The sequence below is a fragment of the Pseudochaenichthys georgianus genome, chromosome 5, assembly GCF_902827115.2.
Source record: "Pseudochaenichthys georgianus chromosome 5, fPseGeo1.2, whole genome shotgun sequence".
NCBI classification, from domain to species: Eukaryota; Metazoa; Chordata; class Actinopteri; order Perciformes; family Channichthyidae; genus Pseudochaenichthys; species Pseudochaenichthys georgianus.
Genome location: NC_047507.1, coordinates 43500247 through 43572335, shown reverse-complemented (window position 1 = coordinate 43572335; position 72089 = coordinate 43500247). Strand labels below are relative to the sequence as shown.

At 41.9% G+C, this 72089-nt stretch overlaps 2 protein-coding genes and 1 long non-coding RNA gene across 3 annotated transcripts; all 3 read right to left on the bottom strand.

Moving 5' to 3' along the window:
- Positions 1 to 24475: 24475 nt before the first annotated feature.
- Positions 24476 to 26960, bottom strand: LOC117447151 (uncharacterized). Its single transcript, XM_034083804.2, has 6 exons — positions 26855 to 26960; positions 26662 to 26770; positions 26049 to 26127; positions 25802 to 25943; positions 25568 to 25695; positions 24476 to 25204 (listed from the first exon to the last, which is right to left on the bottom strand). Exons 1-6 carry the CDS (start codon positions 26937 to 26939, stop codon positions 24890 to 24892), a joined length of 858 nt encoding a protein of 285 aa, XP_033939695.1. The 5' UTR covers positions 26940 to 26960; the 3' UTR covers positions 24476 to 24889.
- A 736-nt stretch (positions 26961 to 27696) lies between these two features.
- Positions 27697 to 31485, bottom strand: LOC139433919 (uncharacterized). The gene is made up of 4 exons (XR_011643317.1): positions 31380 to 31485; positions 28605 to 28715; positions 27888 to 28019; positions 27697 to 27783 (listed from the first exon to the last, which is right to left on the bottom strand). It is a non-coding gene; the product is annotated as an uncharacterized lncRNA (long non-coding RNA).
- Positions 31486 to 46110: 14625 nt separating this feature from the next.
- On the bottom strand, positions 46111 to 49489 carry pdrg1 (p53 and DNA-damage regulated 1). Its single transcript, XM_034083330.2, has 5 exons — positions 49320 to 49489; positions 48669 to 48738; positions 48490 to 48564; positions 48287 to 48367; positions 46111 to 46466 (listed from the first exon to the last, which is right to left on the bottom strand). The coding sequence occupies exons 1-5, from the start codon at positions 49401 to 49403 to the stop codon at positions 46384 to 46386; spliced, it is 393 nt and encodes a 130-aa protein (XP_033939221.1). The 5' UTR covers positions 49404 to 49489; the 3' UTR covers positions 46111 to 46383.
- Positions 49490 to 72089: the final 22600 nt, after the last annotated feature.

The following is a 72089-nucleotide window of genomic DNA, read 5'->3' as shown; positions in this document are numbered from 1 at the left end:
GTTGACGGAAGTGTCCGTATATGGTACAGAAAAAGTCTTGTAAATCTACAGAAATATCCGTTAAAGGGTTGACGGAAGTGTCCGTGGAATAACGGACAATGTCCTGGCAGCAAATTACCAGCACTTTGTCCGTTTTTTACGTTTTTTTTTTTACAGTGCAGTCAGTCAAGCTCCTGAAGTTCAGACGACACCACACTCATCTGACTCATCTCTGGTGGGGACGAGTCTGCCGGTGGGAGATGGACCATCTGATAACCTGGTGCAGGGACAACCACCTGGAGCTCAACACTCTCAAGGCAGTGGAGATGGTCGTGGACTTCAGGAAGAACGCAGCCCCACCCCCCCATCACTCTGTGTGACTCCCCAGTAACTGCTGTGGAGTCTTTCCGCTTCCTGGGCACCATCATCGCCCAGGACCTCAAATGGGAGCAGAACATCTGCTCCCTCATCAAAAAAGCCCAGCAGAGGATGTTCTTCCTGAGGCAGCTGAAGAGATTCAACCTGCCAAAGACGATGATGGTGAACTTCTACACCTGCATCATGGAGTCCATCCTCACCTCCTCCATCACCATCTGGTACGCCGCAGCCACAGCCAAGGATAAGAGCAGGCTGCAGCGTGTCATCCACTCTGCAGAGAATCTGCCATCCCTCCACGACCTACATGCCTCCAGGACCCTGAGGCGGGCAGGGAAGATAGTGGCCGACCCCTCCCACCCTGGACACAAACTGTTCACCCCCCTCCCCTTGGGCAGGACGCTGCGCTCCATCAGGACCAAAACCTCTCGCCACCTGAACAGTTTCTTCCCCTCCGCTACCGGCCTCATCAACAAGGCCGGCCCCCCCACTGACACTGACCTCAGCCATAACGCAGACTCTATGCATTACAATAATGCACAATGTTTAAATATTGCTTACTGCACATATTTTATATTCTATAATTTATTGTATTCTATTTCAATGTAAATTACTGCTTTATTTTATTGCAATCTTACTATATTTGTAAAACAGTGTTCTTAATATAGTTTGCTTTCTGTGTACTTTTTTCAAATTTTTGTTTAAAATGTGTATGTATGCACCATGACATCAAGTCAAATTCCTCGTACGTGTGAACCTACCTGGCAATAAACCCGTTTCTGATTCTTTCTGATTCTGAAGATACCTCAGAGGCACTATAGAGAAAGAGTTGTGTTTCAGAAGAAACGATAGTGAGAAGCTAGGCCTACTAGCCCACAGTGATGTCGACAGGCGCAGTACCACAGGATACTGTGAAGCCTCAGTAAGAACAGCTCTTTAGTCTCATGGAAGAGTAAGAATCAGCCTACAGTAGCATGTTCCACCTGTGAGGCTGAATACATTGCTCTGGACTCTATACAAGAGTGTATATATCTAGACCAGTTACTGGAGGGTATCGATGATTACAAATATACACACTAGTGTATGAGGACAACCAGGGAACAATCGCCCTAGCCAAAAACCCTGTAAGCAGACAGCGGTGTAAGCACGTGGACATAAAGTACCACTTCATAAGATCAACTGTAAAGGACAGGAAAGTAACTCTGGTGTACTGCCCTACTGAAGAGATGGTGGCAGATATAATGACAACACCTGTAACTAAAGCCTCTTACACACCAAACTGACACCAAAGAACACCAAAGAACACTTTTTCATTGTCCGTCATTTTGACAGACAGGATCGTAACATTTCCGTCATAATCCATTATTACCCGTCATTTTATTTTTCATGTCGGCGGGGCTTCTTTTTCTTTTTTTCACAACACTGTGTCTCAGGGCTTCTTAATATTAAAAAAACTATTAATGTGTCATACCCTCCTAACGGGAAGAAACTCAGCTAACTGATGATACGAACCATTTTTACCGAAACAAAACGCAACGTCTAAATGAGCCCTGAGTGAAAACATGCTAACGCACTTAGCACAAAACTCTAGGTATAAATCGATCGGCATACTTATCGGATCTGAACAAGCTTAGCTAACATGCTGAGATTCCACAGATTATAGAAATATAAGTATCATCACTGAGCGATCAGAACTCGCGACAAGGGAAGCAAATACAGACATCACACGACGTAGCTTTAGGTAACAAAACACGGAGATATGCTCACCTTTAGCTGTTATTCTGATCAAAAGTTGGCATTAAAACGAGAAAAACGCGCCTGAAAGTTAATCTATAGGTTAATCCAATGTGTCTGTCACTTTAAAAAAATTATTGATAATCCATCATTCCATTTTTATGTAAAAATCAGAGAATTAATATTAGCTGCTAATGGTATCGCAGCTTTCGGTTTTGGCTACGCGTCACTCTCACTCCTTATTTGGTAACGTGAAGGCTCGAGTGATCTGTGATCTTGAATAGCGGTGAACGCTACAATATGAACAGGCTCGTGCTTGGCCCACTGGTATTGTTTGTTTATTTATTTTGAAAAGTAACTATCAATGCTGTGCTGTCATACAGCAACTGCTAAACTACTGCAGCAAAAACATCCTGGAGGTAATCAACGAGGTCAAATACAAGACTAAACAATCTACTTAATATACACACACTCGCCACCAACTGGACAGGGGTGTGAATTACTAAATAATAGTTACAGTAGAGTACAGTAGATCGCCCTCAGTCGACCTGGCCACTAAGGATGTAATATAATGTGGGCCACTGGTGGACATTTTGGCGCTGTTCTGAGTTGTGTTCTAATCTGTCAAAATGACAGACTGCTTTCAGATTTTTCTGTCATTCTTGGAAACATTTCGTCATAGACGGAAAATATTCGGTTAACGCGACCTCTGATCCCGAGGGAATGTCGCCTCACGTCGCCTCAGGTCGCCTCACGTCGCCTCAGGTCACCTCACGTCGCCTCAGGTCGCCTCACGTCGCCTCACGTCGCCTCACGTCGCCTAACGTGTCTTGCGTCTTGGCCATGTTTTGCACTGGAACACACCGCAAAGACTTAAGCCGACGGCCAAGTTGCACGTACGAACTGCACATGCGTGAGTGGCTATAACTCTCCTTACCAGCATTAAGATGTGATTAATCTGATACAAAAATGTAATCGTTTGCTATCAAACGATTACAATTTTTAATCAGATTAATCACAGCTTAAAAATTAATTAATCATGATTAATCACCAATGTCCAAAATATGACATTTATTTATGTATATTGTTGTGGGAATGGAAAGACAAATGAAAGCAGGCGGATATATCCATTTAACATACAGTATCTATGTTTACTATAACATTGTTCTGCGTGTCAAAATGAAAGATAGCCCACACAACTATCAATCATCAAACCGTGGGGTCTTAATTCATTACGTGTTGATTTCTATCAACGGGGGAGTACTTCAGGAAAGTCGACAGAGGGGGGGGGCTAGTGGAGTACTTCATGACCACAGAGTGTGAACGTTGTGATCAGCTGTTTTAGCGAAGTTCTCCAGTGAAGGGGGGGAGTCTCCCTCCGCAGCCGGTTGGCGTAGTTTTGGCACAAGTCCGTTGTACAGACCGACGTTAACAGCTCCCTGTCTGTGCACTCCGTGTGCACAGAGGAGTGCACCGACTCTGTCGTCCGGTGATCTAACCACCTTCTGGAAAAGCTTCACAAGTACGTCGGTACGCAAATGCGCTTTGTGACGGTACGCATTCCAGATTACGCACATAATCTGTGTACCAGTTATGTGCACCCCTGTACTACAGCAAAAGTATTTTCCGTCGGGACTTCCTGCAACAACACCACGCCGTTATCAAAGATGTTCTATTGAGAAGATGATCACTACGTGACAAAGGTTTTCAAAACCGTGGCTACTGAAATCAATCTTACTAACTGCTGTCTGTGCAATTTACTCCGCGCGAGTTGGCAAACTTTATTTTGCTTACTTTAACATCATTTTTCATGGTGGGGCTAAGCCATTTATTGGTATGGGTGTAGCCTACCCCAGCCATACCCTGGCGCTGCCACTGGTGGCACGTATGGGGCGGGCCATTCTGCACATGCGTTAAATGCGTTAAATATTTTAATGCAATTAATTCAAAAAATTAATTACCGCCGTTAACGCGATAATTTTGACAGCACTAATATATATATATAAATACGCCATTTTCTTGGAGGTGCAAATATCCTGGAGGTGCACATATAAACAGCTAGCTAACGTAGCCAGCCAGAGCGCACTAGGTTTTTTTTCTGAATTAACGACCGAAGAAATCGCTGCATGTCTTCGGATTACATCTCTGGACTTGAGGGGTGTGCTCTAGGTCGTTACCAGCGTAAACTAGAGCTGTGTGGGTTGTCCGATTGCCCTTACAGATTGCCTGCAGATGTATGGAAAAACGACCCTCGAAAGTGGCCTTCGTCGATTTTGGCTGCATCTACGTCTAATTTCTGGAAACACCAGGTGAATACCCCACTTGTCATAATAATATTATCATGCCATTGCATATATGTGGTATTTTAGAGTTGACTAGATATTGATTAAGGCAATTGTTAGAAATTAAAATCAATGTTTTATGGCATAATGTACTTTAAACATACCGTCAGTTTAAATGCAATTTTATTCTGGAAAAACCCGGAAGTTCTCAATACCAAGCTTTTATTCTGAAAATCCGTCATGACGACATCCGGGACTACTGCCCATTAGTATCATTAAAATGGCTATTGACGCCGTTAACATGTATTACATATAAAGTTATGAAAGAGATAAGGAGGAGAAAAGGCATGTGGAAGTAAGCAATGAATGTAAAATGTCGAAATCCTCTGTTTAACGCCATATCGGACACAGGAGAACGAGGGGGGAAGTCCCCTGCGTCACTACAGCTCCCAGAGAGGAGGAGCGAACAGCGAGCAAGCGGGAAAGACGAATGCTTGTAAGCTCTCTTCTGCACGGCCACCAAAGGGAGAGGGAGATGCAGCCTTACTCTCCTGTTCGGACAATATTCTGTTTGTGACATTATCACGCTTTTTATTAATTAAAGTACCAATTTGAACCTTCTCAGAGACTCCATTTAGTCTCCTTTTTAAACTTCTGTCCTGGACGCTAGAATAATCACACACAGATAACACAATACACTATGATATTCAGTACAGGAAGCTTAGCAACACCTAGACGGTGTACGGCTAAACCCTCGGCCTGCTTGCACCCATAGCTTGCACCTCGCGTAAAATGGCGGATACCGGAAGTACGGTGTCGCCCTCGGCCCAATACCCGTATGTGTGTGTGAAAGAATAAATAACAAAGAAGACCTTTGACCGGCACTTTTATAATTTTGTCCGGAAGATTTAAACTTTAATACACGTTGACTGGCGAAAAACTCTGCCCTCGGCCCCCACCGCGGAGAATAAACAGAAGGGCAACCATGACAACCATGCTTCTTCGCTGCTTTTGTGGAGGAAGTTACATCGCCACGTACAGGCTCCTGCATATGTACTGCAGCTTCTCCAGCGGTTGGAGCTAAACGGAGCGGTCTCGTGTGGACAGACACTATCCGGTGAATATTGCGTGTGGACGGAAGCTTTTTTGCGATTGCGTTTGCGTTAATCCTATGCGTTTAGCCGTTTTCGTCCTCGTGTGGCCGGTGCCTAAGTAAGGACGCAGGCTTGCGTCCAGCCTGTCCTCCTACAAAAAACGACCATATAGGTCGATTGTTCAGCAGCTAAATACGACCCAGAGACACGTTTTAAAGTGTAGCGCCTCTAGTGGTCGTGTAAGAAACAACATGCTCCTGTCGATTGCAAACGCTCCGGAGGGTCGTTTATTCACAAATAACCCTCTCTGGAAAATCCTAAATTGTGGAATAGTTTGGCCATTAAAATGCTTTTTTATTAGATTTCTAGCGAGAAGTGTATATTGTCCTTTAATAATCCACGTCCAGTGGATGTGTAGGATCTATAGTTTGATAGATATACGAAGATGATTTGAGGTCTCGCCAGGAGAACGTGTACTGTATATGGGGCAACTTCCATGTAAAGTTAGCGTGGGTGAAAACAGTATTTCCGGTCTCGAAGTTTTCATAATAAAACCGGAAGTATTCCCCACACTGTCAAATGATTACGCAGTGATATCTCCATTACTCATCCACTAAAAAACATCAGTTTATCCTTGTTAATTACACAATATTGATTGGTTTAAATTGTGTACAATGCTTTTGTGTTTTTAACCTTCGATTCGGAGAAACAAATTGTTTTTTCGGAGTTTAGACACGACAGAGTTTCCGAAGACACTACACTACCCAGAATCCCCAGCTATCGTTTGGGACTACAACATCCGCCTTGCCCTCCCCCCCAGAATTACACTTGCTGCCTATTGTGTGTTTCGCAACATGTTCTATGGCACGTCTCTACTGGGAAATGTAGTTTTAAAAGACGTTTTCGTATTTCCCACAATTAGAAGTTGCCAGTATTAAACTGTATACATCCCTGGAGGTTTAGGGGACACGAAACACATTGGTGTTATCAAATTTAAAACATATAATTAATACATGGGTGAAAATTGCTTGTGTCCATAATGGGCAGCATTAATACCACATGACAGCTGGACTTATGTCTGTGACCCCTCCTGTTGTTAATTGATAAGCCTGAAACATGCACTTGTCAAGGTTCAGATGCACATTTAGCAAATATGGCAGTAGCCATCGATCATCTTAAGATAAGATACTTTATTGATCCCAAGTTGGGAAATGTTTTTGTTACAGCAGCATGTACTACTTTGTTCTACCCCACTACAATTCAGAGGTTAACCTGGTATTTTTACTCTACTACATTTATTTTTGTTACTTTGCAGATTCTGATTAATGATGTGAAATATAAACAACCCTTAAATCAGACTTTAGTTACACCTGAGTAAAATTCAGCCTTATCAGTTTGTCTGTTTTGCACATCCTCCTGTTAATATCTTTGGACGTCCTGCACTAAACTGTTTTATTGTAGAGATCACTACAGTATCTTCTAGATATTTTCCATTCTATATTTCTATCATTGACCCCTATTTTGTATGTAGGCTACTCTTAATATTTAAATGTTTTCATCAATAACTAAATAAATATAACTTATTCAACAACTACATTCAATAACGTGCTTTAACCACTAGGAGGTGCGGTTTAGACCAGTGGTCTAGTTAATAAAACATAATAATATCGTACATAATATGACTATTCACTTTATTGTGAGTTTAAAACAGAACGGTAAAGGAAAATACAGTTTCAGTCTCTCGATGTGAAACTTATGCATTGTACCATGAACCTGTATAGACCTGTAACAGTCAACTGCATGAGGAGTTGGAAAGGTAGTTCAGAAAATCAGTAATATCTTTAAAAACTACAAAAAAGTCCCTTTCTCTCAGCTGTGCACCGTTATGGTGTAAATACAGACTATTTACTAATTGGATCAAATATAAAAGTCAGCCGAATTAGTGTTGATACTGCAAGGAGACGTATTGTGTGAAAAGAAATGGAAGATGTTGTTTAATTGTTGATATATTTATGGTCCATGTCACGTATTCAGTTTTGGCGGCATCTCTTCCAGTTTGTCAAAAGGTCTTCTGATCAGGGCTCTATAAATACATATCTAGGGCAGATATGTAATATTTAATGCAGCCGAACCGTGTATTACAATGCCATTATGTGATGACTTTCAAAGAGAAAAGCAAGAACACTCGGAATAAAGTATTATTATTATTATTTTTAATGTTTTCCGATTTCATATCACATAAACACCATATCCCGACGTGCATTGCGGCGTGATTTTTGATTTTATCAAAACCTCTGAAAAAAAAAATGTGTCTCTCAGAATCGAAAGAGAAAAACCTATGGGAAAAACACAAAAGCATTGTACACAATTTAAACCAATTAATGTCGTATAATGAACTAGGATAAACTGATGTTTTTTTAATGGATGAGTAGTGTAGATATCACTGTTAAATCATTTGATCATTGGTTTTATTATGAAAACGGCGAGACCGGAAATACTGTTTTCAACCCGTAACTTTACATGGAAGCTTGCCATACACGTTCTCCTGACGAAATCTCAAATCATCTTCGTAATATCTATCAAACTATAGATCCTACATATCGACTGGACGTGGATTCTAAAAGTACAATATATACTTCTCGCTAGAAATCTAATCATAAAGCGTTTTAATGGCCAAACTATCCTACAATTTAGGATTTTACAGAGAGGGTTATTTGTGAATAAACAACCCTCTGTAACGTTTGCATTCAACGGGAGCACTCGAGGCCGACAATTTTAAAACGTAATTATAGGTCGTATTAAGCGCTTGAACAAACGACATATTTGGTCGTAATAAGGGCTTAAAACAATCGACCCATTTGGTCGTATGAGTTGGAGGACTTGTTGCATGCGTCATATGTTAATGAGGGAGTGTTCACCTGATGCAGATGTCCAGACTGTGTGTGTGTTCTAAGTTAGCTCGGCTGAGCGAAAGGATGTACCAGTGGTGCTGAGGAAAATACCATGTCCAAGGGCTAAACAGTTCATCGTCTCCGTCCCAACTATTTCTCTCCGAGTGCAACGTATGAGGAAGCTGCCATCCTTAACGTCAACAGTAATATTATCTGACTGTCTGACTTTTTAAATGTGGTGTATTGTTATGCACCGATTCATGATGGAAATGTCTATATTTATGTAGAGGAAAACAAAAATCATATTCATATCATATGGAATATAATTCACTAGGCCTCTTCTTGCTTTCATGTATTTATTCTTCTGCAGAATAATTGTTCTCATTAAATATTGTGTGCTGAGTCATTATTTACTCCTCCCACCTCTTGTGGGTCTTTGTCCTAGCATTTAGTCATTTTAATCAAGTCAAGCCCTGGAATGTAATAGCTCGTATGAGTTTCTCCAAGATTTGTGATTAGTATGAAGTAGGAATATTTAAAGACACATTTAATTATTTTTTCCTTCTTATTCCTTTCCATCGTTATAGGGTTGAATTATTATTTCAGCCCTGAAAATTGCCTTGCAATATTTATATTGGTGTATATGAGTGCATTTCTGTACTTATATACTGAACATTATGGTGCTTAAAGTCACTTGAAAATAAGTGTTCACAATGTTTATATGCATATATATTATTATTATTTATTTGCCAAGTACATATATATATATATATATATAGTATTTTCCTTTTCAAAAAAGATAGTAAACTGCTATTGACATGTACAGAAAATGACCCTATATCTAGTTTTCTTATGCATTTTTTTTTTCTTGCCCGAACTTTTATTTATTTTTTCACCAATTTTCTTTATTTCTTTGCACTCTTTAATTTCTATACGTTTTTTGATGCAATAATGCCAATGTTGTATAAGGATGATTCACGGGAGGGCTACTTCCCATAAGCTATGCTTCAGCCCTCTCGCTTCTGCTAATTTTGTTTATCTTTGTGTGTATGAATTATACATTTTTGGATGAATTAGTAGAATAAAAAATAAAAAAAATCAAGTTTTCATTGAATATGGGCCAATTACTTTGTCCTTGTTGAAAAACTAGAATTTGACCTGGTTAATCCAATGTTCAGAGCAATGAGTGTGAACCAACAGTTGCTGGCTGCAGAGTTCTACGAGTGGCACCTTAACATTACACGTTCCCATGATTCATTGTTCATATAAAAATAAAGAAATCACTTTTTGATTAAAGCGGCCATAGCGGATCTTGTAACAACAGTGTTACATAACATGTGAAAGATCTCCTCATGTGATCAAAGGTCTACATCAAGAGGATAGAATGATGCTCACACACACTTCTCTCTGTACCCAAAAAGTACTGAGGATCACGATTGGCCTTATAAAAGCCAAGAGTCTTTTGGGTGTTTTGGGTTATTTTGGTAAAAATGATTGAACTAATCTTCTCTCTCACTGAGAACTGTTGTGTGTGTCTCACAAATGAGACTGGTCGCTCTATTTGTTCTTCAAAGCGTGTCATCGCATGTTGATGTGCAGCTCGGTGACAGCACACACTGATCCCCTGCAGTAAATCACCACTCTGTCCTGCAGTTTGGGATGGCATGTGAATGACAGCTAAATAAGATATTGTCTTCAAAGCCAATAAATAATTCAGTCCCTCAGCAGGAGGGAACCAAACCCACACACACTCCTCACATGCCAAGGAAAACTCCAAAGCTTTCCTGCAGGATGTTTAGAAACAGATCATTCAAGTTATCTCCCAGAGTGACAGATGTGTTCATCTTTCATCTCAAGCAGCAGGATCACTGCCGTCTGGCCCACATGTTGGCCTTCAAACTGTAAATAATGTTAGTTTCCCAGCTGAGACATCTCTGTGATACATCTCCACTCTACACTGCCAAACCGCTGAATAGACAGTTTATAGATGGATTTGTATTGCTCCCGTGGGAATGATTAGCTCTTGTAGGGATTTGGAGGACAACATTGTGGAATCAATCATCACGGTGTTGTTTCACAGGTGGAAGAGGAATGCTGTCGGTGAGTCACCCTTATAACATAGCTGTGTTGCGTGTCTTGTTGGGTATAATTGTCGAGCATTTGGGATGATCAGCAGGTTCCCATCCTTTGACTCATTCACTCATCATTCAGCTGGTCCCAGGTCTGAGAGCGGCGGCACGCAACCAGTCTGAGAGAGAAGCAGACACACACACAATCTACCTGCTGTGTGATTGCACTTCCTGTCCCTCGCTGCCCGAGGACATCCATGTCTACTCATGCACATCAACATTTCTCTCTGGGGACAGCAGCCGGCTTGTTTTCACTTTGTGACTAAGCATGTCTCAGTCAGAGAAAAAAGCTCCACGGAAAACTAAAGGTCACAGTGAAGGCAAGGTGAACTCTAACACAAAATAAACAAAATACAGTTCACCCATAATCATAAATATATCAAATACTTGTATTATAGACAAGATATGACAATGATAAAATGACGACATGCTGCAACAAAAACCTAACATTATGAAAACATAATTTCACATTAACTGGATGTTTCCCAATGTCGAGGACGCTTCCTTGGTACGACATGTCTTCCGAGTCAGGTCCTTCAGAAGCGAGGCAAGAATCCTTCCTAGCCTCGGAAAGAAGAATGGTGGAACAGGCTAACAGCATGGATGTATAATAGGAACTGGATACAGCGTGGAAGGCGGGGCCTCATTCATTCCTATGAGAGCTGCTCATAGAGAACCGCAGTGACGCGTCCTAAAACCCGGATGTAAACTCCTTCCGGTTCGTTCGTCAAAAACGCAATGCAATTTCTCCATAGGATTTTGGAAAATAGCTCGAAATAAGGTCTGTGGTTGAAACACATTTAAGAGACGGATCACGTTTTGTTCAGCCGGATCATCTCCACATGTCTACCCTACTTTTATCATTTTCGAAGCATAAATCTAGTCGCAAGAAGCAAAATGCTAACGTTATGCTATAAAGGAACTACAGCAGGGTCGCTGCTTCAACGTCACGCCAACTTAAGATCCATATTCAAACATACAGATTGTAAAGGGTACAAGTTGAAGCGTTTGTTTGAACACTTTGCAGGAGGCAGGGACTTGCTTTCAAGCAGAACAGGGCAAACAAACTTAGAGGAGTGTTTTACGTGTTCGGCGTAATGACGTAAAACGGCCTCGACAGCTTCTGTAGTCCTATTCAGCCACTTGGTAACAACCATCGTTTTTCAGACACGTCAATTCTTCAAAAATCACCAGCGGGGTCACTGCTGATGGATTTAATGTCGTAGAACAAAACGTGATCTTTCTCTTCAATTTGTGTCAAACACAGACCTTATTTGGAGCTATTTTCCAAAACCCTATGGAGAAAATGCATTGCTTTTTATCGAAGGAACCGGACATGGTAAAAATGCTAACTTACTTCCGGGTTTTAGGACTGCGGTTCTCTATTGGCGCATGGATGATAAAATGGCCCAACTTTTGAGAGAGTTGTTATGCTGGATTCGTTATTCTCGCGTCCAGGTAAGAAGCTTAAAAAGGAGACTAAATGGAGTCTCTGAGAAGGTTCAAAATTGGTACTTTAATTAATAAAAAGCGCGGTAATGTTACAAGCAGGATATTGTTCAGTCAGAAGAGAAAGGCTGCAGCCTTCCTCTCCCTGTGATGGCCGTGCAGCCGACCCCAAGCATTCGTCCTTCCCGCTTGCTGGCTGTTCGCTCCTCCTCTCTGGGAGCTGTAGTGACGCAGGGGACTTCCCCCCTCGTTCGCCTGTGTCCGATATCGCGTTAAACAGAGGATTTCGACATTTTACATTCATCGCTTACTTCCACATGCCGTTTCTCCTCCTTATCTCTTTCATAACATTATATGTAATACATGTTAACGGCGTCAATAGCCACTTTAATGATACTAATGGGCGGTAGTCCCGGATGTCGTCATGACGGATTTTCAGAATAAAAGCTTGGTATTGAGAACTTCCGGGTTTTTCCAGAATAAAATAGCATTTAAACTGACGGTATGTTTAAGGTACATTATGCCATAAAACATTGATTTTAATTTCTAACAGTCCCTCCTTACACACCTAAAAGGTGTGTATAATACTGAAATCAATGAGTTCTTCATCTGAACTCTGCATAGTACATAACTCATATTAAAAACATACAATCAAAATGGAATGGTTCAATAGCCTCAACTTTACAAAAAATACTTTGACTGTGCTTAAACATAAAAGTGTTCCCTTGTGCATAACTTCTCGTGTTAACATTCAATATCATTCTTCAAAATGGCAGCAATGGCTTGGTATTAGAACATTTCTTCCTCCCTCCTTTCACAGAAACCTTTCCCACACCACGCTCAGTGTTAAGGCACTTGTTTTTACAAAGTGAAAAGAAACAAACCATTTTAAAATAGCAATGATTTATAAAACATGAGATCTATCATATTAGAATAGTTAAAAAATAATAAAGAATAAATAAACTATCTTGGAATAAATAGATTCACTCCATTTTAGCATTTTAGTTTGCTCACTTCTTCACATGATTTCATAATTTAAAGTATCACATCAGCTGGACATTCATTGAACAATCTCATCAATATCTGTATATGGGTCGTCTTGTTCTGCTAGCATTTGTAACCGTCTCCTCATGAGAAATTTACCCTCCCTCCTTTCATACCATTTAAGGTATGAAAGTAATATGTTCTCTAGAATAGGCCGTCGTGATCAATCGGTACGTTAGGACATGGAAATGCAACATCTAGGCCTTTCCTAGGCCCCCCTATGTTATCCTTGTGCACTGTGGAGCCTAAACTCCCCCTGGGACTGGTCTCTTAGCCCTACTGGCTTTGGGGGTTTTGCCATGTTGATTAACTGCATAAAAAACATCACTTGGCTGTGCTAGTGCACAGGTCCCAGTCCAATCCTGTGGCAAGACTGAGTACAAGGTTTTAGTTCCATGATACCACCAAACACCTACTCTGGGGTACGGCATTCTAGACAGTCATTTCTGGGAGAAGATTTTGGTCAGTTACAACAGTTGTAGAGTTTCATCACTTGAAAGTTCCCACTTCAGTAGCTTTGGGTGGTCTGTTCTAATGATGTGATAAAGTCCCTGAAATGGTGTGAAAACCAGTGGAATATCACCAACGCATTATACTAATTTATCTTCAATTCTGGTCTACTTGAAGAACCATGCTAACCCCTTTAACAGTGTGTGGAACCTTGGGTGCCCGAGCATGAGATAATTACTCCCTCCTTTAACAAGGACTTTAAAAACAGAAGTGGTTTCATGGCTTGTAGTTCAATTCAGGTATGTTCACTCATGGCAGATATGTTTCTCCTTTTAAATAACGTCTCTAAATGTCAGGTCAACACTGATTAATGGATGAGCATTAGGAGGTGGTGGCACTTGTCTTTTAAAACTCATACTCTGGTGCCGTGCGCTCCCTCTGAAGGGGCAAGTAAGATTTAAAACATCTGCAGGGTGGGTTGAGCGACCCCTTCTCCCTGAACAATATTTGTTTTTGAAAATATGCACCATTAAAATGAGTGATCCAAGGCCCCGCATGCATTACTCCCAATTATACTAGTTTTTCAGAATTAAAATTTGCAATCGCTCTTTGCCTAGTGTCTTTTTAAAACTCTACATCTGGTTCGACAAACGGATGTTGTTTCCACCTTAACAGTTCTCCTGAGGTAATATCCATGCTACAATGGAGACATCAATACTCTAGATTGGAATACCTTCTAGCTCGACCTTTAACATTTTCCATTCAAATAAAGATTTGAATCCTCTCTGAAGAACCAGCACCTTATCGTGGTAGAGAGGTTTGTGTGCCCTGATGAACCTGGGGGCTGTGTTGTCTGGAACCTTGTGTTCCTGGTAGGGTCTCCCATGGCAAATTGGTCTCAGGCAAGGGGCCAGACTAAGATTGGTTCAAAAGACCTCATGAAAGGAAAAACAAGAAGTGAGGATACCCGGCCCGGAGGAAGCCCGGGGTCCCCTTCTGGAGCCAGGCCCAGAAGGAGGACTCGTCGGCGAGCGTCTGGTGGCCGGGCTTGCCACGGAGCCCGGCCGGGCCCAGCCCGAAAAGGCAACGTGGGCAACACCTCCGCTTCTCTGTCCCGCGGGCCCACCACCTACGGGAAACATCGATGGGGTCGGGTGCGCTGCCAGACGGGTGGCAGTGAAAGCGGAGGGTCTCGACGGACCAGACCCGGGCGGCAGAAGCTGGCTTTGGGGACGTGGAACGTCACCTCTCTGGGGGGGAAGGAGCCGGAGCTTGTGCGGGAGGTGGAGCGGTACCAGTTGGATCTGGTTGGGCTCACCTCTACGCACAGCGTCGGCTCTGGAACCTTACTTCTGGATAGGGGTTGGACTCTATTCTTCTCCGGAGTTGCTCAAGGTGTGAGGCGCCGGGCGGGTGTGGGGATACTCACAAGTCCCCGGTTAGGTGCTTCGTTGTTGGAGTTTACCCCAGTGGACGAGAGGGTCGCCTCCCTACGCCTGCGGGTTATGGGGGGGAAAACTCTGACTGTTGTGTGTGCTTATGCACCCAACAGCAGTTCAGAGTATTCGGCCTTCTTGGAGACCCTGGAAAGAGTCCTGTATGGGGCTCCTGAAGGGGACTCCTTAGTCTTGCTGGGAGACTTCAACGCACATGTGGGCAATGATGGAGACACTTGGAGGGGCGTGATTGGGAGGAACGGCCCCCCTGATCTGAACCGGAGTGGTGGTTTGTTACTGGACTTCTGTGCTAGTCATGGATTGGCCATAACAAACACCATGTTCGAACATAAGGATGCTCATAAGTGTACGTGGTACCAGAGCACCCTAGGCAGAAGGTCCATGATCGATTTCGTTATCGTATCATCGGACCTGAGGCCGTATGTTTTGGACACTCGGGTAAAGAGAGGGGCGGAGTTGTCAACTGATCACCATCTGGTGGTGAGTTGGGTCGAGTGGCGGGGGAAGCCTCTGGATAGACCTGGTAAGCCCAAACGTGTAGTTCGGGTGAACTGGGAACGTCTGGAGGAGGCCCAAGTTCAGGAGGCCTTCAACTCACACCTCCGGCGGAGCTTTTCGGGCATTCCTGTGGAGGTTGGGGACATTGAACCAGAGTGGTCGGTGTTCAAAGCCTCTATTGCCGAAGCCGCGGTGGGGAGCTGTGGTCTCAAGGTCTTAGGTGCCTCAAGGGGCGGTAACCCTCGAACCTCCTGGTGGACACCGGTGGTCAGGGAAGCCGTCCGACTGAAGAAGGAGGCCTTCAGGGATTTGTTATCCCGGGGGACTCCCGAAGCAGTTGCAAGGTACCGACAGGCCCGAAGGGCAGCAGCCTCATCCGTGGCCGAGGCAAAGCAGCGGGTGTGGGAGAAGTTCGGAGAAGACATGGAGAAGGACTTTCGGGCGGCACCAAAGTTGTTCTGGAAAACTGTCCGACACCTCAGGAGGGGGAAGCAGGGAACCATCCAAGCTGTGTACAGTAAGGATGGGACGTTGTTGACCTCAACTGATGGAGTGTTGGGACGTTGGAAGGAACACTTTGAGGAACTCCTGAACCCGACAACTCCGCCCTCTATGTTAGAGGCAGAGCTGGAGTATGACGGGGGATCAACGCCAATCTCCCGGGGGGAGGTCACTGAGGTCGTCAAACGGCTCCACAGTGGCAAAGCCCCGGGGGTGGATGAGATCCGCCCGGAAATGCTGAAGGCTCTGGGTGTTGAGGGACTGTCATGGTTGACACGTCTCATCAACGTTGCGTGGAAGTCGGAAACGGTACCGAAGGAGTGGCAGACCGGGGTGGTGGTCCCCCTTTTCAAAAAGGGGGATCAGAGGGTGTGTGCCAATTACAGAGGCATCACACTACTCAGCCTCCCCGGGAAAGTTTACTCCAAGGTACTCGAAAGGAGGGTCAGGCCGATTGTCGAACCTCAGATTGAGGAGGAACAATGCGGATTCCGTCCTGGTCGTGGAACGACGGATCAGCTTTTTACTCTCGCAAGGATCCTGGAGGGGGCCTGGGAGTACGCTTATCCGGTCTACATGTGTTTTGTAGACTTGGAGAAGGCGTATGACCGGGTTCCCAGGGAGTTACTGTGGGAGGTGCTGCGGGAGTATGGGGTGAGGGGGTCTCTACTCAGGGCCATCCAATCTCTGTACTCCCAAAGCGAGAGCTGTGTCCGGGTCCTCGGCAGTAAGTCGGACCCATTTCCGGTGAGGGTTGGCCTCCGCCAGGGCTGCGCTTTGTCACCAATCCTGTTTGTAATATACATGGATCGGATTTCGAGGCGTAGTCGTGGGGGGGGGGGTCTGCAGTTCGGTGGACTAAGGATTGCACCACTGCTTTTTGCAGATGATGTGGTTCTGATGGCTTCATCGGTCTGCGACCTTCAGCACTCACTGGATCGGTTCGCAACCGAGTGTGAAGCGGCTGGGATGAGGATCAGCACCTCCATGGTTCTCAGCAGGAAACCGATGGACTGTCCACTCCAAGTAGGGAATGAGTCCTTACCCCAAGTGAAGGAGTTCAAGTATCTCGGGGTCTTGTTCTCGAGTGAGGGATCAATGGAGCGTGAGATGGGCCGGAGAATCGGAGCAGCGGGAGCGGTATTGCAGTCGCTTTACCGCACCGTTGTGACGAAAAGGGAGCTGAGCCGGAAGGCAAAGCTCTCTGTCTACCGGGCCATTTTCGTTCCTACCCTCACCTATGGTCATGAAGGATGGGTCATGACCGAAAGAACGAGATCGCGGATACAAGCGGCCGAGATGGGTTTCCTCCGCCGGGTGGCTGGTGTCTCCCTTAGAGATAAGGTGAGAAGTTCGGTCATCAGGGAGGGACTCGGAGTTGAGCCGCTCCTCCTTCGCGTCGAAAGAAGCCAGTTGAGGTGGTTCGGGCACCTAGTTAGGATGCCACCTGGGCGCCTCCCTAGGGAGGTGTTCCAGGCACGTCCAGCTGGGAAGAGACCAAGGGGTAGACCTAGGACCAGGTGGAGGGATTATATCTCTTCGCTGGCCTGGGAGCGCCTTGGGATCCCCCAGTCAGAGCTGGTTGATGTCGCCAGGGAAAAGAAAGTTTGGGGCTCTCTGCTGGAACTGCTGCCCCCGCGACCCGACCACGGATAAGCGGGAGAAGATGGATGGATGGATGGATAAAGATTTGTCTGCTTTCTATATTGTAACAAATTAAATCTTCCCCAAATTCTCACATGAATAAGAATCTCTATGAGAATAATTTGATTATATGATGAAAAGATTGAATAATATGTTCTACCCTCAGTGTGTTTTTAGGATTCTTTTCTAATAAGTGTGTTTATGTGTAAACTCACTCACTCCCGTGTTCCTTCTCTCCCCCTCTGGTCGTCAAGCCACGACCCCCTCAGGTTCTGCTGGCCCATGCCAACTCCTCCGTCCTGTCCTCTCCTCCGTCCTGTCTCCTCAGTCCATCTGCTCTTGAATCCTCCCCTCCCGCTGTAACTCTTTCCAGTGGGCCAACTGCTTTGCATTTCATCTCCTCCTTTTCAGTCTCGACGCTGTTGCATGGAGGGCGTATTCCGCACTCATGTCACCCACTCTGCTTTTGTGCCAAATCTCGTGGCTCAGTTTGGAACTTCGTGTCCTGATTTAGGGACCGATGAGTTTGCCTCTTTGTCAGCGTGCTGGTTTGGTTCTGAATGCCTCAGGTGGAGCTGGTTCTGGATGCCTCAGGTCGTTGTTGGTTCGGCTCAGGTTCTCTGTCTGTTCGATGTGAGGAGGGGAGGAGGAGTCTCCTGTGGTGAGGTCATTTGTCTGAAGATGGGGTCGTAGCAGTCTGACAGGCAGAGAGAGAGAGAGAGATCTCGGGACGCATTACCGATAGCTAATTCCAACACACTGAGGAAAAATATATCCAATCCTTTCTACTCCATTTTCCTAATCTTACTATCTGTCTTAGATGTTAAATGTCATCTAAACCCAATTAATGTCTACTAATGGTTGTGCCATATCCCTAAACATTGCTTTCACCCACTGTAACATGGCTACTCCAAATAACTCGTTCAGGAAACCATTTTCTTCTATAAATTAAAAATATCTACATGTTTCAAGCACCAAATATTTCACACACTATAAAATAACGTCCCCATATTTTCTCCATTACTCTAAATCTCACTGTTATTTAGAACATAAGTAAGTTTTGTGACTGGACATATCTGCAATGTCGCCACAATCTGCAGCTGGGGAGTTTGTACGTACAAAGCTGTGCTTGTGGGTTAGTAGCCAGTTTCTACTGTAATCATTTTCAATATTTGTGCTCAGGTCACCGGTCGGTTGTCCATAAACTTAACAGGGAGTGTTTCTGGTACAGACTAAAACATGGATCCAGTGTATTTGGAGATTCCCCTAATCTGTAAATCCCCATCACTGATTATCCCGATCACTTAAACCCATCTCAGCATTTGATACAATAACTGCATGTATGGGGGGTGAATCATCTTGATTGTAACCTCCTCACCTTTGGGACCGAGTATTTCTAACTCCTCCTCTTGTTGCTCAGCTGATCTTTTGGCTCTGGGGATAAGTGAAAGTCTCTGAAACACAGCTGGAGTTTTGTTAGTGATGTGAGCATTCTCTATGAGTGAACTAATGGATCCATGTCTTACTTGATATTGTACTCCCCATCCAACCAAAAAGGTGCCAAGTGTAATGAGCACAATCAACAATGCTATTCTGACTCTTATCCCTAGGGGACCCCACAATTGGTTTGGCTTTGTTCTTGTCATCTCTATTTTTGTCCCTGGTTGTGTCAGTTACAGAATTTAAATAATGAGTACTATAATAACGTATACGAAAATTGGACTCTTTTTCAGATGTAAAACAAAAAAAAGTTTTCACTTTAGTGTACAATCTATAAAAATATATAGACAATTCGTCTTTTGAGCTGTTTCTGTCTTTATCTTATTTCTATTTATTGTTTTGTTCCAGCTCTGCCAAATCAGTCCTAACTCCCAATAATGTTCTGGAAGTTGCCAGTGAAGGGTGACAATGTGTGAGGTGGTGTCAATTTGCTCCTTTGTCTTTACCTTTAAAGCGGAGCTCCTGTGAAGTTCATTACAACTTCTCACTGTTCCGTCCACCCGGATCAGCTCACTGTCTTTTGTGAACTTTCACCCTCACCCAATCACCTGGCCGAACAGGAGTCTCTTCTGGTGTCTCGTCTGGTATCTCTGTAGCTTTCCAGCCTGTGTAGACAAAACTTGGATAATATTACTCAGAGTTCTGACATATTCATCACTTCTATTCATCTAATATCTAAAACTGGAATACTCCCTCCTTGGAGGAGGCCCAAGCTTCAGCATACCTTTTGTCGTTATGTGACCTATTATTAAATACATGTTATTATTCATTAACTACAACGTCACTGAAATCAACATATCTGTATAATCATGACACTCCCTCCTTTGAGCATAACATGCTCAATCAATATTGCAATGATTACCCTATTCTGAACAGGACATGTAAAACCCATAACGTTGCACAAAATAAATATAACTTCTCCGTGTACCCATAAGGTGTACAAAAAATATCATATGATGTATGGCTTTCTGATGGTATACAAACATATTCACTCAAATTTGCCATTAGCACAAAAATTGTTTACTTGTTTCAGGAATGGCTTTTGTCCTGGTATTATGCATCATTGCTGCTGCGAAAACAATACCCCTGGTGTCGCTAATGCGTCTCAATAACTCTAGGATTAGAGGATTGTTTGATACTGCTGAACAAACATATAATAAAATAATATTTCTCCAAACTAGAGGGAAAATACAAACTATTCTCACAGAGGGTGACATGCATGGAGGGCTGGTGCCCCTCACTCAAAATGAGATATTGCCTTACGCACTACATTATAAATCAGTAAAGTCACTCAAGAATAAATAAATAAAAACTGATTCTTGAAACTGTTGTAAAAACCCTACAACTTCTTCATCCAAGCTCTCAATCAGTGTTATGTTATTTAGTTTGCAGCTCATTGCCTTAAAACCGATATTTCAGACCGATTATAAAATTGTGTTTATGAGAAAAAAATGTAATCTGACTCCAAAAATCACATAATTGTTTGACTAAAAAACTACACTTCTACTAACAATAACTGAAGTTCCCCTATAAACACAGCCCCGGTTTTCTGACGGGGTCCATCTATGTACTGGCTGGAGTATGTTGGGCCAGTCTCTGTCGCTCTGTCACTGTTCTCCCGCCAACAGTCACTCTCTAGTTCTGCTGGGTTCTTGTTGACTTCTTCACTGGTTTGAGACAAGCGACCCTATCGGACACCTCCCTTTGTAGCCAGACTTCACCACAGCAGAATCGAGTTTCTGTTTTTAGGTCTCAACAGCTCCACGTCTGGTGTATCGCCGCCCCTTGAACTGCAGTCGGTGTAAACAGGAGGTAAGGATCCTCCGTCTTGGGCGAGTACTAAGTTTCCGTTTTCATATTTTTGGGTGGAACCCCATCGTCTTGACCTCACTAGCTGTGTGGACACAATAGTTTTCTGTGTAGGGGAACAACATCACTCGTAATCTCTTTCCTTCTCATAATTACAAAAATAGTCTGCTAAATGTTCTACTATGTTTTATGCTTTATGTGTAAATGCAATATGCTACTCACTGTCATGTTTTACATTAAACCTCTCCCTTCTGTGGTGACAGATATGGCTCAATGTAGCTGATGATTTCAAAATACCCTTGTGCTGAAGATGCATCACCTGGTGGTCTGGTCCTCTGAGCTTCCTCATTGTTGTGGTTGATACCAGGGTGTCAGTGGCATTTGGGTCATGTTTGGCACCCCTGTTCGCCTTTGACATCTCTGGGACCCCCTGCCTCCGTCGTAAACCTCCCCGGGGTATCTGCATGGAGGGCCGTTGTTTGGTGCAATGTTCTGCGGACACTCTCTGGACCAATGTGTCAGCTGACCACATTTGTAGTAGCCTTCATCTGTTCTTCGTCTTGATCGTGGCTTTCCTCCTCTGCCACTTTGTCTTCCTCGGAATTGTTGATTCTGCACCTGAATCTCTGGCACCTCCCGAGCTTGAATTGTTGGAGGTGTCTGACCTGCCTTCTCTGGTTCTATGGCCATCCCTGATGTAGCTGCCATTTGCTTTGCCGCTTTCTTGTTTTTATTAGCTTCGGTATCTTTCTCAGCTATTTGCATCTTCAAGAGTCTCAGTTGTAGTGCTTCCATTTCTGTCTTTTGTGTTTGTCTTTCTTCTGTGATTTCTTCTAATCGTATGTTCTCTTCTATCAGGTGTTTTGATTGACTGGTTAGCACTCTTACTTCATACTCCAATTCTTTGAGATGTTTGTTCATGGAGACTCCATCCAACTGCAAGACTTCTCCTATAGAACCAACATTCGGGGAGGGAGGAGGGACTTCGGCCAGGCTTAGATACAGCTTCGGAGTTTGGATAACTGGAGCCTCTTTGGTTTTTTCTGCTATGTCTTCCCTCACTGGCAGGTCTGCTACTCGGACCACATTTATGCTGTGTGCCAATAGGCTGGCATATTCCAGATGGAGTATCAGACTTGTAATTCTTATAAATCTTTCTTCAGCTTCTCTCCATATAGTTAGCTGTTGTAGGCATTGTTCGTGCTCATAGTCGAGTACTGCTCTTCTATGGGCTTTTGTTGGTCCAGGTTGATCATTTGCTGGAACCAGTCCTCTTGTTTGCCACTGTTCCAACAGTTTCTGTATTTGGTTCCATGTCTTCTGTCTAAGTTTTGGAACTGTTGTAGCATCTGATCTGATTTTTACCCTTTCCATGATATCTGCAGTTGAGCCTGGCTCTGCTTTTGGTTTCAACTTAGTTTCTTTCGGTGACATGCTCTCTAACTATTCGAATGATCAAAGCACTAGTCCTCTGACTAGTACCTTTGTATTCCCTCAAAATATCCTACATCAGAATTGTTAAATCTGTTCTTTTTTTTTTTTATAAAGTTAATTAAAAGATAAAAATTATGCAAATTTTTAAATCTGAAATGCTAAAAATAAAAATTGTACAGTGTATGGTTTTGACTATGAAATATGAAAATTAGAAATCTGGTGAAAATCTACTGTGTTTCACTTTTCAAAATGTTTGGAATTATGTAAATGTCATAACTTGTGTTAGCTTCAATACATTTGTTTGCTTATTTGAAAAAGTATTATATAAAGTGTCTTATCTTATAATTAGAAACTACTTGCAATTCTATCTCGGCAATGAAGCTTGTGTGTATTTATAACACTTAGAATTAGCAAAATGCTATTGAGTGTTTCCTCTATGTAATAATTCTGTACTACCAGCAGAGTGCGCTATTGTAATTTCCAGCTCAATCCACTAGGGATAGCTGTTGCAAAACTGACATCTTTTTAACAAGAAGTAGCTTTTTCCTTAAAAATGGGAAGAAAATTAGAATATGGTTAAACAACACAGCCCACAACCGCCAAAACACATTTGCAAACAAGAATATTGAAATGAAAAACGCCAATACACACTTGTAAACAAGAATATCTCAAATAAACCGAAGCAGAAATACTTCCAAAACCAGACTCCTACAAATACCAAACTTCCCACGGTAAGATAACCTGTCTATTTTATAGTTCCAACTCTGCCAAGAGATATGATTTGTCCTTCTCAATATGGAGTGCCTAGCATCATGTGAGTGTGACTGAGTGTGTAAAAACAAACAGAGTACTTTCAATTAGCATTTCACGAAATGGCGACTTCCGTGTGTCTTATTTTCAACATGAGGGCAAAACAAGATGGCAACTGATTTTACAACCTTTAACCTGAAGAACAAAGGGATTTGATAACACACCTCCTGTCTCTCACAGGGGTGGTTTAAATAATGGCGGGGCAATCTTGTCAAGAAAATTCAACACAAAACAACACTGCAGTTTAAAATAACATTTCTATCTAGTTTACTATGAACAAATGGGCTTTATCTTATTGATATCATCACTTAAAGTTAGGAACCCTTTACGCTTAAGCCATAAACTTATCTGCGTAATATTTGACTTTATAGTCCACTACAGTCAACTGCTGCCATTTAGACACGCTAGGTGGATGTATTATGGAAACCAATCAGTGACTATTAAATAACCGTCGTCAATTTAACGTAATGCTGTTGTAACCCCAAATACTGCACACTAAAAAATGCTGGGTTAAAAACAACCCCATTTGGGTCGTTTTTTAACCCAACGCCAGGATCAATATTGGACCAACCCAGCAGTAGTTAATTTGACCCAACGAAATGGGTTGTGTATTTTAACCCAGCAGATGGGTTATACATTTAATCCAAATGCTGGGTTAAATTAATTACAGCCCTGGGTTAATTCTACCATAGATTAGGTTAAATATTACACCCATGGATGCTGGGTTAAATTAATTACAGCCCTGGGTTAATTCTACCATAGATTGGGTTAAGTATTACACCCAAATGCTGGGTTAAATTAATTACAGCCCTGGGTTAATTCTACCATAGATTGGGTTAAATATTACACCCAAATGCTGGGTTAAATTAATTACAGCCCTGGGTTAATTCTACCATAGATTGGGTTAAATATTACACCCAAATGCTGGGTCATAATAGCTGCGATGGGTTAATTCTACAAGTTATTATCGTCATGTTTTTAATGCAATACCCATGTCTCTTAAACATTTAAATTACAAACCCTTTTAAAATACATCCTATATTTGGTCATGCAAATAATATAATATGCAATAAATGCTTTTAAACAATGTTGGAATCTTAGAAAAATATTCATTTTATTGTTATAACAATTGACAGTTCAATAAAGTGCAAAAGATTCAGTTCACAATAAAGGGCAAAAGATTCAGTTCACAATAAAGGGCAAAACTTTCTTTAAACAAAACTTAACATTTATGCATGTACAGTACAGCCTGTAAACAACACAGGCTGTGTTCTGTGTGTTGTTTACAGGCTGTACTGTACATAACACACATTAGAATAAACACATCATAACAGCATCCAGATCTACAAGCTCATAGCACTTTGTGCCACGCTATGAGCTTGTAGATCTGCACTTTCTAAATCTCAAAATCTTTGCTTCTGGTTTGAGAACCACTAATAGCAACATACGTTTTTTCAGAAATTACTGGTTCATATACTGGCCATGTAAACGTTACAAAGAAAATCCTCCAACATGATCACAAAAATGTACTGCTCCTTTAGGTGATCCGAACGACAGGAAACTAAGATGTGCAAATAAACATTTTACCAATTTATGCTTCCACCATTTAGCTCTTTTAACTCAGCACACAACTTGCTCATAAAATACTTTGAGCATTAGGTAGTATTTTGAACATCACACACACACACTTCAAAAATCCTGCAATATTTGATTTAACCAGATAGAACCCTATTCTGAGCCAAGCAGAAGAAGAGAGAGAATAGAACAGGAGGACCAGCAGAAGAAAAGAAAAGGATCAAGACCACAAGTCTACTTGCAAGCAAGTATTGCTGCACGCAAGGACGTAGCAGGTTTTGACTCCTCTCCTCCCTTGATTTCGTACACTGCATTTTGGAAGAATTTCCATACAGCTTCACACTGCTTTGTGTAGTCGATGTCAAAGATATAGAATACCTTGAAACAGACATCGACTGCCTGAAGCAATGTGTTTTGTTCCAACGCCTCCCCATCAAGAATAACGAACGCCTGAGAGGTGTGCCAAATATCGTTTCCCAGGGACAGGACATATGGGTAAGGTCTTGACACCTTCGCCTCATGGAGGTACTCCACCAAGTTTGTTCCAACCTGAGAAAGAAATAAAGAACAAAAGACAAGATAAATTAAACAAAGTAAAAGATTGTGCAAAAGCAAAGGGTAAGCAAGATTTGGCAGTGGCTGATAAAATGCATATTCAGAAACAATGTTCTGAATTATTCTTGAGCCAAGGAATAACAGGCAGTCAGGCACATTCTTAACCACTTAAACTGGACCTGGTTGGCTCTGTACTTTAGACCACTGTTTTCCATCTTCACCAAATCTCTTCGCCAAAAATAGCCGATCTAGCTGCCATTTTTGGATAATGTCCCAGCCACCCCCCCAAGAATATGGATGCTGGGTTCAAGTGATTAAAAGAATAACATTTCCCTTTAGATATGCAGAGGGACTTACAGGCTTATGATCGATGAAGGCCAACTTAGACCCCTCGATAGTGTACCGGAACACTTTTCGGCCAACCCTGTAGACAGTTGGTGGAAGCAGTGTTGGTAACTGGCTCAGAGCAAGTTCCCCCAAACAATCTGTAGGAAGACAATTTTATAGGTATCAATATGTGGCATGGCAAATCTGTGAATTGGTCATTTAGTAGCAAAATAAAGTCTACTGTACAATATAACAATGTATTACCGGGTGTTAATCCATCAAGCGACGAGATAAGTTTCCCTTCCCGTCTCGCCAGGTGCAGGATCTTGTCTTTAAACAAAGGGAGCCAGGTTTCGAAGAGCTTAGGCGCAGCCTCTCTATGTAGGATCTGAAAGTCCTGTGCAATCTAAATGAAAAAGAAAATTCAATGTGGCAGCTGACATACTGATAAAAGATTGTTATAAACAATGCATCCACATCATATGTAAACATATACTCCTTCCTAACTTACCATGCCTGGAGTGAATAGATGTGGGAACTCTTGGCGGATCCCCTGAATGTCCCACCCGTTTTCCCTTAAAGACTTGGCCCTGTTTGATAGTTTGCAGAAAGTACAGCAGTACAAGAATGTTAAAAGGATAACACAAAAAGCCCCGAGGGCAGTTGCAGACAGGTGCTCTTGTATGGCAGTTTTGGAGGGTAAGGAGTTGCACTTTCTTGATGGCTGGTGGTAGGGTGTTCCACATTTTGGTAGCATAATAGTAAAATGCATTCATCCCCATGTTTGTGTCGATTATGGGGGGGGGGGGGGGGGGGAGAGTAATGGAGCTCCCACTGGTGTTGTGCCCTTTTATTTTTGACAGGTACATGGCACTGGTCCCTTGAAAACCAGGCCCATTGCAAGTTGCTGTACTCTGTCCTACCCTGAGCCATCCCACTATAGCATCATAATGAGCAGGGGTTAGGTCATAGGTGTGAGAGGTCTAGTAGTAGTTTGTTTTGAGAAGTCTGTAGTTCAGATTTGAATGACTTGAGGTGCAACAGTACCATGATGAGATGCATGCATAGGCAAAATGACATTGAATGAGTGCTGCAGCTAGTGTCCTCAGTGCATTCCTACTGACCTGTACACTGCTGTATCCTGCATGTATTGCTCCACCTGGTTGAGGGGCTGCGAATTGTGTTTCAGCCATTCTTTACACTGTATGGCTCTTTCTTCCGATATGGTACATTCTATAAAAGTACACATAAGGATATTAACAATCTCAAATTATGTGTCTGTATTACTTAAACAAATTATTCAGTTCCAACGATTACCTGGTATGAATGTCCTACGAGTGCCAGCTTCACTACTTTGTGGTGGTGTCTGCTGCGTGCTCCGTGACCTGGCCGGTTTTCTCATCCTCTTTCTGATGTTCCGAAGCCTCTCTTCGAGGAATCCAGTGGCTGGGCGGTGGTTCCGTCCTGGGGTGAACCAGTATCCCTGTCAAGAAATGAAAGTCTTTGGTGAATAGAGATGAGGCACATTTTGATAGCGTGGCGACAACATGTGGCTGAGCCATCTAGAACAGGGTTTGTCTGTATGTCTGTCTGACAACACCGGGCATCAAACAGCACAGAAGTCCAGTACTCTGGTGCTGGGAGATGAGTTATATTGTGTTCAACTGACTGTTTTAGCATCAATTCCTCAATAAAATGTTAATTACTTACGAAGCCACTGCTTGTGTCCTTCAAGGAGGGAAACCCATGAATCAAAGCTGCAGCCAAGGCCTTTTTTGTCTCACTGGTAGGACTGCAAACACAGAAAAACTAAATTACCAGCATTGTCAAATTAGATCTTAAGTATTTCTAAAACATGTGTTGCACCCCAGTATAATGGCTGTAGCATATTCTGCAGCTAATAGGCATCCTAATAAATTAAAAACACTACTGAACGTGTGTTTTGGTACATGTGTTGTGCATGTTTATGTTGGTGGTCTAGGTAAATGTGAGACTTGAAAGTAGTGTCCCGTCTTATCTTTTCCCCTGAAAGAAGATTCATATACCTTTTTCAAACCAACATAACATTCAGCAAAAACAAGAAAAAACCCCACTATTTTTAATTACCTCTCTCCAAACTTCTCCATGAGGTGAGATACCAAAATACAGACAAGGCACTTTCTTTGCGAAGGGATGATCACATCCTCATCAAGGCTCCCCAGGATCAGCTTGCCTTCAGTTGAGCCTGTGAGAATCTGGCGGATATCCTGAGAAAATTGCAAGAAGGGACAACATCACAGATATCGTGTATTACTCTTTAGTGTTGATTAAAGAAAAAAGTGAAACCCAAGTCTTAAAAAGTGGAGCTTACAAATTGTGGAATTATATGTAGTGTTTGAGGTATCATCGCTGGTACGACAGGTGCCGTTTGGTCCTCCATGGAGGGTGGAGTTGTGGCAGTTGGTTGGACATCAGGACTTGTAGGTGGCACAGCAGGTTCAATCTAAACAGAACCCAGGTTAATGTAACAAACAGTGACAGCCACCTAGAATTGCCGGATGAGCATCAGTAATGTAAATCAGTGTACCACACCAGCAGACTCAGTAGACTGCACACAGTATGCATTGTGTGAAAGATATGCACCACGCCAAAGTTTTGATACATTCAGAGACCTGTGTAAAGTATGGTTTATATTGACCCCTAAGAGACACAAAACCACTCAGAAACCCTTCACCCGAGTGAATGAAAAATGCGACAAGTTTGGACCATGCAGATCTACGGCAAATTGAAAAAGATATAAAACAAACATGTAACTTCTTAACTGACAGTGACTACCCGTCACCGTCGGGTGGAAACCGTGTATGTCCAAAATTGTTCCGTTTATAATTTTTAACATTTTAAAATTGTGAAATAGCCAATCGACAAGCTCTTGACGTTGGGAGCTTGTAGATCTATTTGTACTACTTTTGTACAACACTATGACGAATTAGTACATTTAGAAATATAAAAAACATAGTTTAAATATGGAGACACAAGGTTTCTGCCCAACAGCAACGATATGTAGACAGATTAAACAAAAAATACTTACTGTACAATTTATCACATCCATCCCAGTATTTACAGAAACATCCCAGTACTCCATCGCATGATCATCCCTGTAGTCCAAAGGCACCTTTTAAGCAGCATTTATAGCTAACCACTAAACAAATATGGCAGGAAAAAATGGACTTGTCGAGTCAAAATGCTATTTACAAAGTGTCATACTACTGTACTGGTGGCAGTAAACTGATTTTCTAAAAAAGTCTATAGCGCAGTGAAATGTATAAACTGTCATCAGTCTCGCTGAATGACTTCACTGCATGTAGGGGATGGTGATCAAGCAGCTCTCTCACATCAACAGCTGCCAAAACTTGAGTGGGAATCACACTGTATGCAAAGAAATGCCTATCAAACCATTGTGTTTCCCACTTCTGTACAACAAGTTTTATTGTTGGTGTGTGTGATGTTTGGTCTAGTACTAAAATGGACTTTATGAGACCAAATTGGGGCTCTCCATCTGGGTCATAAGACAGGAATACAGTCATGCCTGCTCGATATGCAGTTCCCTTAAAGGTAACCGAAGCTGGTTCATACAATTCACTGAAAAGGGGAATGCCTGTTAGACCACTTTCGATGTCTTTAACTCCCTCAATGTTGGCCAGAAAGGTAGTGTGCCCTGGACCAACTTCTGTATTGTGGCTCAACACAGTTCCACACAGCAAATTATAGCACTGCGCTATCTGATGGCGAAAGGCCATGGTTTTGCAAATGTTTCGGAAATTGCATGTTACATGGCTAACCCGTTTAAAAAAGTTGTGTTTCGCTTCGAATCTCATAGCCCAAAACTGAGTCAAGGGTCCGAGCCTTTGAATGGCTCTTGGGTAATGGAGCATGAAGTGGTGTTTTGGCAGCAAATAGTGAAGAGGATAGAGCTCCAGGAAGAGAGAGTGATGCTCTTCAAGGATTTTAGCTAAGTAGTGTTGCTTCAACAGTAAGAGAAGGAGAGAAGATGAACTCCATACATAACAGTAACAGTAGGAGAAGTTTCCATTCCTTGCAATGCATGGGGACCAGGTCACCTATCATTGTCGGCAGCAACCTAAGTAGGCACCATATTTGAGCTGCTGATTGATGCATGGCGCCTTTAACCTTTTTTAGATCATCCTTACTGATTACAGAAGGTTTGTTACCCTTATCACAAAAGCCGTAGTCAAAGCTTGTGATTCTGTAGTTTAGTTTGTCAAGTGTTAGATGTTTCTGCTCAATCAGCGAAGTTAACACAAGCTTGACTTCATATGGCCCTACGCCTTCCAGTATATCATGCATGATGTCAGGTGCTATGTTGTCGGTTACATGATAGAAAGACAAGTCATTCAAGACACTGTCTCTATTCAGGCCTGTCTGGGAGCGGTCGGCTGTACGCAAATCTGCCTCATGACTATTGACATCACGCAATAGTGCAGGATCTGCCAGCGTCTGAGACCTCCGGGCATCCTTATGTATTCTGCAAAACCGACACATATAATTTCCAGAGAAGCTTTCAATATAGCCAAGCATGGCATTCACGCCCAAATTGTCTCCCACTACCTGGACCACTGTAAACCTTACAACACCTTGAAAGTTGGGGGTATCAACAGTGATGCCATCCCTCTCAAGACACCTGATCTCTTCCACAATAGGGCGCAGCACTGCATCAAGGCCATAGGTCTTAGCGTCATCGGATTTGTACACTGCTAAAAGGAAGTGTGACTGCAAACTTGATAGCAGGTCTGGTGGCAAGCTCTTTAGGGTGAAATATATAAATCCTAACTTGTGAACCCCAGTCTTAGACCCAAGCGGATTGACTGTCTCACAATCATCTTGGTAAATCATAAGTGGGATCGAAACCTCTTTTAATAACAGTGGATGCGTTTTACAAAACTGCCCATCAAATAAATCTTGAAGAGCATCACTCTCTCTCTGCTGCCATTCTTGCATGGCCTGTAAAACCCCAGGAATTTCAAGTAGCTTGGTTAGAAGGCGCTGTAGCGGAATACGCTGATATGAATCACGAACTGAGACTTGTCGCACAGTGCCAGTGGCAGAGGCTCTTTGCTGAACAAAGCATGCCCCCCCAGTGAAAATCTCCTCAACTGGCTGAATGAAGTTTCCTGATTTAGCAAAATACTGCATCTGTTTATAATCTGTATCAAGTCCTTTGAAAGGCTCGGCTAATTCCAAGAACTCCAGCCCAAGCTCTTCTACCTCTGGGCTTTGATCAAGACCAAAATGACGAAATAAAGACATAGTCTTTGATTCTAGTTTGCCCACAATATCACCAATTAAACTAGAGGTGTGTTGAACCATAAAGTTTAAGTTAGAGAATGTCAAAGAAGGTTTAGACCTCAGATGAGCTAAAAAAAGGGCTACCCGGTTGGTCATGTCATCTTGCCCTAGTTCATCCCATTCATCCTCAACTCCCTGTACAGGCTCATTTTCAGCAAGCTGTATGTCAACAGGCTGGGCTGGACCTTCAAGGGGATCATCGGGAGTATCACTTTGGTTTTCATGCTCCTTTAATAGGTGTCTTCTATAAGACCTTATAAAAGAAAATGTTCTACCACAACCAGTTTCACTACATTGGAAATATGTTGATGAATGGTTTACATGATGTACTGCACGTAAATGTTGAAAGAGAGTCTTGGCATCCCCTGGAATTTGCCTTTTGCATTTAAAGCAAATATATGCCATCTGCTCACAAATTTGAACAAATCCTCAGAATTAATATGCGTGTGTGGGGGAGGGGTGTAGCCTCTCACATCTGCAGTGATCTAACTATACTTACAAGTCCTCTACATTTTTTGAGGAACTTAAGCCTGGGGCCAGCTTTTGGAATCAATTGGCTGATGGTCCCCTCGTCTAAAAGAAGAAAACTCTCCTCGTCAATTCCCTCGTCTGAAAGACAAAAAAACTAAATACAAGGACATATTTAAACCATGGAGAACAGCAAAAAATAAGAGGCTAATTACATGGAAGCTATTGGAATAAAAATGCATTTTCAGTAACATTAAATACAATGCAGTCAATGCCATTTCAAATAATTCCTTTACCTAGCTATACAGACGATCTGCTTGCTGTGAACGTAAACAAAAACATGTTCTTACCTTTAAATCTATCAATAAGGTCTGTCAACTGCCACTGTGTCAATGTGTCACACACAAAATCGTCCATTGATCTGAGACAAAAAACACATAAAGAGCTTAATTAAAACAAAACATAAAATGTACATTTGCTTGACTTCAACCTCACTGCTGATGAGGCTACTAAAACTGACAAATGTCTGCTTCTCCTATTCATTTATTTGTATTACCTGTTGTATTTAGCACACATGAGCCCCACTTACTATGGTTATTAGCATTGTATTTTATCTGCAGACTTATGGTTATATCAAAGCCTTTATTTTTATATAGAGTGATACACTTTTGTGACTGCTAGAAACAGGTCAACCCACAATAGAGCAAGATTAGTTAACCAACTACGGACAGCAGCCACAGGAACTTTTGCAGTCACAAATTGCTGTGAAAAATTGAGAGAGACCAATGAAAGTGAAAGTTAAGTTACAGAGAACCTGCTTTTTTTTTTTACACCAAACCTTATCAGTCCCCTTATCAGACAGAAGTTGACGAATTACTTAGTCATATCCAAACCAATTCAACAGAGTTCTTCAATTTAAAAGACATGGATCCAGCCTTAAGTGCTAAGCTTTAAAACTGAATTAACAAATGACATTACATAATGTGATGACAGAACTGTAAACAGAATTAACATTTCTTTTTATTTAAAATATATAAATAATATTTCACATCAAAAGAAACAGCACCATGGTTGTTTTATTGTAGCTGAAACTTTAACAAAATAAATAACTCCGTTACCTCCAATAATTAACCCATGTTTGTATAATTGTGTTAACTCTGTGTGTTGCTGCTAGCATACATAATACCTGCCGTGGAAACCTTACTCGTGGAGGGGGCTACAGAGCAGAGCGGCATCCGTCACGTAACATTAACTGCAGAGCGAAAACCACAGTGGCAGTCAGCTCCGCATGGCAGCTAGCTTGGCAGCTAATTTACGTGACGCAGCCGAATAACGGCGCAACATTCCTTTTGTAAAAGGGGCTGATATTACTGACATATAAGCGCCTGGGGTAGCACACTTTCCGTTTAACTTGGTAATGCTACCGTCATTTAGTTTTCAATCCTGATATCCTACATTTGAACCATCTCTCTAACTGGCAGTTACACAGACTAGCTAGTTAACTACGTTAGCTTTAGCATGTTCGTCGGCTCATTCGGCTTTTTAAGTGAGATAAAAAAGAACACTAAATAACAAATTAACTATCAACGTTACCACAATATCGCTCATGGACTAGCAGTTGATGACATTTATTAACAGATTCACAGTTAGATGACAATGTTTTCTGCTTACCTCCTCCAACTTTCCCCAACGGTCTTTCTTGTCTCAATGATCTTCTCTCGCGATGATGATGGTTAAGTTTACGGTTATGCCCAAATATCGCGAGTGCACACAGGATGCAGGGGAAAACCTTTCCCGCCAGATCGCGGTCAAAATCAAACAATGGCAGTCTGGAAGTCCCCTTTGTCTCAGTTTATCTCAACATGAATGAATCTAATACATGTGAAATTGTTGTGATTCATGCAAACCAATACCCAATACCATATACATAACCCAGAATGAGTTAAACATTTCATAACCAAATGGTTGGGTAGACAAACATATTTTGACCCAGCACTTGGGTTGCACAAAAATAACCCAATACCATATTAATAACCCAGAATGGGTTAAACATTTCATAACCAAATGGTTGGGTAGACAAAAATATTTTGACCCAGCACTTGGGTTACACAAAAATAACCCAATACCATATTAATAACCCAGAATGGGTTAAACATTTCATAACCCCATGGTTGGGTAGATGAAATAACCCACTGTTTTTTAGAGTGTGTATTCCACCCGCAATATCTTGGTTGAAAATAGAACAGTTATGACCACTGATAAAGGCTTACACCTTAAATCAAGCCTTTTCCTCAAAAAATGACTTTTTTAAAACAGTTGGTTCTCAACTGTTTTCGACTAGCACTGTCTTCAGTTACTCAACCCTAAGTTGACTCGCTATGCCCTGCTGGTTTTCAATTACTTGGCCCGTAACCAACTCGCTATGTCTCATAGATCTTAACAATAATCGTTAAATGGACATATATATCCTTACGTCATAGGCTAACTAACTACTAACGTATCAAGAGACACCTACATGAAAACGCAACAAGACACCTATCCAAAGTACAATGACCACACACATTTATAGTTAAAATACTAACACACACAAATTAGTAACATGCAGGGTTAAATGTAAGAAAAAGAAGAAATATGAACTCACCCTGCTTGCGACAAAGCAACGCCCCAAGGTATATAATTGTTATTGTTATAAATTTGGTTGTTTTAACATTAATTTAGGCAGTCTCTCAGGAGTCCAACTTACCAGACAGACACACACTCCTATTGTTCCCTATGTAATCTATTGAAGATTTTGAATAAACAGGTACTTCTTTACCTTTCTGTATTGGGCCCGAGTGTATGTCTGCCAGCATTGTTCAAACTCCTTTGAAAACTGCAACCGCTCTCCCGGTGTCACGAGATCACGTCAGGGTCACCAAATGTTATGCTGGATTCGTTATTCTCGCGTCCAGGTAAGAAGCTTAAAAAGGAGACTAAATGGAGTCTCTGAGAAGGTTCAAAATTGGTACTTTAATTAATAAAAAGCGCGGTAATGTTACAAGCAGGATATTGTTCAGTCAGAAGAGAAAGGCTGCAGCCTTCCTCTCCCTGTGATGGCCGTGCAGCCGACCCCAAGCATTCGTCCTTCCCGCTTGCTGGCTGTTCGCTCCTCCTCTCTGGGAGCTGTAGTGACGCAGGGGACTTCCCGAAACGTCACAGATTACCCAGCATGCCTGAGAGGTACCCGTATGTGCGCTCATAGGGCCCTTCTCACTTCTCTTATTTTTCATTTCCTCGCTCCTCGGTCTCGGTCTCACCGGAAGTTGATTTGTCTGCGCCATCTTGAGTGGCGTCCTAATGGCCTTATTTTTGCCGGAGGACGAGCAGCGAGGAGCGAGGAGCTATAACCGAGGAACCACTTAGACCAGGGGTCAGCAACAGGCGGACCGCGGTCCGGATCCGGACCCAGACGCCGACCTATACGGACCCGGAGCTATAATCAATACATTAATAGGGGATTTTTCGGCGCCTCCCTCTTTTTTAACGCTGATTTGGGTGACTTGTGTAATTCGTTGAGAACCGAAGAGTTTTTGTTTTGGGGGTGGGGGGGAGGGAGTCCGTCTGTCAGTCCGACTGACGGATAACTTCTCACTTCACAAAAGAAGAAGAAATCTAGACCGCAAAAATAATTAAAAATGCGAGTACCTGTTTTTCCTGGCCAAGGACAGGTTCCTTGAACACAACACGAGCGTAACGTGTCTTCCGTGTATTCACGTGGTTTATGTCTCGTCTGAAAGGAGTGCTGAGCACTTGAACGCCGCTCCAGCCCTTAAAATATTGCATATAAGGATAATAATCCATAAGGAGCCGTACACATGCCGCAGTGTTTGCGTGGCTGTGTCTTTAGTTGTAAACACAGTGGCGATCTGTTGTTATTAGCATCTGGTTAGCTAGCTATGCTAACGAATTTAAAGAGCTTTTCTACAACCAGGTGGAAGAGAGCTAGATGTTGAGAGGCTTAAATAACCTCAGCTCAGTGAGGTTAAGGCACACCTTGATATGATCATTATAGTTATTAATGAGACTAAATGAAAAACTGGTATAAAATACTATATGACAGCAACAAAAAAGTTGTTAAAAATAACAAGAATAGAGTTTAAAACGGGAGTGATTTGTAAAATATCCAAAAAGAAAAATATGCTTACAGTTCTGTTTCATATGGATGTTGAGAGATGTATCCATAGATCTCTTAATGTTGCTCTCAAAGTGTACCAGATTGATGCTTTTAACTTCAATATTTTAAGCAAAGGTTGAGTTCAATAATTTGTACGACCCTCGGAGGATGTTGTAAAAATTGAAAGGAAAAAGGTTCCCCACCCCTGCTGTAAATAATAATAAAAACCCTTGATTTTTAACTTAAAGGTGGGGTAGGTAAGTTTCAGAAACCTGCGCGAGATACACTTTTTGTTATATTCCATGGAATGCTCTTAACATCCCGATAGCAATGAATAGCTTAAGTGCTTTGACAACAAATCCATAAAAAAAATCCATAAAATCCATAAAATCTGTAGAAGCCGTAATACTGTAAAAAGTACAACTTGACTCCATGATCAGCCCAGATTTACAAACTCCTGGCAGGAAAAGCTCAAGCTCAATTCTCACACTGAATTTAAAAAAAGTGAGTGGGGGACTGCAATATAAGAGGGAAAGAAAGAGAAACTGTTAAATTGTTATGATGTGTAAAGACTGATATTGTTCTATAATCGGCTGAAACTGTTAAGTCATGATGTGAAACGGTTAACAAAGAAAAAGGGACACTCAAGCTGCTGCTACACTTTATTTGATTTATCTAAAATTAAGCACTTTTAAGATGCACATATTTTCAAAAGCTATTTTATTTATTTTCTCTATTTTATTTGTAAATGCAGCCCAAGAGGAACATTACACATATCCACAGTATTTAATGTTAATTGACAATAAATATTGTTGTTTTTGAATTGTACTTTCTTTATTTGATTGGCAGTCAGTTGTTGATTATGCAGACGTTGATAAAGCTACAGGTCACTTCAATATATATCACACTAATTCATGAAGTAAGTTAGACATTTTGATGTTCCGGACCTTTGCATGGGGACATTTTCTCTAACTGGACCTCGTTGAATTTTAGTTGAAGACCCCTGACCTAGACCATCCTTCGATGAAATCCTCAGACACTCGCCCTGCCCCCTTACTGTGTATCGCTCACTGATTGGACGATGCAGTGCATGCACTGATCTGATACTTCTTGACATGAGAGCAGTTTCCCAGCGGAGTGAAGAAAATACATGAAACTCACGAGAGTCACTCCTCAGTTTATACCGTGTTTTGTTTTAATTAATGTTTCATTTAGTTACAAGTATGTGATATATCTGAACAACAAAGTGGTCAAAAATCATTTTATTCATTTGTTGGAAACATTTTCATGATTGCTTTTTTCATTTTACATTTTCATTTATTGTCATTTCCATTTTTCTTCTCTCAATTATTTTATCTATTCTGTGCACTCTAATCAATATTAATCCAACTAATGTTCGTTTATACATTTTAAGAATGGCGTTTATCTTTTTTGAGAATGAGTTCTTAATTGATTTTATTTATTTGGGTCTACAACAGATGATACAAATGTTTGTGTCAGTAAATGTGTACTAACAGAGACGGGGGGGGTGTGTGTGGAAATAACGGGGACAGAGCTGCTGTCAGACGATCAGCTGTGCAGCGTCATCACAAACGGACTTCGCTTCACGTGACACTCCGGAGGAAAGGACGTCCCATTGCCAAGCCCCCAGGAAGTGCGCCGGACTCTGATGAAAATATTCGTGGTGGCCAAACGGCGGTACTACGCTTCCGTTAGGTTGCTGGGCCCGGAAACACTTTTTCCCATTGACTTACATTGGGAAAGAGTGGTCTGTAAATCGTTGGATAATTTAAACAAAATAAACTACCCAGTATGAACACTTGTATAGCCCTTATAAAAAACATTCGTTCCTCAAGTTGTAAAAATGTGCTAATAAAGTTATTCTGAGAGTTATTTCCCTCTGCATTATGAACGTGCATCTAACCCACGGGACCGCGCCGCCCGGCACGTTCATGTTACGTGTTCAGCATGGTCCCGACCAATCAGAGCACACTGTGCTCACAGGGAGGTTGGGGGCTGGAGCTACAACGAGCCGTTAAAGGCAGAAAGTGAAATTCAGTGAATACACGTTAGATTAACGTCCCTGTAGCTTATTATTGCACTAAGAAGCTCATTGCAATGTGCTCAGTGCAATCATTCTTTCATACTAAATGAAGCTCTGTTGGATATCACTAGATCCTGTTACACCGTAATATAAGTACATAACGATTGATGTGCACATTAGCATAATTACTAGCTAGCCGCTAGCTGCTAACTGCCGCCTCATTAATATCAAATCCATCATAACAACAATCCATTACCATGCTGTCATGAACGCACGGTACTACACTACGGTGTACGCAAATTGACGTGCTTGATGTGAACAAGCATTTTGGTTCAAGTTGCGCATGCGCTATGAACGCACATACGGGTACTTCTCAGGCATGCCGGGTAATCTGTGACGTCTCACTCTCTCAAAAATTGGGCCATTTTATCATCATGCGCTAATGAGCAACTCTCATAGGAATGAATGAGGCCCCGCCTCCCACGCTGTATCCAGTTCTTATTATACATCCATGACCGATCGGGCAGGGGGACGGATCGGGTAGTGACAGTGACAAAGGTAAAACGCATGTAGTGCTGAACACGTCACATCACATGAACGTGCCGGGCGGCGCGGTCCCGTGGGTTAGATGCGCGTTCATAATGCGGAGGGAAATAACTCTCAGAATAACGTTATTAGCACATTTTACAACTTGAAGAACGAATGTTTTTAATAAGGGCTATACAAGTGTTCATACTGGGTAGGTTATTTAGTTTAAAAAAAATTATCCAACGAGTTACAGACCACTTTTTCCCAATGTAAGTCAATGGGAAAAAGTGTTTCCGGGCCCAGCAACCTAAAGGAAGTGTAGTACCGACGTTTGGCCACAACGAATATTCTCATCAGACTTCCTGGGGGCTTGGTGTGCGTCATATGTGAGGCCCCGCCTTAAATGGAGCGCGATTTCCGCAGGACACGCCCACCTGACACGACACTACGGTGGCTGAGAAGGGTCTAGCTGCGGCCGCGAAAGTTGTACTTCCAAATATGGTCAGAAGAGAGCACGCCCAACACGTGAGACGCTGACGCAAGGATATTTAAGGAGACATGGAGGTTTACAGACAACAGACAACAAACAATATGGCGCACCGAGTACAGGTAATTAAGGTATTGTGGTTTTAGATATAATTACATACTATTTAGGTTCTCGTTTGTTTGTCGATGTGGCTGTTTAGCGCAGTGTAATTGTGTTTATTTTGCTGATTTGTATTTTAAATATTAAATGGAATGGAATGGAATACATATATATATATATATATATATATATCTTAGCTCTTAGCTTGACATGCTCGACGTTCAGTTAGCATGTCAAGCTAAGATATATGTATATATCTTAGCTTGACAGATGGAACAATACATGTACTCTAATTTTTACAAGAATCTGATTTTGTGCAAGTTTTAAATATTAATTGAAGGTGTCTTTCACATTTGAATGTTTTTTTATTTAAAACATGTATTAGCTGCTATACTGTAGACATGTAAATATGTACAATTATTATTTTAAGTGTGGTTTAAAGTTAAATGGTAGTTATTGGGTAGAGCCAAGTAACCCAGGTGGATGCAATCAGGTAATTAGGACAGAGCCTCTGTTTTTAGATGGGGTTTGTGGCCATGCTGTAGGCCTGACGTTTAAACTAGCTGAAGGGCTTTCTGTTCGAACCACAGTGAGATCTAGAGGTTGTTTTGTGCATAACATATCAACCAAAGAGTAGAGTTGGCTGAATCAGATGGAGTTAAACTTTTTTTTTTTTTTTTTCAACAAGATATCAAGACACAAAATGTGCAAAATGGCAGTTACGGCCCGTCTATACTACAGCGTCGAAAGCTCCAATCTGCCCATTCACTTTCAATGGAGTGACGTCACGTAGCCACGCTTTTTCGCCGAACTGAATTGTGGGTAGCAGAGCGGTCCGTCTCAGGCGTCTCAGGCGACAGAAGTTGAACAATGTTCAACTTCTGTCGCCTGAGACGCCGGAGTAGCAAGCGCCAGCCAATCAAATCCCGTTTCCCAAAATCTGACAGCTCAAGCCGTAGCCAATCAAACCGCGTCTAAGCTGGGAGAGATATCCCGCCGTTCATTTCTATATTTCAAAAAAAGTCGGAGGAGGTTTTGTATGACCAGACCCTCTTCACCTACCGGGATACAAACCGGAGGAGCCAGGCATGGAGGGAGGTGGCAGAGACAGTGGGTGAAACTGGTAGGTTTTCGCCTGTTTGGGGAGTTTATATATATATTGCTCGCATAAAATCCCCGGGGGTTTTGCTTTGTATGTCGGGGGCGGGAGATTCATGTGATTGGTTGTTGGTCGTGTTGCTTGAATAAAATCCCCAAGCTCCAGACACGCCCAGCTCCAAGCTATTTTTGAAGCTGTAGTGTGGACGCTCCGTTAAAGGGTTACCTTCTGAAAGTGAGGAAGTATGACCAGCTTTGTCCCATAGGATTATTGTTATGCTGTGTTCGTTATTCTCACGTCCAGGTAAGCAGTTTAAAAAGGAGACTAAATGGAGTCTCTGAGAAGGTTCAAATTGGTACTTTAATTAATAAAAAGCGTGGTAATGTCACAAACAGAATATAGTCCGAACAGAAATACAGCTGTGATTTCTGGCTCTGGTCGTGAAGAGAGAGACCGTCCCCTCAGGTCGTGCTGTTTATATATCCTCTGCTGGCTCCTCCCTGCAGACCAGCTCACCACATTTCAATATCCGTTGTTATGCATATCAGAGGATAAAGACATTGTACATTCAATATATATCTAAACACGCCATTTCTCTTTCTTAACTCTTTCATGACTTTTCATTTAACACATTCTAAACGCTGTAATCAATACTCCTAAAAATACAGGAAATACTTCACAGCAGTTTGGTTTCCGGTCAGTCTGAATGTTGTCACATGCTAACCACATCTGTAATTTAAACAATAACGTAATCAAATAAACTGTACCTTATCCAACAATAATAATATCTCGACGTCTATAGTTGTAGTGTTGAAATCAGTAGGTCTCGCTGTGCAACATCATATCATATCGGTGCTAAATTCACCTCTATAGTAAATGGTATATTAGCCTCATGCTAACCGGAGATGAAGGATTTTCAGAATAAAAGCTTAACACCTGGTTGTGTACAAGAACTTCTGGTTTTTCAGTATAAAACAGTAATTAAACTGACTGTGTGTTTAAGGTGCACTATGCTCTCAAAACATTGATTTTAATTTCTAACATTATACAGGCCAGTCCATTGCTGCTTGTTTAAGGAGTTAACTATTTCCAATATTAAAGTCACTTAAATTGTATTCTATTCACCTATAGACAAACAACACAACACTCCGTGATGGAGCACGCCCAGAGCTCAACAAATTGGACTCGGACACCTTCCAGTGTCCATTTTGTGAAAGGACCGGGTCACACCCTGGTCTGATGGCTCATTTGCAGAGCCACCAGAGGTCACTTGTGAAATATGGAGGTAAGTAAATCTATAATTCTATATGATCATTGTATACTTCATCACATTACATGTTACTTGTTAGATGTGTTTAATGCCTCACTCATTACATGTGTTATTTCTGTGCCTCAGGACATCCTTGGTGTAAATTAATTTTGAATTAGAAATTGAACATTAAAAATTAGAGTTATATTCAGGTTATGAATTGTTAATAATGCTCGAATAGTATCCTTATTTAGGGTAGGCACAATATGAGCATAATCACACATTCAATCTGCAAAAATTCAGTTTATAGGCAAAAATATTACTGTTGGTGACATGATTATTTATTGCTCTCGCACAAACACCTTGTTTCAAATAGCATATTTACAAGAAATTCATTTTGGTTTGTTTCTAGAATCCTCTAAACCACTTTCTGTCTCTCTTTTAGGTTGTAATGTTTATAAATGCCATCTCAAATGTGTGGCCAGCAGCACTGTGGCTTTTGCCCAACAATCATTGGGAGAAAGGAGATGTTCTTTAGTCACTTTAAAAACTGCTGCACCGAACATCCAACTACGTTGGCGGCGTCCCCAGCAACCACAACGACTCCTCCAGTGATGGCCCCGACGGCCGCTCCAGTGATGGCCCCAACGGCCGCTACAGTGGTAGCTCAGACGGCCGCTCCAGTGATGGCCCCGACGGCCGCTCCAGTGATGGCCCCAACGGCCGCTACAGTGGTAGCTCAGACGGCCGCTCCAGTGATGGCCCCGGCGGCCGCTCCAGTGATAGCTCTGGCTGCTGCAGCAACATGGCACAATATTTCCACAGCCCCCAAAATTGATGTCAAAGCGCTAAACCACAACATGTTGTTTTTGTAGCCTACAACTAAAAAGGAAAAACCTACAAATGCACATACAAAGCCACCACTCATCCAAAACATCGGACATCACAGCAAATCGCCACCTAAAATCACAGAGCATAGATAAAAAAGGGGACTTTTTTGCAGTTTCCAGGACCTTTAAGGGTCCTGTGCCGTGTATTCATGTCCAAAAATCTAACTTTGGTATCACCTGTCAGTTGGAAACGTGCAACAGGGCATATGACTATGCACGGAGAAGTGGGCTAGTCGGGTTTGACTGCGTCCTTGACGTACAGCCCTCTGGCCACCAATTCACCTATTGTTCACGATGAAGGGATTCTCACAGACATGGTAGTGGGTTACTACTCCTAAAACACATACTACATAGAACTTATGGTACATGCAACATTTGTTTTGTGTGGTACTGTGTCATTCTGAATCGAGCCTGGATCATTTTTGGAGGAGTTAAACCGTGCATGTCAACATAATGGTTGACTGTCTGATGCCCCTGGACACTGACGAGGACCACTCCTAAAGAGTCGGTTAGTGAATAGACACATTAAAGTGTACAACCCCTGATGCAAGTGATTTTATAATATTATGACTATTATGACTTCTTTATACCATCTTGTCTTATCAGTGAGATGGAACTTTGTTCTCATTACCTCACCAAGAACATGAGTGAGGAAGCGCACCAAAGGCTGAAGGACTTCAGTGAAAGATTCTGAGGAGTTTTTAAATAGGCTTTAAACTCCTGCAGGTCAATATTTTTTTAAGTTGACCAGCTCTGATTTCCCACATGATGTTCTGTTCAATAAATGTTCATTGAGGAAAACGGTATCAGTGTCTTATTTTATATACATCACAGTGAATGCTGAACTTGCCGGACCATATACTGTAGTTGAAAGTACACGATGAAACACTGGCTTGCTTGTATCAAATCAATACAATTCCCACATGCCCTACCCCGGAACCTGCGGTCTTCAGACTCTGGCCCCCCGCACCAACCTGCGATCCTTCAGTATGGCAGCCCCCACTCTCTGGAACGCTCTCCCTGCGGAGATCTGCAACATCCCCACGCTTGACGCCTTCAAAAGGGCCCTCAAGTCCCATCTGTCTGCCAAGGCCTTTGGCCCCAAATCTATTTGTTATGTTTGTTTCTACTCCTGTTCTTCTTTTTAAAGCGACCTTGGGTCTCACGAAAGGCCAGGGCCGTATTCACCATATACATTGGGGGGGACACATCCCCCCCAATATTCAGATACACTCAAAATGTCCCCCCCAATAAATAGCACAAAAAAAAATATTCATTTTAATTTTTTGATTTTTTAATTAAAATAAAATTATAGCTATTAGCTATTCTATGACTTCTTTATTTTGGTTTTTTGTATACTTGAAAATCTATATTTTCTGTTATTGTGAACTTCACCAAAATGATATTTCTTTTCATATGTAAATTGGTTCCTTATGTTGTACCCGCGGGTGTATTTCGCTGTTGCACGTCTGAGTCCACCTTCAGTTAGCTTGATTCTCCAAGCAGGTCAGTCATGTTTTAATTTGCCCTCCATCAGTTCTGGTATCTTTTCTAATTAGCCCTAAAGTAATCTATATTATTTTATTTCGTAATGGTAATGTTAATGAACCCTCCGGTTTAGCTTATTTGTGTAAGTAACTTGTAGTTCTGATGTTAAAACCGAACTTTTCAGGAATAGTAGCTAACTAGCTGTGGGCTAGCTGGTTTCAGTTGTTAGCCAGGGTTTGGCGGGCTAGTGTCAGTATATAATATAGATATCAATATAGATGTTGTTAAAGTAAATTCAGATTGAACATAGTAAAAAAAATGTAAATGATAGTGTCCGTGCAAAAAATAAACCATTACTTATTGTGAAAACCACCCTTGAATGATGGGATAGTAGACTAAAAGCTTTAGGAATCCAAACTATAACATATAATAAGTACCCTGTATCAAGATTGATGCAAAACAAGTATTTCCAAGGCACACCTTTATATGATCATTATAGTTATACAAAATAAAAGAATAACAGGTATGAAATCATTCCAACTCATACTACAGTTTAAAAAGGGAGTGATTTGTAAAATATGCATAAAGAAAAAGTAAATCTGTTCAGTTCTGTTTCACATGGGTGTTGTTGAGATGTATCCATAGATTTAGTCCCTAATGTTGCTCTCAAAGTGCACCAGATTGATGGTTTTAACTTCAACATTTAAAAACAAATCTTCCCGGGGGAGCATGCCCCCAGACCCCCCTAGAGGAGGTTAGGTCCCCCTCCCGCCCACACCCCCCGTCAAATTGTCCCACCCACATTGAGGATGCTTCCTACAACCATGCTTGAGACACAGTTTTATGACTATTGTTGTGTTTTGCCCCCACGGGCAGGGGCATGGGGTTTAACAGGTTTTAAAGTATCCAATGTGTTTGTGATTTTTTATGTATTTTCCTTTAGAATGGCAGGAAATTAGTATTCAAATTTTTATTGAATTTTTGGTCCCCCCCAATGTTGACTCCATGAATACGGCCCTGCGAAAGGCGCTATATAAATCCAAGTATCCAATTATTATTAATACATCATTGGAACGGTAAGAATCTCAGCTACAACACTGACTAAAGCCTTTCAATCTCCAGTATGCCTACATGACAAGCATTTTTATAATATACAGTAAACATATCTTTGATTTATTGCAAAACTATAAAATAAAATTCACCCCTGCTGTCATTCTGGCTTTCACTGTTCAAATGAGATGTCAACCATCAAAATGGGATAAGGGGTTCTCAAACTGAAAGGTTATTCATTAATTTGCCTACTAGTTGCTTAAAATGCTATAATAACATTTGCAATTCGTTTCTAATCTGCCATACGGTCTCTCAGCCACCGTAGTGTCGTGTCAGGTGGGCGTGTCGTGTACCGTCGTGTACTGTCCGCGGCCGCAGCTAGACTCTTCTCCCAGATTTTGGAAATTGGTCCGTGCGCAAAGCATTGTGGGGATTTTAATTCCGGAGGATACACATGTGCAGCCTCGAAATTTCTCGCTACGAAGTACGCCGGCCTCGGTAGAATTCCAAGTATGCTGGACATTGGAACAGTACTTCGGCGGGACTCGATGACGTAGCATCCTTGAAATAGTGGCTCTGGAGGAGCCTTCCTCGACAATGAGAAACACCCACTGAACACTACAAGGCTGTGGGGGGCCTCTGAATCCAGTACTGTGCTGCCATCTTGTGGCCACGGAACCACACAATGCTGTCACTCAAACCAATGGAGGACAGTCTCCTGTCCGCCACAGAGCAACATGCATGTTGGCAGGGAACCTAAAGTGTACTATGCCTGAAGTTTCATCTTCACAGCTTCGGTTTCAGGTTATGGTGTTGGAATAACTTGAAATAGGTCAAATTGCACAGAAACATGAGCAGTCAGTGAGACAGGTAAGGCAAACAGCTTCAACAAACTGAGTTGAGAGACACAAAGCATATTTTACAGGTTGCCTCTAAGTGTACTATGTGTATTTTAACATGTGAAATGTGTAGTAGGAGAAACTGCTGAAATGTTGACAGAATTCCAAATGTGAAACAATAATTCAGATTTTATTTAATGTACTTTTAAAGTTGTAGATCATATGGAAACAGTGTGTGAACTCTAGTTAACAGTGTGTGTGTGGTTTATTTCCTTTACATCATGTGTGGCATCATCTTTGGATTTGTGCATGTTCGTGAAGAATACAATGTTATCATAGGTGACTTGAGTGATGGAACGAGAACACGAGGTTCAAATGTTTTCCTTAAACATATGGCTGGAAATTATATGTTAAAGGTGGGGAAGGTAAGTTTGAGAAACCGGCTCGAGATACACTTGTTATATTCCATGGAATGCTCTTAACATCCCGATAGCAATGAATATCTGAAGTGCTTTGACAACAAATACGCTGTGGCGCTGTAAAAAGCACGACCAATCATCTGAGCCGGCCCAGCTAAAGTAACTGGAGTACCTGCCTGTCAGCCTTCCATCTGTGCACACACTGATCTCGTGCCCTCATTGGTCATGTGCGCGTTCGTGTGTGTTGGAGGAGGGGCTCTGTCAGGAAGTGGCACATTTGTTGCGGCTGTGTATTTTCAAATTCTAGAGCACTCGAGCCGGTTTCTCCAAAAGTACCTACCCCACCTTTAAGTGACAATTTGAAACAACACTATCTGCTCTACAGCACCAGGTACTACTGCACAGTCACACCCAATATAAAAGCTCTGTCAATTTAATCACAGCAGACAACACAACACCACTTTGTGTTCACACACAATGTTCTTCCAGCACTCAGCTGAGCCCAAGGCTGATTTTCCACAAGTGAGAGGAAAGGGGAAATACCTAAACATACTGCTTTTGTAGGGTTTAGACCGCAACACAATATTTGAAAATGAAAATGTCAGGCAGCTGATAAGGGTAACATATGGGTTGTCAATCATCCAGGAGGCTTCTGTTCCAACAAATGTCCAGTCGTAAGGAGATTTAAAGTCATCTCTTGAAGAGGCTGTTAATAGCTTTGATTTCCTCAGTGGACAGAGGAGAAAGACTGTAGCCCCGCAGCTCAGGTTTCCCTGCAAACAAACAAAAGACACACATCATGAATCATACATCATCCAACACATCGTATTTCTCAGCCTGAGAAATACGCGGAGCCGCAGCTGAGAAAAGATAAGTCTGTGTGTGTGTGTGTGTGTGTGTGTGTGTGTGTGTGTGTGTGTGTGTGTGTGTGTGTGTGTGTGTGTGTGTGTGTGTGTGTGTGTGTGTGTGTGTGTGGAGCTCCACAGATTGGTCCATTTGGACCTGGGCATGGTTACGGCATTGGCTCACTTTATGCTGCGTTTCCATTACGGCCCGTCTACACTACAGGCATCGAAAAATGCTTTCAACGCTTCACCCATTCACTTGAATGGGGTGACGTAGAAGATTTTGAATCTTCGCCGAACTGCATTGTGGGGAGCGGAGCATGGCTTTGCAAGCATCACGAGCATCAAAAGTTGAGCAATGTTCAACTTTTGATGCTCCCGATGCTTTCGAAGCTGGCATCAGCCAATCAAAACCCGGTTATGCATTTGTATTTTTTGCACACCGGGACAGATTTGCACTCTGAATCTCGTTAAACTCTGTGTATAATGACAATAAAAGGCTTTAACTTAACTACAAGCGCTAGCCAATCAAACCGCGTGCAAGCTGGGAGAGCCAGTTCATTTCCTCATATTCCAAACGAGACATTACGGTAGCAAATCACACGGTTCTTTCCGACCAGAACTATTTACCGGGATACAAACCGGAGGAACCAGGCATGGAGGGAGGTGGCAGAGACAGTGGGGGAAACTGGTAGGTTTTCGCCTGTTTGGGGAGTTTATATCCAGTGTACTTCGTTTAACATTGCTATTGCTTTGTATGTCGGGGGCGGGAGATTCATGTGATTGGTTGTTGGTCGCAAAAAATCGCCAAGCTTCAGACACGCCCAGCTTCAAGATTTGTTGATGCCTGTAGTGTAGACGGGCCGTTACAGTTTAGGAACTGGGGCAGTAACTATAGTAACGCAGTGTAGGCGGAGCCTTGAAGTCATCTTCAATGCGAACCACAAAACCAACACAGCCGTTAGCTGTTAGCCCTCAGAGTTCACAGCTCCTCATATCTGTTCAGAAACTAGACACAAGTTAAACAAGTACAAACCACAGACTGTCTGTGTCATGGCGAATACAGTCGCTGCTTTATTTATGTCTGTATAGGCCGTTGTGAGTGTGGACGGTCGGAGCATATGTAACGTTAGCTTAGCCGAGCTCCATTTAGAAAACACGCATTTTAAAAGGTGTTTCTCTGCCGTCTGTCTGCAGACTTGTCAAAGCATTAATTCATGGTTTTTACTAACCGGTATCAGTGTGTTGTTACTTCGGCATCATTTTGAAACGTGTATTACAATTAAATCACGGTCAAATATGTTCTTTTTGTTGTAGTAAGCCAGCGATTCTCTCTCTAGTTTAGCATACTCAGCCCGGCTCAGCCTGGTTGTTGGCCCGGAAAGAACAGAAAAACTGTGAAATAGTACCCGCTAGCCGGAACTACGCCTAGTGGAAACGCAACCAAAAACGGGCCGGGCACGGCACGCTTAAAGCGAGCTCCGCGCTGTGGTGGAAATGCGCCATAAGTGAGGACTGGAGCAGCGGCGTTCTGAATCAGCTGCAGCTTTCTAATGGATGTTGTAGTGAGACCTGTGAAGACACCATTGGAGTAGTCCAGTCTACTGAAGATAAAAGCAAGGACAAGTTTTTCCAAATCCTACTGTGACATTAGTCTTTTAATCCTAGATATGTTCTTAAGTATCCTCTCAGCATTAAGTGAGAAAGTGTATTCTGTCAGAGTCCCAGGGCCAGAGGGGGGCAGGTACCTTGCAGCTCATTCAGACGGTTGACTTTAGCCTTCAGTCCTTTACGAAGCTCATTTATCTCCTTGTCCAGCTGCTCTTGGTCTACAGGTGACAAACAGGTGAAGTTATGTATCCACAATATGTGCACCGCAGATATATTTATATTCAAATACATAATATTCAGTATCTGGTCAATTTTGATTTCCAAAGTCCCTTTTTCTTACCTTTCTGAATCATCTCTCTAGTCTTCAGTTTGGGAAGTTTGATGAACATGTTTCCGAAGCAAACCTTCACTTTCTCTGCAATGACATCAGTTTTGATTCAACATCGATACTCATATCCACAGTGAGTGTTTGTATACGACCTCCCTAACATCATGAATGTTTGAGCCCAGATGTCTCACCCGTGTCCTCTGTCCTCAGCGCGCTCAGAGCCTCTCTGTTCCTGTTCCTCCTGCTGTCCAGCTCCACCACCTGTAACATCAAGTTAGAAACTTCCTCTGGTCATGTGGAGCTTAATAGTTACACACACATTTAGTGTAAAATAAACCTTTAACAGTGAAACTGCTGTAATATTGCCATGGGTCTAGCGATGCCAATATTGCTGTATGGTCCGTGCTGTATGGTCCGTGCTCCCTGCCTGCTGATTATCACATCAAGTGCTCCCTAAACCAGCTTTGATGATAATACTGTTCTACTTTTACTTGAGTAACATTTTTAATGCAGGACTTTCACTGTACTGAGTCTTCCTACACTCTGGTACTTCTACTTTTACTCAAGTACAAGATCTGAGTACTTTCTCCACCTCTGGATTTATGAACTGCGGTGGACTATTTATAAGAGACAGTTCCTATAAAATGCAGTCAAATCAAGTGTCAAGCCGAATTGAAGCTTCCAAGTAAAGTAATTTCTCCACCTGTTCCATGTTCTCCATCTAACCTGTGATCTGTGATCGGACCCAGGCAGGATAACACCGTACATGTGGCTGAAGAAAAGCGCCCTGTGGACCACAGACAGGGCTAACATCCGGGTCCTGCGTGTCTGCTCTCAGTTACCTGCTGCTTGGTGCTGAGCACCTCCTCCGCGGCCTCCTCCACCTCCGTCAGGTGCTCCAACACTCGCTGCGACACGGCGTCCATGCTAGCTGCTGCTCTTCTTCTTCATCTTGTTGTTCTTGTTCTTGTTCTTGTTCTTCTTCTTCTTCTTCTTCCGACGGCTTTATTGCGGGTGGCTACTAGCGTTTATAGGCATTACCGCCACCTACTGTATTGGCGTGTGGACCAGAATTATCTACCCAAAAAATGAAATAGATAAAAGAAAGAAAATAAAATGTTAAATCCTCTTAGATAATATAAAGTATATCTATTGTAGTGTTGGTTGTTCCACCCCAAGCTTCCTGATTTCGGTCTTTAGAGTTTGTCTTTCTTGTCTTTTCACAGAAGGACATTTATGCGCAAGGGTGTAACTTTGGTTTGAGAAGTGGGGGGGACACAAAACAGGGGGTCCTCCACAATGAAACATGTTCTCGATTTAATTCAATTTCCTGCCTTTCTACAAATATATTATGGACTATAGTGTTAAGAAGATGAGTGTGCCGATTTATAGAATATAATTAAGGAAGGAATGAAACCCTCTTTAATGGTCACACATGCAGAGCACACAGCACACAGTGACATTTGTTCTCTGCTTTTAACGGATCTAGTATCCTATCCATGTGAACCTGTTTTATTTTTTGGTGGACCTCACACCCCCGGGAAGATTTCTTTCTTTAAATTGAAGTTGAATGCATCAACCTGGTGCACTTTGAGGGCAAAATGAAGAGATGTATGGACACAGCTCTCAACACTCATATCAAACAGAACTGTATATATGTAAATAATCTAAAAACCATTATAATATGCTCACAACTCATAACACATATTTTATAAACTCCTCTCTCCTCTCTGTATTTTACCTAGTCTGCATTCTTTATTTTTATTTATGCATATTTGACTAATCACTCCCCTTTTAAACTGTGTTTTTTATTTGTTACTGACCTATATTGGAAGGATTTCTTAAATTATTTTGTACAACTAATACAATCTGATCTCACCAGAATGCGTGACTCCACCACGACTTCTTAACACCACAATGCGTGGTGGAGTTACGAACTTTGTTACATTTACGTGTCGGCACCACGCAAACAACCCCAATGTAAAGTGAATGAGGCTCCTTTGTCGTGGTGCACACATGCATTTCTACAACGTCCCGCAGTGATCTTTTATTCTATAAAACGTTTTTTTAAATCTACTTTATAGCTTGTAGTAACTCACGGGAGGCTTCTTTTCTTTTATTTGTATTCATAATAATTTTAAAAAATCGTCAGAATGTAAAAATTACATTAGTTACGAATTTGTGTTCTCAAAAAACAGTGCATTGTGGGTAATGCAACTGTGATTTTTATTAAATTAGTTAGTTTTTAAGGAAGGCCAGAGCTTCAGCTGTGTCAAATAGATTGTTCCCTTTAGTTAACGTTATTTAAAAGATAATGATCATGTCCCCTGTATTGTATTACGAGCGTTCATTCCCATTGGATAACGGAGAATTGTACACCCGGAAGTAAGAATTCTCCTTACTGTCGATTGATTTTACAGTGATATCTGCACTAATCATCGACTAAAAAACACAATTGTCCTTGTTAATTACACAACATTGATTGGTTTGAATTGTGTGCAATGCTTTTGTATTTTCCCCCTTCAATTCGGAGAAACAAAGATTTTTTCTGAGTTTTTGTACGGCAGAAGACACTACTCTACCCAGAATCCTCAGCTATCGTTTGGGACTACACCATGTGCTTAACTTGACAAACCCCGTGATCAGCCCTCAAGCTCTTTGATTGGTTGACCTCCAACTGCATTCCATATGAAAAAGGTTTCGTAAAAGAGAAAATCATACTTTATTCAGCAGTGCTTGCTTTACTCTTTGATAGTCATCACATGAATGCATTGTAATAAATGGTTTGGCTGCATTAAATATTACACATCTGTCGTAGTTCTTTATTTATCTACAGAGATCGGGCATCAGAATAGACCGGAAACTATTCTTTTACCGTTCTGTTTTAATTTCACAATAAATTAGTAGTCATATTTTGTTTTGATATTATTGTTTTTTATTAACTACTAGACGACTGGGTCATGTTAAGACCATCTTTTTTTGGTTGCTATGGGTTTTTTCCATCGCTTTTGTGTTACAAATATCAAAACAATAACAAAATAATATTCGTCATAAACTAAACCGGAAACAGCAGTATATTTTATTTTGTTAACACTGTAAACTTGACAGCTTTTTGCTTTTAACCCAAACCACCTACTGGTTAAAGCACGTTATTGCACGTTTAGAGTAATTGCAATGCAGGAAGATTGTGTTGCTTTTTAACGACTGTTTAAAATGCCTTTTTCTTAATGTCTTTCATTTTTGTAAAGCACTTTTGAATGTGTTATATTTTATGAAAACATTTAAATATTAAGAGTACATACAAAATAGTGGGAAAGTAGAAGGTCAATGATATAAATATAGAATAGAAAATATCAAGAAGATACTCAAATGATATCTAGAGTAAAACAGTTTAGTGCCTGATAGGAGGATGTGCTAACTAATAAGGCTTTATTTAAACATTAAAGAATACTTTAGGTTAAGGTCTTCTTTTAAATAGGAAAAAAGCTTTGGGGGTATCTAAATATTAAGCCTGACAAAGTCTAAATTGCATGGTTTGTTTTGGAACTTGACAATCAACTTTCCTGCAATGTTAACTATGTTGAAGTACTTATTTTAACTGATATTATACACATTAATTATAATCTTATGTATGTAGATAGTATAAGAAATGTGCAGAATACGACAGTGTAATGGTGGAAGTATACACACATATTGATAGATGTCTTGTAATGCACTGTTGAGGAACCTGTGACTCAAGTTTTTCATTCATTACATAACTACACTGTTGTGTATATGATATGTCAATAAACCTTAGAACATCTTGAAATCTTGAAAGGGATGTGCAAAATAGCAATTATATACAGTCTTTAATGAACTATTAGAGAATAACGAGTAATGAATATGCTTTAAACGGATCTGCAGATAAATATGTAGTCTTCTCAAGCACCAACTATCAAATATCTTGCCTGATTGTTGGCACTTGACCATCACCTTCACTTCAATATTTCACTCAGGTGTAACTAAAGTCTGATTTAAGGGCTGTTTATATTTCACATCATTAATCCAAATCTGTAAAGTAACTAAAATAAATGTAGTGGAGTAAAAATACCAGGTTAACCTTAAAGAAAGCCCTCAGGATTATAAAAGACCACCATCACCCCAGCCACAAACGGTTCTGTCTGCTGCAGTCTGGCAGGCGGTACCACAGCATTCGGACTAAAACCACCAGACACAGAGACAGCTTCATCCCACAGGCCAGAAGACTATTAAACACCTGAACTTAGAAATAACATTCATCTGGCTGCTACTTAGAAATTATTTATCTAATATATCATATTCCAATCACTTGTAGACTCTTATTGCACTATTTCACTATTTTTTCTGTGTAGGCCTATCTGTTTTATTGCGTAGCACTGTTGGAGGAGCCTGTGACCTAAGAGGGGGGGGGGGGTAGGACACGTTCGATTCCTGTTTTGAATAGTGTGCCGTCGATGGGTTTCATTCCATTTCAAAGTCCTTTTGGACGCTCTGTGTAAACGTCGCGCATCCAATCACAGAGGTTGAGGACTGATCACGGGTTTGTCAAGCTAAGCACATGGTGTAGTCCCAAACGATAGCTGAGGATTCTGGGTAGTGTAGTGTCTCCGGCCATCCTAAAACTCCGAAAAAACATTTGTTTCTCCGAATCGAAAGGGAAAAATACAAAAGCATTGCACACAATTCAAACCAATCAATGTTGTGTAATTAACAAGGATAATCTGGTGTGTTTGAGTTGATGAGTAGTTCAGATATCACTGTATAATCAATCGACAGAAAGGAGAATTCGTACTTCCGGGTGTACACTTCTCCGTTATCCAATGGGAATGAACGCTCGTAATACAATACAGGGGACATGATCATTATCTTTTAAATAACGTTAACTAAAGGGAACAATCTATTTGACACAGCTGAAGCTCTGGCCTTCCTTAAAAACTAACTAATTTAATAAAAATCACAGTTGCATTACACACAATGCACTGTTTTTTGAGAACACAAATTCGTAACTAATGTAATTTTTACATTCTGACGATTTTTTTTAATTATTATGAATACAAATAAAATAAAAGAAGCCTCCCGTGAGTTACTACAAGATATAAAAAACCGTTTTATAGAATAAAAGCTCACTGCGGGACGTTGTAGAAATGCGTGTGTGCACCACGACAAAGGAGCCTCATTCACTTTACATTGGGGTTGTTTGCTGGTGCCGACACGTAAATGTAACAAAGTTCGTGACTCCACCACGCATTGTGGTGTAAAGGAGTCGTGGTGGAGTCACGCATTCTGGTGAGATCAGGTTGAACTAATATTACATAGGCCTAGATGGAAATATTTGTTTACATAGATGACCAAACCGTTGGAGACCCACTGAGATGACTTAGACTATAGTTTACAATCTAATCACTCAGAGTCCTTTACCTGACTGAGCTGACATTATCTCTCTCAGTCACACAGGAGAGAGCTCTTCCTCTCCTTATTGTTGAAAAAGCTTATAATCTCCGTTAGCTCCGAGCTAGCACCAGATGCTAACAACAACCCCCGTGTGTGTGTGTGTGTGTCTCTCTCTCTCTCTCTCTCTGGTCAGCTAAACCAGCATAACCCAGCATGGATGTCATGCTGGTTTTAGCTGGTGTTAGGGTGGTTTAGTTGGTTTACCAGGCTGGACAAGCTGGCCAGGCTGTTCTTGCTGGTTCAAGAGCAGCCTGGTCAGCTAAACCAGCATAGCCCAGCATGGATTTCATGCTGGTTTTAGCTCGTGTTAGGCTGGTGTTAGGGTGGTTTAGTTGGTTTACCAGGCTGTTCTTGCTGGTTCAAGACCAGCCTGGTCAGCTAAACCAGCATAGCCCAGCATGGATGTCATGCTGGTCTATGCTGGTGAAACTGAAACAGACACAGACAGACAGACAGAGAGGGCGGAACACGGGAGAACGGCGAGACGGCAGTGGTTGAAACAAAGCAGTATTGTTTTGACTGGCACTAACGGTCGAGGAGTGAAGATCAGTTGAACGTTTCTGTGACTCTGCCCAGCGGCTGCTGGCAGAGGCACCGCTCTGACAGCTCTGACAGCTCTGTCTACTGGGAAACACGCTTAAAGTCCTTCTGGAGGTAAGCAACACTACACAATTTCACCAAGTCTGAGAGTAAAAGATTTCTCGAAGGTTCGGTTTGCTTTCTTACAACGTTACGTTAATGTTAACGTAACCTTATGTTTGCTAGGAGGCTAGCTGTCTTAGCTAACAACAGTTAGCAGCTAACGTTTTCTGCAGTTTGTGTTTCCCCTGAAAAACGTGATGTAGTTTTTTAAGGGTAAGTTAACTTACATTCATTCAATGTTTACATTTAATATTATAAATAATATATGCATATCTGAAGACAATATACATACAGTATGCAAGAGAATAATTGATGTATGTGTGGGAGATAAAGTATAGTGGAAACGGAAGGAGTATAGTTGAAATGGAAGGTAGGTCATTATCGCGCTGTGATTGGCTCAGAAGGTCGAGCGGGGCGGGCTCATGTTAAAAAATTCGGATTCAAATCAACAAGATGAAGGGAGATGAATCCGTGTATCTTTGGACCATTTGTTTTTCTTTATTAAAAAAGTAAACGGAAGAGCGTCTGAGAGGCGTTTTTGCTTTTTGTTTTTTACCTTACTAAATAATCTAATAGTCATTGGAGCGAGGTGCGGGGCGAAACTCATGGAGCCCAGAAACCTTACACCTACAGTATAGGTGTAAGGTTTGAGCCCAGAAAATGAATGTTATTAAGGTCTGTAAATATAATAAGCCTATGTCTAAAATGGACAACATTGTTAGGAGATTTAAACTATACAGCGATTCTGCACTGCGGTCACCTCAGCCGTCTCTCACGTTTGTTTTTTCAAATCAGCAGCTCTTTATGTATGTCCTCTAAAAGCCAAGTTACAAGTGGCCTGAGTGATTGTATCGTTGACAATATGCTCAAGTACCTGTCTCCAGTAATTAGCAGCATTCCTTGCATTCCTCTCCATGTTTGCATCCATTCTCCCGGAACATGCTGTCGTATACGCCGATCCAGAGCATCCCAAACATGCTCAATGGGTGACATGTCCGGTGAGTATGCTGGCCATGCAAGAACTGGGATGTTTTCAGCCTCCAGGAATTGTGTACAGATCCTTGCAACATGAGGCCGTGCATTATCATGCTGCAACATGAGGTGATGGTCGTGGATGAATGGCACAACAATGGGCCTCAGGATCTCGTCACGGTATCTCTGTGCATTCACAATGCCATCAATAAAATGCACCTGTGTTCGTCGTCCATAACATACGCCTGCCCATACCATAACCCCACCACCACCATGGGCCACTCGATTCACAACATTGACATCAGAAAACCGCTCACCCACACGACGCCACACACGCTGTCTGCCATCTGCCCTGAGCAGTGAAAACCGGGACTCATCCGTGAAGAGAACACCTCTCCAACGTGCCAGACGCCATCGAATGTGAGCATTTGCCCACTCAAGTCGGTTACGACGACGCACTGGAGTCAGGTGGAGACCCCGATGAGGACGACGAGCATGCAGATGAGCTTCCCTGAGACGGTTTCTGACAGTTTGTGTAGAAATTCTTTGGTTATGCAAACCCATTGTTGCAGCAGCTGTCCGAGTGGCTGGTCTCAGACGATCTTGGAGGTGAACATGCTGGATGTGGAGGTCCTGGGCTGGTGTGGTTACACGTGGTCTGCGGTTGTGAGGCCGGGTTGGATGTACTGCCAAATTCTCTGAAACGCCTTTGGAGACGGCTTATGGTAGAGAAATGAACATTCAATTCACGGGCAACAGCTCTGGTGGACATTCCTGCTGTCAGCATGCCAATTGCACGCTCCCTCAAAACTTGCGACATCTGTGGCATTGTGCTGTGTGATAAAACTGCACGTTTCAGAGTGGCCTTTTATTGTGGCCAGCCTAAGGCTGCGGCCCCACGAGGACGAATTTGGTCGTTTGCGTTACTGTTTAGTGTCATATAGACCGTTCGGCCACACGAGGACGACCGAATACGGCACTAAACGACTGAGGAAACGACAACGGGTCCCAAGGTGGATAGAAATGCATACGCCACTCTCTGGGGGGTCAAACGGCTCCGTGTGTGCGCCCTATACGGACATTTTCAGATCACTGATAGTGATTGCGCAATAGCCCCGCCTCTCCCCACCTCTTCTGCTCACCTCCGCTTACCCCGCGCCATTGCTGAAGTGTTTCGCCACCAACAACAACAACAATGGCGGATCGCAGAGTTGCTATCGTGCTCCGGACGCTATTGACCATGCTACAGTTGTTTGTGCAACATCTACAGCAATAATGATGAGGCAATAGCCCCGCCTCTCCCCACCTCTGCTGCTCACCCCCACGTCAAAGTAAACTGCACCCTGAATTCAGATTATTTATCTTTCTCTCGCGAGTGAAGTCTAATCTGACAGGACGGAGACACGCAGCTCTGCTCACCTGCAGCTCCTCCCGCTGCAGCAAAACACACACTTCAAGTCAGATCATCACCCTTAGCTATTTTAATTACCTCTCAAACTACCTAAACTAGTTATAAATATGTTTATTTTTACAGTCGGCCGGGTCACTGATTACTGGATGAGCTGCTGCATGAGACAGACACTGACGCTGTCCGAAGAGAGGGAGGAAAAAGAGAGGCTCCGTGTATTTTATCATTATATTATATAGAGTCGTTATTCATTTGTTTTAAAGCTCAATAAATAACAAAGAAGACCTTTGACCGGCACTTTTATAATTGTGTCCGGAAGATTTCAACTTTAATACACGCTGACTGGCGAAAAACTCTGCCCGGTTCCCTCGGCCCCCACCGCGGAGAATAAACAGAAGGGCAACCATGACAACCATGCTTCTTCGCTGCTTTTGTGGAGGAAGTTACAGCGCCACGTAGAGGCTCCTGCATGTACTGCAGCTTCTCCAGCGGTTGGAGCTAAACGGAGCGGTCTCGTGTGGGCAGACACTATCCGGATAACTATTGCGTGTGGACGGAAGCCGTTTGCGATTGCGTTAATCCTATGCGTTTAGCCGTTTTCGTCCTCGTGGGGCACACCTGTGCAATAATCCTGCTGTCTAATCAGCATCTTGATATGCCACACCTGTGAGGTGGGATGGATTATCTCGGCAAAGGAGAAGTGCTCACTATCACAGATCTTTTCAGATTTGTGAACAATATTTGAGAGAAATGGTTATTTTGTGTTTCTAGAAAATGTTTTAGATCTTTGAGTTCATCTCATGAAAAATGGGAGCAAAAACAAAAGTGTTGCGTTTATATTTTTGTTCAGTGTATGTGAGTACACGTATGCATGTGAAAGGAGAATGTGTGTGTGTGTAGGAGTGAAAATATATGTATGTGTGTGGGAGTGAAAATATATTAATGCGGAAGTTTCACAAGTGCTCTGTAGATGTCAAGGTATCACTTTTTAAAGCTTTCTGGACACCATTGTACACGGCTCACCTGTGGAGTAACTACAAGGCTAGAAGCATGCAAAAATTAAAAGTTGCATACAACGATGCTTTACGGTTGCTGCTGAGGGTACCGAGATGGCACAGTGCCAGCCAGCTGTTTGTTAGCTTGGGGGTACCTACTTGTCAAGCACTTTTAAGAAAGTTAATGTACAGATTCATGTGTCGCCTGAAAGACTCGGACAATAATGTTATCTCGATTTTAATTAACCCTCTGAAGAGTTCTACCCGGTTCTCTTCCATGATTTGGAGACATTGGCGCAACAGCCTCTACAGACAGTGAGCATGTGTTTGCTCGCTGTGATTGGACTGATTTTATGTTTTTATCTGTTTGTTTTTATCTGTTTTGTGTTTAGCTTTTTATCTTATTTATTGATGAGTGTTTTGTCTTTTTGTGATATGGACCTTGAGTCTGAAATAAAGATTGGATTATATGTATGTAAAAGGAGAATGTATGTGTGTGAGAGGGCCAGAATGAATTATGGCCAACACGGCCCCTCGCACGGACATATACAAACACACACACATATATTATTTATATAAATATATATATACAATTTCAGAATCAAACAAGTATGAGAGCACTCTTATAATAACTTAACACTATCAGAGACTGGATATACCCCCCCCCCCCCCCCCCCTCTCTCTGGTAGCTACAATGGGGAAATTAAATTACGGGCCAAGATTTGTATTTACAATTATTAAAAGTAGGCAGAGGAAACTGTCTGCCGCATTTACGCACACACACACACACACACACACACACACACACACACACACACACACACACACACACACACACACACACACACACACACACACACACACACACACACACACACACACACACACACACACACACACACACACACACGCATACCATGGCCCTGTCTCAGGTCGACTATTTTCATTTCCTCGCTCCTCGGTCTCGGTCTCACCGGAAGTTGATTTGTCTGCGCCATCTTGAGTAGCGTCCCATGGCTCTTATTTCTGCCGGAGGACCGAGGATCGAGGAGCGATAATGGAGGAGCGATAACCGAGGAACCACCAGACCATCCTCCGATGAAATCCACTCGCCCCGCCCCCTTACTGTGTATCGCTCACTGATTGGACGAGGCAGTGCATGCACTGATCTGATGCTTCTTGACATGAGAGCAGTTTCTCAGCGGAGTGAAGAAAACACATGAACCTCACGGGACTCACTCCTCAGTTTATACCGTGTTTTGTTTCAATTCATGTTTCATTTAGTTACGAATATGTGATACATCTGAACAACAAAGTGGTCAAAAATCATTTTATTCATTTGTTGGAAACATTTTCATGATCGCTTTTTTCGTTTTACATTTTCATTTATTGTCATTTCCATTCAGTCAGTCATTAAGTGCTATTAAAATGTTAATGTGCTACATATCCACACAAACAAACAAAGTGTGCAATCCAATGAATGTTAATCTAACTGTGTTTTATAACATATCTCTTTTTCTTCTCTCAATTATTTTATTTCTATTGTGCACTCTAATCAATATTAATCAAACTATTGTTCGTTTATACATTTTAAGAATGACTTCTTATTTGATTTTATTTATTGGGGTCTACAACAGATGATAAAAATGTTTGTGTCAGTAAATGTGTGTAACCCTGAAATGGGGAATTGAAATGACGGGCCAAAAGTTGTATTTACAAGTAATAAAAGTAAGCAGAGGACACCAAACCAACTCAAGACCCGTCTGTCCGCCGCATCTACGCACTGTACAACACACACACACACACACACACACACACACACACACACACACACACACACACACACACACACACACACACACACACACACACACACACACACACACACACACACACACACACACACACACACACACACACACACACACACACACACACACACACACACACACACACACACACACACACACACACACACACACACACACACACACACACACACACACCTACAGCTCCTAAAGCATATCAGGCTATATATATTATATAATATATATAAATTCATTTCCGGGTCACTACCGGAGGACCGAGGAGTCGAGGAGGGGACATTTGAGTATTGAGAAGCCTCTCTTGCGTCTCTCCATGCTTCCCTGGTGGGAGGGACTAGTCGCAGGGAAACGACGCAAGTGAGGGAAACAAGGATTTAATTTAACCGGCCTGAGACGGGGCCCATGTCATCACCAGGGCTCGACATTATAAATGGCCCGCTGGCCCGGAAGCACTATTTAGACACCCCGAGCCAGCATAACGTACTTTTCACTTGCCCGCTCGGGCCACTAAAAGTATTGCTTTAAAAAAAAAAAAATTGTCCTGTGGTATTGGTATTTTGACTGGCAATTTTGTTAAATTATTCGTTTATTAACGCTACAGCATAGCGTTTCATGAGTCGGTTGTCGTTGTTGGGTGAAAAGCAAACGGCTGTTTGCTGCGGAGCGCAGTGCGAGCAGGCTCCAGTGAACGGGAGCGCGCTCCTTCGCTACAGACTATCGCGCCAACTAATCATTCGCCAAAATGTTTTTAATACCAGCGGTAACCGGCCAAGCGCCGGGCAAATAACAATCTTCAAATAAAAGAAAGTCACCGGAGGAATTAAAGGAGAGTGACAGGGAGCATGAGAAGAAGAGGGAGAGAAAGTTTCAGCTTGATCGATGGAGTTGGCTTCTAGTGGTGCAGTGACGCGTCCTAAAATCCATTAGATTTATGATTCTGTCATCTGCACCCCCAGTCATGTGACGTTGTTTACAATCTGACAGCTGGAAGCAAAGGAAAGTCCTCCGAGTCCGGCCTCATATGGCTATGGTAATCATACCAAATGCCTGCCTGGCGTTAGAGTATAGGGGACAAACCAAGCGGCAAACTCTGGGGAACAGCCGGGAAGCCAATATGGAAGTGCCACACACTGCAGTTCATTCATGGGCCGCTAGGGACTGGCTGCAGAAAGGAGCAATTTCCATAGACCCCCATGTTAAAATGCCCAACTTTACAGCAGAAAAAAACATGTTTCTACCCATGGATGCAATAAATATTATTATCGATATAGTTAGATTCCACCTTCATGATTATGAATCTGTGAGTGAATTGTTTTCTAACACGACCCTTTTATTTATATTAGGTCTTAAAGTTTTTGCATAAATTAGGGCATGGTCACGTTGATGGACACGTACATGCCTCACTGTCAGCTAACAGCAACTTGTCCACTCTGCTAGGCTACAACCATAGAGGCTACAACGTTAGTTAGTCATAGTACTGTACTTGACCCTTTTGCTTTAGCCGTGTTCATGGTAATTGTGCCTTTTAGGGAATATTGTTACAAATACCAGACAATTAAAATGTCGTGCTGTGCGCTTGAATGTACTAACAGAACTTCCAATAAGTCTAAAATGATAATATTATACATGTTAACCCCGTTCGCAGGTGTTTGTGTGCTTGGTAGCTTAGCTTGTTACTTATTAGCCAGCTAAGGACGTAACCCTGTATGCATACATATACATTTTAGTTTATGATTCAGCCTTGGGTAAGACTTTTATAGTCTATGGCTATTACGCCCATAATGCTAAACGGGAGCAAATGTTAATAGGGGACCCGATTATCCCAGTGGTGGCCGCCGGAGCTAACGGAGCCGCAGTGGGCTAGCTCCAGCTGGCGTCCCGGAGCTAGCCCACTGCGGCTCCGTTAGGTCCGGGCGGTGGAGTCCGTCTTTTCTCAACGTGTGAATGACAAGCATTAAGAATAACAACATATAGCTAATTCTCTTGCAGATTGTCTCATTTGATTATGAATGTATCGTTTATATAGGGGAACTACACTGTTAGCAGTAACTTGGTATGCATGTATTTCATGTTAGCTTAGCTTCTTAGCCTGAGCTAGCTCTGTTTACTTCCAGTTCGGAGGCAGCAGGTCCCGCCTCGGCTCCGCCTCTTTGCCCTTATTTGGAGCAGGCGGGATTAGACTCTGACGTTACAGTCGAGCCGTTAGTGGCCGACTCCGCCTACTAAGGGCTTCTCGGCAACTCTGCAGAATCCTGCAGAGTGACGTCACGGACACTACGTCCATTCATACAGTCTATGGGACAAACCAGGGGACTTTACTTCCTCTTGACACCGTCGGTTATTTACAAAAAAAACACCTAAATATATTTCTTATTGTGCTTCTGTCTTTCTGTGTCTTTTACTCTGCTCCGTAAACTCCCTCAATTAACTCATTCACACCAACGCAACTCCGGTTCAAGCTCCGTGCTAGAGCTTTTCAGGTTCAGAACCAGTTCTTAGTTTAGCTCTGGCTCTTTTAACACCGCCCAGAGTCCGACTGGTAATGCGTCGTTGCGTCATCGTGTGCGTCATGACGTTTGTGTGCGTGCTTCATAAAGCCAAACCGTGTGGATGAAATCAGTTGCATTCATTTCTTATGGCTCTATCTGCAGCTTTTCCGGAGTCATTTCTGTGGTTTAGTTATATTCTTATAAAGAAGTGTACTCGTGTTAATAAAGGTTTGTTTAAAACACAACTGCTTCCGAGGTCGGTCTTATTTCTTAAGGTGGACTGAACCATGAGTGTGGAGTAACGTTGTATCTTTCATTTAAGGGTGCGTTCACACCTGCCTTGTATAGTCCAGTTGAATCGAACCCTGGTGTGTTTAGCCGCTTGGTGCGGTTCATTTGGGTCGGTGTGAACGCAGTCCAAGACCTCTTAAGTGAACTAAACAACCGGACTCTGGTCCGCTAAAATATGTGGTCTCGGAGCGCTTGCTTGCGAACTCTGGAGTGGTTCATTGCTGGTGTGAACGCAGTCCGCACCAAAACATAGGAAGCGCAGTATTTACGTGTCACAAGAACGCGGATATCTTCAAAAATTAGCGAAAGAGTCTTTCAAGACATCCGCGGTTGTTTAGTTAAAGAGTAAAGCAGAATTAAGTGTTGAACAGTGTAGTGTAAAGTAAAAATTCTCCGTCAGCTACATAAAAGTAAGAACACCTGTCGTCGGTGAAACGCCCCTCCTCTGCAGAACGTCTCTCATGGATAATGTGCAGCAGCGCGGTCATTATCCTTGACAGTGGTCTGTCTGTTCTGGATTAAAAACGTGTCACGTGTTTTGAATTGACCAATCAGACTAACAGCAGCATGAGAATAATCTGCCGAAAGTGCCGATGCTCCATGGCGGAGGCTCCGCTAGGAATTGCCGGGATTTGCGTTTGTACCCCCTTAATGTCTGACCAATGGTTGAACAGCATTTCCGAGCACATGACTTGTGTTTAAAGTTTATAGTCCGTTTGAGTTTTGCCCGTGTGAACGCAAACCGAACCTTCTGAAAAATGAAACAATGTAACAAACTGTCGTCTGGTGCGCACCAGAGAGCGGACTATGAGGTGTGAATGCACCCTAAATGAACTGTAACCTTCACCCAGGTATGTAACAGCTGTTCTCAAATGAACACGTGAAGTAAAGTTTAATATTTATAGTTTTATAGATTTATAATGAGTTATAATGAGAGGTGATCAACGTGAATGCTCAGGTTCCACCTTAACACGCAGACACGTTGCTTCACCATGAGCAGAAACCTTTATTTATACAGTATATGGCAGAAACACTGAAACTCTTGTTAAGTTTCTCCATCGTTGTGTACAAACTAGATAAAACGCGGGCTTTTTGTTGTTGTTCAGGAGTTGATCTGTCCCCTGCCCCCGCCTCGACGTAAGCGTGACGTATGTTGTGCTTTTGCTCTGGCCGGACAATTTTTTGGTGCTTGAAACGAACCGGATTCCGGAGCTAAGAGGCTGCTCCGCTGCGGTGTGAACAGGAAAACCCGGTGCTTTTCAAGCTCCAGCTCCGAACCGGCCCTGAAACACCGTTGGTGTGAATGAGGTAAATGGGGCCGCTCGCTCTCTTTTCTTGATTGCCCTCTCACGGAGAACACTTCACTGCCCCGATTTATTGTAGGATTTCTGCTATGTCTCTACTTTAGTTTGTCCATCTCTGTTACTAAGTTATGGAATTCTAAATAAACAAGTAATTAGATACCTTACCGTTACTGCGCTCATAAAGAATGATAAGAATAATGCATATTGAACTGGTTTAATTAATTAGTGGGTTTATTTAAGGTAATTATAGAAACCCTATTTTATCAGTAGGCTATGTCTGCACAGCAATGGTAAAACTACATTAAAACAGAATTGTCTCCATTGTTTCTTTAATAGTTACTAACATTAGATATTGTAATGAGATATGAACCGCAAAACAAAAAATTTGCCTGAATAACGAATTTAACAGTTGGACATAAAAGTAAACTGAGTGTCACTTGCAATGACAGTGTTGTGTTTTTATTTTATGAGTTTATGTTAGAATTTTCAAAAGGTCTTGTGTTTTTTTCCGGGGGGGGGGGGGCTTTTTTCCAGTTTAGAGCAATAGCCCCTCCAAATGTCTGTGCACGTCCCTGCCCATATTCCACACACACCTACACACTGTACCACACACATAATCTAAAGCAGGGGTGGGGAACCTTTTTCCTCTCAAGGGCCATTTACATTTTTTCAACATCCTCCGAGGGCCGTAAGGCAAGGCAATGCAAGTTTATTTATATAGCACCTTTCAGCACCAGGCAATTCGAGGTGCTTTACAAAAATGAAAGACATTCAGACAAAGGCATTTAAAACAGTAAAAGATAATAAAAGAAACATTAAAAGAAAAACAAAAAATGAAAGACATTAAAGGTGGGGTAGGTACGTTTCAGAAACCGGCTCGAGATACACTTTTTGTTATATTCCATGGAATGCTCTTAACATCCCGATAGCAATGAATATCTTAAGTGCTTTGACAAAAAATCCATTAAAAAAATTCATCTGTGGAAGCCGTAATACTGTAAAAAGTACAACCAATCGTTTGGATTGGATTGTCTGTCAGCCTTCCATCTCGTGCACGCACAAATGTATCTCGTGCCCTCATTGGGCGTGCATTGCAGAAATACTTCAATGACTTGCCAGCAACAGGCGGCCACTTTCACCAGTCTGCTGACGTTATGTGCGCGTTCATGTGTGTTGGAGGAGGTGCTCTGTAAGCAAGTCTGAAGGAAGGGGCGGATTCATTTCGGCTGCGTACTTTCAAATGTTAGTGCACCCGAGCCGGTTTCTGAAACGTACCTACCCCACCTTTAAGAAAATGGCATTTAAAATCAGTCATTAAAAAGAAAAGCTAATAAAATAAACATTAAAAGATACATGTTACAGTGCAGTCTAAGATATGAATAGTTCAATTCTTTCGGTTCTTGATTTTTAATTTATTCTCAGAACCTCCCTTTGGAAATCCGAACATTTCCGTCCCGATTGTTAATTTAGACTGACTGTTTTCACCATGTTTTGCTCGCATGACATCCACAATCGGACCCTCAGGAGGGTGTACTAGCCCCCTACTTAAAAAAATTAGGGCTGTCAAGTTAACGCGTTAATAACGCGTTATTTGTCCACTCATATGTTGATAAGAGTATTAAAAACTTGAAAAATATCCCTCTAAGGTACATTTAGAACAGATACAAAATTTGCGATTAATCGCGATTAACTATTTTAATCGACTGATAGCCCTAGAAAAAATACATGGATAAAAGTTACAGTGCAGTCTAAGATATGAATAGTTCAATTAAAAGCAGCGACAAAAAGAAAAGTCTTCAGCCTGGATTTAAAAGTACAAATTATTGACCTCTGCTTAAAAGTCACAGCCCATTCATTTGGCCTTTCTTTCATGCTGTGCAAAGAAAACGCAACCTCTTAATCCAGATATCTTGCTATGACTCGCGGATGCATTCACGTGCACGGTTCTGGCGTGACCACCAAAACAGAAAGATATGGACACAAGATGTGTGCAAATGTATTTAGTTTCCTATCCATGTGGACATGATTTAAGTGGGGGGGGGACCTAACCTCCTCTAGGGGGGTCCGAGGGGCATGCTCCCCGGGAAGATTTTTTTTTAAATGTTGAAGTTGAAAGCATCAATCTGGTGCACTTTGAGAGCAAAATGAAGAGATCTATGGATACATCTCTCAACACCCATATGAAACAGAACTGGAAGCAGATTTACTTTTTCTTTATGGATATTTTACAAATCACTCCCCTTTCAAACTGTATTCTTGTTTATTAATAACAACTTTTTTACTGTCATATAGTATTTTATACCTGTTTACTTTATTCTCTTGTGTTTTTATAACTATAATGATCATATAAAGATGTGCCTTTACGTCACTGGTTGTAGAAAAAGCGTCTTATATTCGTTAGCATAGCTAGCTAACCAGATGCTAATAACAACACAGTTATTGACTGTATGATCAGAATGACAGATGAACAGATCGCCACTGGGCTTTCAACTAAAGACACAGCCACGCAGAAACTGCGGCATGTGGAGCCTACGGACTTATGGGTACTGCAATTTTTTGAAGTCCCGGAGCGACGTTCTGGTGCTCTCCGTCAGCACTGCAACCCTGTCAAACGAGACATATACACGTAAGGCTCGTGTTGTGTTCAAGGACCATGACCGTTGCCAGGAAAAACAGGCACTCGCTTGTTTAATTATTTTGCGGTCTAGATTTATGGAATTTTTTTCTTTTTTGCGTGTGTTTATAAATTACCTCGAGGGCCACACCAAATGGTCTCGCGGGCCGTATACGTCCCGGGGGCCGGAGGTTCCCCACCCCTGATCTAAAGCATAAGGCTACAGCCGTTGTGTATTTTATTATGTGAAGCACTAAATGGTTTTAGAAAAATATCGACTCTTTGTTTGTAGATATCTACTAAACTAAAGCATACAAATACAGAGAGTAATGTAGGCCTGTCATATATTATTGAGCGATATATTATACACACTGTTATGCTTTCTGCACGGACCTCAGCAGCTCTTCTCACTGTAAACATTGAGCTGCGATTAAAGCAGTTAATGAAATAATATCCAGCAGTTTATATCCAGTCTCTGATAGTTTTACGTTATTATTTTACGTTATTATGAGAGTGCTCTCATACTTGTTTGATTCTGAAATTGTAGCCTATATATTTATATAAATATATATATAAAAATATGTTTGTGTATGTCCGCATCTGTAGCCTGTTATTGTCTCATTATACCGCACTGTGAATGAATCAAAGTAAATATATAAGTCATCATGAACACATATGTCCATCAGACAGAGGGCTGCTGCCTTCTGTCATCATTAATGGACGTCTCTTTAAAATGACCGCTCAGAGGAGAGGAGTTCTCATTTCTCTAACCGCCTGCTGCTTCCCTTCCTCTCTCCTCGGCTCCCCTCCTCGGCTCCTCCACTCGTATCTCCTGTGGGCGGGACTAAGTATCGAGGATAGGAGTCGAGGAGGGGAAATTAGATAAATGGGAAACGTTATATTCTGTGTATTCAGAGCCAGTGAGCAGCGGACTTTCTAAATAATAATAAAAAAAAGCTGTTAATGCGCGATATAATAATTGTTGGCATGAATTAATTATTGCGATTATAAATCACACCACATAACACACACACATCAGACGCGTTGCACACATGATGGCTGATCTCTGCTACACCGTGGAAAGCCCCGCCATGTAGCAACAGGTATAATGGAGTAATAAAGGGTGGTGACAAAAGACAGCAAAGTGATGAAATCATTTGCCTGTTAGTCTACAGGCGATGAAAGCAGGTACTCTTCAGAAAGCAGAAACCTGAACGGCTACATTCCTCACTAAGCTTTTCCTCCAACACACTGTGGACACAGGGTGTGTGTGATATTGGGACATTTTGGGGAAAACATTTGGAAGTTAGCTTTTCATTATTGGTTGAAACTTATTCCAAAGGACACTGCTCTATGAGATAAAAAATAATAATTCATAAGATCATACGTATGTGTGTAACATCTACATAAATGAAAACCCACAAAACACACAACATGAAAATAATGATTTTTAAGCATATCATAACAAAAAATGACCAGAGAGTGACCAATAAGGAATAATTAAAAACAGTATTTACAGTAAATAACGCAATCATAACTTATCATAGGACGCAGGGACAGAGCCCAAGATAATACATTTAATTATAAGTCTTATAAAATACTATAGTGCAAAGTGAAAAGATGAGTTTGGCAGACATCCCAGTCCAGTGTCTAATTGAGACTCATTTGATCCAGTTAGTCTCCATTCACTGAATGGTTTGTTGTGATGAAACAGAACAATTAGAATTGGAAGTGAGCATTTTGTGCTGGGTTTCCTGTGATTAAAGGTCTTTAACCCGTTTCAATTATTAAACCTTCAAACATTGTGAGAGAAATCGTTTTGTACGATAACTAAGAATGGACATATCATGAGTTTCCAGGATTTGACCGAGATATAGTGATTCCAACATTTTGACTTTTTACATATCTCAAAAATGAAATGTTCGAGTGACCGAGGTAAGGACACGGACATACACTCAGATTCAAGGCAATCTTGATGCAATTCCACAACAACCATGTTGCCGGTTTCAGGGATAATAAAGAGGCAAACCACCTTTTTAGGAAGGTTATTAATTACATTCATTTTGGAAGAATGTGCATGTTCATTTTGGGGGAATTCTGAGATATGGAATAACTGAGGAATGCAATGTGGTGCACATAGGAAGTATAAAGAATAGTCTGACTCTAGACCAGTGACCACCAACTGGCGGCCCGCGGGCCACATCCGGCCCGCCAGACATTCTCATCCGGCCCGCACGACGGGGGTGACTGTGGCGTTGGCGGAGTGGTTACTGCGTTCGCCCCCCTCCCATTTCTTTGTTTACAACGTCTCGTGAGTAAGGTGCAGTACCGGAGTCCAACAGAGAGGCAGCAGCTGCGGGACAGTAGACTGCGTACTGCGAAACCTTCCCTCCCCTGAAGAAGAAGAAGTGATCCATCATCCTTCGTTGTGAAGAGTCTGGTTAATGCGCTCTGCACCACAGCAGTAGCCCCGCTGCGACAGAGTCCAACAGTAAGCTGGAGCTGCGGGACAGTAGCCTAGAAGCAGGGTTGGGTTGTAACGGAATACATAACGGCGTTACGTAATCAGAATACAAAAATCAATTAGGCTAACTGTATTCAGCTGGCGTTACATTTGAAAAACGAGTAATCTGATTACAGTTACTTTCGTAAACCTGAAGTGAATACATTTTGGAATACTTATTGGAGGAAAAGTTTCCTCACAAAATGTAATATTCATTACCGGCAGAACTGTGTGCACACTGCACAAAGACCCTCCAGAAAAACGCGATTCTGCGATCGCAGAATTTTCCGCATAATCAGCAAAATGGCGCAGATTTTTAAAAAGCCGCATATTTATCAAAAGGCCGCATAATCCCCACATTTTTCTACACAAAGTTGAAAAAAAAAGTTAACTCATCTTGATGTGAAGTGATGATGATGCGCGACGTCATCAGCTCGCGCATCACAGAAGGTAAACAACACCGTAGAGTGAACGTGTGGAGCTCACTCGATGAACAAATCTAATCCATCTCATTTACCGACGAACAATTCAGCTAAAGACCGGGCAAAGCAGTACCCCGATGTCTTGCATGAAAGTGGGGGGAAACTATTCTGCACCCCGTGCAACTGTGTGTTGGAGCATAAGAGAACATCGGTGACGACCCACTTTGATTCATTCAAACATTCGAAAATGCTTTCTGCTGCTGCGGACAAGAAAGCCAAACAACTCACGTTCACCGAGGCATCGGCCTCCAAAACCCTTTCGAGGGCTACAAGAAACGAAGTGAGTAGCCTACAAGATTGAAGCTGGTCAGATAACGAACGATTAAATGAAAACAGAATGAGGCGGAGAAGTGTGTGTGTGTGTGTGTGTGTGTGTGTGTGTGTGTGTGTGTGTGTGTGTGTGTGTGTGTGTGTGTGTGTGTGTGTGTGTGTGTGTGTGTGTGTGTGAGAGAGAGAGTGTGATTAAAATAGCCCAATTGCTTTTACAATAAATAAACATTGAATGTGTTTAATTGAATAGTAAAGGGGTTTAACGTTAGTGGCAGGTTGTGTGTGAGAGAGAATAAATAAATAAGACAGCCCAATATTGATTTTTTTCCGCATATTTCGCAACTTTCCGCATATTTTGCAACTTCCCGCAATTTCACCGCATAAAATCACATAAAACCCTGCATGTTTGATCGCATAATCAAGGATTTTAGCCCGCATAATCAAGGATTTTTGCCCGCGTTTTTCTGGAGGGTCTAACAAGCCAACACATCCTCACTCCCAGGTCGGCCTATGTTGACGTTATGTCAAGTCCCCTGCCGGCTTTTTCCAACGCAAGGGGAGGGGCCTTAGCGTCCATTTTCAACGCAAGGGGGGGGGCCTTAGCGGCCATTTTCAACGCAAAGGGGGGGGCCTTAGCGTCCATTTTCAGCTTTCCGAGATGTCCATGTGCTTCTATGGACGCTCATGGAAGCACGGCATTCGTTTGTGTCGGCTGCCCTTAAAGGTAATGTGAGCGTCCATTCTCATTGGATAGCGGAGAATTGTACACCCGGAAGTAAATATTCCCCTTACTGACGATTGATTTTACAGTGATATCTGCACTACTCATCGACTAAAAAACACCAGATTATCCTTGTTAATTACACAACATTGATTGGTTTAAATTGTGTGCAATGCTTTTGTATTTTTCCCCTTCGATTCGGAGAAACAAATCTTTTTTCGGAGTAAAGGATGGCAGAAGACACTACACTACCCAGAATCCCCAGCTATCATTTCTCCCTGCAGAAAAAGAAAACATGGCCGAACTTCGTTTTATTCTGGGTGTAAAATGCCTATTTTAAAGTTAGTTTGGCCATTAAAATGCGTTTTGATGTCATTTGATGCGATAAATATGAGTTGTTATTTCAGATTATGTGTGCAGTGGATGTACATGATCTTTAGTTTGCTAGTTATTACGAAGATTACTTCAGGAAATTGCGTCCAACGTTTTCATTGTTACCAAGGTGGTTGCTAGGGACGCTGCTATCGATATTATTTCTGTTATGTTGTGTAACTGTTTAATGGTGTTATCTTTATTGCTACCCCCTTCCCCGTCAATGTATGGTGTTGGTCCACAGCGCAAACATATTAGTTTAACAAAATCCGCATCTAAAGATACGTTATTTCCCCCCTGTGCAATTCCAGTCTCACATCTCACAGCACATCGTCATTAACAAATACCGGAAACAGACCGAAAACATTTAAAAAAAAAAAAATAATACCTTATTCCGAGTGTGCTTGCTTTTCTCTTTGAAAGTCATCACATAACGGCATTGTAATACACGGTTCGGCTGCATTAAATATTACATATCTGCCGTAGTTCTGTATTTATAGGGCCCTGATGAGAAGACAAACATGAGGAACTGAAAACGTGACGTGGATCATAAATATATCAGCCATTAAACAACATCTTACATTTCTTTTCACACAATACGTCTCCTTGCAGTATCAACACTAATTCGGCTCACTTTTATATTTGATCCAATTGGTAGATAGGCTGTATTTACACCATAAAGGTGCACAGATGATATAAAGAGACACCTGGTGGTTAAAGCATGTTATTGAATTTCATTATTTTTATTATTAGATATTAATAGGATCCCTATAAAGTATATTCATTACTCGTTATTCTCTACTAATAGTTAATTAAAGACTGTATGTAATGACTATTTTGCACATCCCTTTCAAGATTTCAAGATTTTCTAAGGTTCATTGACATATCATATAGGCCTACACAACTATGGTGTAGTTCTGCACTGAATGAAAAACTTGGGTCGCAGGTTCCTCAACAGTGCATTACAAGACATCTATCAATATGTGTGCATACCTCCAGCAATGTTAACTATGTTGAAGCACTTATTTTAACTGATATTATACATAATGTATTATACTCTTATGATGTATGCAGATATTTCATCTCCGGCCTTGTCAGGTATTGAACAATCAATAAATAAAGAACACAGAATTGTTAAATATAAAACACAGAATTTGTGTGATTATACTAAATGATTTTCAAATAAACACCACTGCATATTTAACTGTTACACATGCTGATGTAACGCAAATGTTCCAACTTGGGATCAATAAA

Coding starts and splice junctions, on each gene's coding strand:
- LOC117447151 (XM_034083804.2), bottom strand. CDS start 26,939: ATGAGAAAACCGGCCAGGTCACGGAGCACGCAGCAGACACCACCACAA. Junction 25,944..26,048: donor ATCTATTCACTCCAGGCATG/GTAAGTTAGGAA, acceptor TTTTTCATTTAG/ATTGCACAGGACTTTCAGAT. Junction 25,696..25,801: donor GCTTGATGGATTAACACCCG/GTAATACATTGT, acceptor GTCTTCCTACAG/ATTGTTTGGGGGAACTTGCT.
- pdrg1 (XM_034083330.2), bottom strand. CDS start 49,403: ATGGACGCCGTGTCGCAGCGAGTGTTGGAGCACCTGACGGAGGTGGAG. Junction 48,739..49,319: donor TGCTCAGCACCAAGCAGCAG/GTAACTGAGAGC, acceptor TTGATGTTACAG/GTGGTGGAGCTGGACAGCAG. Junction 48,565..48,668: donor GCTGAGGACAGAGGACACGG/GTGAGACATCTG, acceptor ATGTCATTGCAG/AGAAAGTGAAGGTTTGCTTC.